Source organism: Pelophylax lessonae (assembly GCF_965119305.1).
Source record: "Pelophylax lessonae genome assembly, chromosome: 12".
NCBI lineage: Eukaryota > Metazoa > Chordata > Amphibia > Anura > Ranidae > Pelophylax > Pelophylax lessonae.
The window spans coordinates 36,823,558-36,895,646 of NC_138779.1; the positions used below are offsets into that span (position 1 = coordinate 36,823,558).

Sequence of the window (72,089 nt, forward strand, 5' to 3'; positions counted from 1 at the left end):
TTACAATGCGTCTTCTCCTCCTGTTCAGTATCATGTAGTCCCCGTGTCCCCTCCTCCTGCTCTCGCTTGGGGTGCCTTTATACAACCAGTGCCTCAGTACCAACAGTGCCCCAGTACTCAATGATACCTTCAAAGCCTCAGTTTTCATAGTGCCGCCAGATTACACACACTGCCTGAGTATTCCTAGTGCTTTGAGTACATACAATGTCCCAGTCACAATGCCTCTGTACTTGCAGTGCTCAGAGTACTTACAATTCCTCAGGTACTCACAATACTCCAGTTACTCTCAGTGCCCCAGTTACTCACAATGGCCCAGTTTCACACAGTGCTCCAAATTACTCACAATGGCCCAGTTACACATAGTGCTCCAAGTTACATACAATTTCCCATTTACACACAGTGCTCCAAGTTACTTGCACCGACTCGTGTGCCCCAAATTGCTGTCTCAGGTTACAGTGACCCAAGTTAGTCTCAATACTCCAAGTTACTGGCAATGTCCCCACTATATACAGAATGCTCCCTATAGTTACAATATTGCAGATTACTCCAAATTGCTCACAGTACTCCAAGTACTCACAAAGCTCCAAGTTACTCCCCAGTATTATTACCCACAGTTACTTGCAATGTTATAATTGACTCAAGTTACTCACAATACTCCAAGTTACAGCCATCAGTACCCCAGTTCTCCCAGTTACTCCCAATGCCCCAGATACTCACAGACCTCAGTCCTTTCAATGCAACCAGGTTCAAACAACCCTTAGTACTCGGAACGCTTCCAGCAATTCACAATGTTTCCAGTTACTCACAGCCCTCGTTATGCACAGTGCTCCCAGCTACTCACAGTGCTCCCAGATACTCACAGTCCACATTATTCACAATGCCAGTAGAGCCCCCAACACACTCACAGTCCCAGCTCCAGTGATCCTCCCCCATAGCCACACACAGCCTCCGCTCTAACTCCTCTTGCTCCCATTTACCACCGCTCATCTACCACTGCCTGCCCTCACACACAGCGCTCCGGCTACCTGGCCTCACACCAAAAGCAAAGCAAACCCACCAATCTATCCATACCTTCATGCTTTATTTTGTTGAGAAATCCTTTTGAAAAACACTCCCCTAGCAATTCTAGTACTTGTAGACAATGGCTACAAGGAAATAATATCATAAGAGGTGACTTGGATCTCTTGTGTTATTACATACTTATATTTTTTTATTTTAAAATTCTTTTATAGCTAAAGAGTATGGAAAGCGAATACTTTTTTGGATAGAGATAGGTAAAACCCTTATCAAAGTATTTTTACTGTCTGGGTCTAGCTGGAGAGGTTTTTCTTCACTTCCTGATGTAACAAGAAAAGGAAATCTTCCCGCATCTTAAAGAGTTGTCATAGGACCAGGTTTCCCCTTTTGAAGGATTTTCCTTCATCCATTGGCTGTCTCAGGGACAACGGTCACCAGGACGAATAGCCCCCTATTTATAAATATTCCCAGCAGGGGCACAGACAGCAATAAAAACTTCACAAAGGGCCTAACCCTTCCTTACTTTATCCAAACTTAAAAAAGTTTTTTCATATTTTCATATATTTTATTACTGTATAATTAGTTATTACTAACTCTATCTGTAGCATGATGATAAAGAAGGACACCGGTCTCCAGTAAGTTTTTTTATTGCTTTACTGAGGTACTGTCTTTTGTTCTGAAATTTTGAACATCTTGAACAATTTATATAACATAGACTAAATAATAATACAAGTTACCTTCATATAGTCTAGAATAAAATAGATAATAATGAATAGTGAGTTGAATTGCAAAGGTTTTTTTATTAAAAAAAAAAAGGACTTGGTAATCACAGCTCACAGCTCTGTCAGCTGAATTCCCTGTGACCGGCCTGCGAATTTAATAACAACATTAAAATGAGTTTACCTAGCTGATCAAAAATAAATATATACTGAATGATAAGTACTAAGTAAAGTTTAAACAAAAGAAGCGAAGCTCACCCTGTCAACATCACAAGATTGATTCTGTGCCAAAAATTCTACCACATCCATGGATTTGATGTTAAAAGTTACCTTGAATTCTTCTTCTCTGACAAAAAAATAATGGTCTTTGGAGACAATTTTTTGAAGCTTCAAATGATGAATATTCATTATACTTTATATCCAGCAGTTGTATGTATGAATTAATTAAAGCGGTAATAAACCCAAAATAAAAAATGTAATTTATTGCAGCTTACCAGTCCTTAGATGTTATGGCTGCATTTGTTTTCTTTTTTTTTAGGCATTTTCCCTCTGTTTTCACCTAGTGATCTGGCCAATAACACACCTCCTGAATTAAAGTTCCCCCACTCTGGATGAAGGCGCACAGGGGGCTCATTTGAACAGCAGCATTGTCAGTCTTGAGGGAAGGGAGTGTTTCATGTACTAGCAAATTTAAATCCATAACAAATCGAAGCCTAATTTCAGTTCATACTTTATAGTCAGTTACAGCAATTTTTGAACCCTGTATTCTGTATGTAGCGCACTCCTGATCCCTACACTCTGTATGCACATACCCCCCAACCATCCCGGATTTGCCAGGAGTGTCTAGGGATTGCAAGTAAATCTGGCTTAAGTCCCGCAGCCAGTGCTGGAATGCACGGCTCCATTATTGTATGTATTTCACAGAGGCATGCTGATCACCAGGGAACCTCAATCGCACCTCCCGTGCCCTAGCAAATCACTAGGGAAGGTCTTCTGCACCTCCCCCTCCTGCAGGTAGCCCAGACATACCACAAACTGCTTATGGAGCAGAACTCACGAATGTGGGCTCTGGGCTGGCAAACATCAGAACAGATGGGGAAACTCCAAGCCACACCCACCTACTACTGATTGAAGGTGAAGACTGGAGGCGGAGACTGGCCACTCAACGCAGGCAGCAAAACAAAATCCTGGCCCCGCCTAAATTTTGCTGATCAGAGAACTCTGAATTTCAGCTACTTGCCACTGACTGGAAGAGAAGAGGACTGGGGGTGAGGATGTCTCATTCAACAACCTTTAAGCAGAGGAAGTGTGTAAGTATTAGTGTGCATTATAGTGTGTGTGTGTATGGTAGTGGGTGTATGGTAGTGTGTGTATGGTAATGTGTGTATGGTAGTGTGTGTGTGTGTGTGAGCATGGTGTTGTGCGTTTGTGCACGGTAGTGTGTGTGCATGGTAGTGTGTGTGTGTGTGTGTGTGTTTGGTAGTCTGTGTGTGCATGGTAGTATGTGTGTGTGTGTGTGTGTGTGTGTGTGTGTGTGCATGGTAGTGTGTGTGTGTATGGTAGTGTGTGTCTGTGCATTGTAGTGTGTGCATGGTAGTGTGTGTGTGTGTGTGTGTGTGTGTGCGTGCATGGTAGGGTCTCTGTGTGCATTGTAATGTGTGTGTGTGTGTGTGGTAGTGTGTGTGTGTGCATGGTAGTGTGTGTTACATAGTTAGTGAGGTTGAAAAAATACATCAGTCTATCCAGTTCAACCTATGATGTGTGTGTGTGTGTGTGTGTTTGCCGTTAACCGTACATTGTATACCCCTATATGTTGCAGTCTTTAAGGTGCCCATCTAAAAGTTTTTTGAAACTATGGATGCTCCCTCCTGATACCACTTCTTGTGGAAGAGAATTCCACATCCTTACTGCTCTGACAGTAAAGAAGCCCTTACACAGTTTAAGGTTAAACCATTTTTCTTCTAGTTTTAGTGAGTGCCCCCGTGTCTTATTGAATTTACAATGTGTGTGTGTGTGCATGGTAGTGTGTGTGTGTGTGTGTGTGTGTGTGTGTGTGTGTGTGTGTGTGTGTGTGTGCTGTTGTATCTCCAACACCCCTTCTCAACAGCTAAGGCTTAGTGTATTAAACCCATCTTCTTTGTAAGCCTTGAGTGTCTTTCAGCGGTCAGAGACTTTGTAAGGATATCTGCTGTCGTGTGTATGGTAGTGTGTGTGGGTGCATTGTAGTGTGTGCATGGTAGTGTGTGTGCATGTGTGTATGGGAGAGCGTGTGTGCGTGCGTGCATGGGAGTGTGTGTGCATGTGTGTATAGGAGAGCGTGTGTGTGCGCACGTGCATGGGAGTGTGTGTAAGAGAATGCCTGTGTGTCTTTCTGTATGTGTTGCGCTGCCAAATTAATAATGTGAACCAACTATAAATTCAATAAAACATATAATATAACTACTACCGCAACAAAAAATTTAATATAAAGTACAACATTCATATAAAGTTAAGTGTAATATAATAATAAATAAGTGATTTGGAAATTTCATAAAATATAAATAAATGTAAATACTGTGGGTGATTGAAGAAGTTCATGAAAATTCATAGATGATGAAAGAACAAATAAGTGCAGTACTGCATGAAACAAACATGCTCTAATTGTGCACCAAGCAACAATCACAGCAATCATGTGCCTCCAACCCTCAATGTTTTGCACTCCACCAAAGGAGGATATAAAAGGCTCTTACCGGAAGCATAGACCTCTGTAACAGAAGGTCTGACAGCGCTTTAGGGAGAAATCCCTTCTGGGATGGATGAATGGATCACCGTTCAAATCCAGTTGTAGTCAGCCAACTAAGGATGGTCAATAATGTCACCACTCCTTGAAATCTACACCCACCCCACTTTCTAGCACAAATCCCTCCCAAAGAGCTCTCCTCACATAGTTGCCCACCCCCCACCTTCTAGCACAAGTCAATTTCCCTCAAAAAGAGCCCCCCCGCCAGCACATATCTGACCCCTTCACCTCACATTCAGTCCTCTTTCCTCTCAAAGAAACCCCCCATTACATTTCCACCCCACCTCCTAGCACAAGTTCACTGCCCTCCCAAAGTGCCCACTCATCACATATTCCCTATCCCCCACCTTCTAGCACAAGTCCACATCATAGCTAAACGTCAACATTTACACCCTGAAGAAGGGGGAGTCTCTGTTCCCCCGAAATGCATTGGCTTTAACATGTTCTGCTACCAATAAAACAATGATCTTTTGATCTAAGTGGGATTCTTATTGCTGATTTTGGGCGCTCCTTTAACCAACTACCACTAGAAACTTTGGAAACGACCACTAGGTCGTATCTTAAGGTAGCAGCCCAGACCCCTTAACAAAGGTCCACTGTCTTTTTTCATCCAGTCGGGCCAGATTAATTGGGAGTTAATTTCCCCAAGTTGCCCTCTCTCACCTACCAGCCACTCACAGACCCTCTATCGAGCAGGTCAGTCCAGCGCAGCCATCCACTTTTCAAAAAAACACCCCAGCTAAGGCACCCCCAGAATATATCCGCACAGGTTCTCCCCTCCCAAAATACCCCCACTCCCCTCCCCATCTTCTAGCACAAGTCTTCTCTCTTCCCAAAGCTCCCCCCAGCACATATCCAAGCCTGGGGTTTTGTTTGACCGTGCCCTTAAAGCCCCTCCCACTGTGAAGTTCAGCCACTCCAACTATTTGCCGCAGGTCTCTACCACCTTCAAGTGTCCCTCATTCTTAGGTTTGAAATTTGGGAGGTTTATATGCAGCTAACTCCTGATCTCTGCACTCTGTACATAGCACACTTCTGAACTCTGCACTTTATACATAGCACACTCATGCACTCTATAAGTAGCGCACTCCGGAGACCTTCACTCTGTACACAGTGCACTTCTGAACTCTGCACACTCCATCACACACTTGATCTCTGTACTCTATATATCGCACACTCCTGAACTCTGAACTCTGCATGTAGTGCATTCCTGAACTCTGAGAACACACCTCTTCAGTACAGGTACCTCACTTGCTGATACAGCTACTCCACCAGCCACACTCCTACAGAGCCATGCCACACTGTATCACCTTGGACCTGCCCCCTTTAACTGGCCCTACTTTCCTTGTTGCATCATGTAAGCACTGCAGGTTTAAAAATAGCCAGTCAGGTGCTGTCCCAGACGAGAGGGTAGGAGTTAATGCCTTTCCTGGTTCTTTGGTCTTTTGTTGGGTTCTTTCTGGGCCCAGCCTACAAATCCCATGTTATAAATAAGGCAAAGTGGTCCAGAACTGTGGATGGGTTGGTACGGTTCAGGATTTGGTTCTCTCTAACAGTATGTTCCTGAAAAAAGCCTAGTAGAGAGCTAGGACCGATGCCTTTAAGGGAGTGAGACAAAGAATGACACCTTCGAGGAGCAGAAGAATGTCGCTTACTTCTACCTGGATGTAAAGTCATTGGAACCCGGGGTTCGTCCCGAAGACCCCAGCCACTGGATGAATGCCTCTGATAGATTCTGTGTTACAGGACACTACCTTTGCAGGTATGCCAGGACAGCACACAGCCTGAATCTAGAGTTGGGAAATTAGGGAAGAATTATGTTTTTGAATTTTGGACTTTTATCTGTTAAATGTGAAATGACCTCTAGCAGTGAGGGAGATGTTGTCGGCACTCCTTCTGCCAGCAAATGCCATATTCGTTATCTTCAGATTGAAACCAAAGACACAGAAGCAATTATTTTTTTTCTTTCAGTGACACCACTGACACAGGGACATTTTTTACTTCCAATGACACCACTGACACAGGGACATTTTTCACTTCCAGTGACACCACTAACACAGGGACATTTTTCACTTCCAGTGACATCATTAAAACCGAGACTTTTTTACTCTGTTTCTCTGGGGAAGTGCAGTTTGGGATTTTCGCCCTAGGCACTGGATGACCTTGTCCTGGCACCGAGTGGTTGATTCGTTTAGCAAAAACGGGAGGCTTGAAACTACTCAGTCCACAAACATCTATACGCTGTTAGCCCACAACAGGACTTAGGAACTGAGTTCATTTTTTGAAGATCAGCAGACATTTTTTGCTAATTGCAGGATGTTTAAAGTTGGGTTACTAGATGTCTCTGGTTTAGTGACAGTTCCCAGATTTAGGAAGCTGTCCCCAGATTAAGTGTCCTCAATTTCATCCCTGTTTTAAAGAAAGCATCTGCAATCACTATCTAGTTTCAGTAATAGTGTTCCCAGCCATGGGGTGGCTTGTAAGCAAGTGTAATACCCCTTTTTAGAGAGAACACTCCCCTGATGATGTAGTGGGTGGAGTGTTGTACCCCTTTATTTTCTGGTGTGAGAGAGGCATTGGGCATAAGATTAGAGATGTCGCGAACATAAAATTTTCCGTTCGCGAATGGCGAACGCGAACTTCCGCAAATGTTCGCGAACGGGCGAACCGGGCAAACCGCCATAGACTTCAATAGGTAGGCGAATTTTAAAACCCACAGGGACTCTTTCTGGCCACAATAGTGATGGAAAAGTTGTTTCAAGGGGACTAACACCTGGACTGTGGCATGCCGGAGGGGGATCCATGGCAAAACTCCCATGGAAAATTACGTAGTTGATGCAGAGTCGGGTTTTATTCCATAAAGGGCATAAATCACCTAACATTCCTAAATTGTTTGGAATAACGTGCTTTAAAACATCCAGTGTGTGTGTATACGATCAGGTATGATGCTGTGTCGATCAGGTAGTGTAAGGGTTATGCCCGCTTCACAGTGACAGACCAAACTCTTACAGACCAAACTTCCTGTTTAACGCACCGCAAACAACCGCAAACAGTCAGTTCATTTGCACAAGGTTGGATACCAAGCTAGCCATGTCCCGTTCTTTATCCTCACTGACGTCATTGAAGGTCTCTTCCTCCACCCTTTCACGTACAACTCCAAGGGTCCCCAAAAGGTGACAACAAGCCCCCTGGGACGCCTGCTGTGGTTGGTCTTCCACCTCCTCAAAGCCACCTTCCTCCTCTGACTTCTCTTCTTCAGACTCCTCTCTCTGCGTTGCCACAGGTCCAGCAATTGACAACGACAAGGCTGCTTCTGGTGGTGATGGTGACCACAATTCTTCCTCTTCATGCTCATCTATGGCCTGATCCAGCACTCTCCAGAAAAAATGCATATGGGATGAGGTCGATGATGTTGCCTTGGGTTTGACTGACCAGGTTTGTAACCTCCGCAAAAGGACGCATGAGCCTACAACCCCGTGCATGAGCGTTCAGTAATGCGGCCAAAAAATACCCAGCTCCGCAGAGGCTGTCCTCTTTTTTTTAAATTAAAAAAATCTGTTCTTACCAGTTTAATCTCTGTTTTGTCCCCTCTCAGGGGCCGGTGTATGGAATAGATTTTAGGAACCGGGAGATGGAAAAAGATGGTTGGTCGGTCCTCTTACTTCCAATTTGGGGCACTGCGCGTGCGCTGTGCAATGTACTGTGCCATCCTATATGAGTGGTGTGTTAAGTAGTACTATTCTTATCAGTTTAATCCCTGTTACGTCCCCTATCTGGGGCCGGTGTATGGAATAGATTTTAGGAACCGGGAGATGGAAAAAGATGGTTGGTCGGTCCTCTTACTTCCAATTTGGGGCACTGCGCGTGCGCCTTGCAATGTACTGTGCCATCCTATATGAGTGGTGTGTTAAGTAGTACTATTCTTATCAGTTTAATCCCTGTTACATCCACTATCAGGGGACGTGTATCGGATAGATTTTAGACAACCAATGACTAAATGACTAGATTTGTCACCTCCTCAAAAGGGCGCATGAACCTACAGGCATTGCGCATGAGCGTCCAGTAACGTGGCAAAAAAATACCCAGCTCCGCAGAGGCTGTCCTAGCACCCCGGTCATACAAATACTCGTTGACAGCTTTTTCTTGTTGGAGCAGGCGGTCGAACATTAGGAGTGTTGAATTCCAACGTGTCGGGCTGTCGCAAATCAAGCACCTCACTGGCATGTTGTTTCGCTGCTGAATAGCGGAAAAGTGCGGGGTCAGCCACTGATCCACCTGCGGACAGGAGTGCTGGTCCGGTGTGACTCTCCGCTTTCAGGCAAGTCAACCCCAAGATGGCGTGACACTGTCGTATCCGGGATGTGGAATAGCCCCTGGGGAGCTGGGGGGGTGCAGTTGGTGTAGAGCAAGACGCAGCAGCAGAAGAAGATTCAGCAGAGGAGGTTGGCGAAGAGTATGGAGTAGGAGGAGTAGAGGAGGTGGCAGCAGGCCTGCCTGCAATTCATGGCGGTGTCACCAACTCCTCTGCAGAGCCACGTATTCCATGCTTGGCAGCCGTCAGCAGGTTTACCCAATGCGCAGTGTAAGGGATATACCTGCCCTGACCGTGCTTTGCAGACCAGGTATCAGTGGTCAGATGGACCCTTGCCCCAACACTGTGTGCCAGACATGCCATGACTTCCTTTTCCACAATAGAGTACAGGTTGGGGATTGCCTTTTGTGAAAAAAAATTTCGGACGGTATCTTCCACTGCGGTGTCCCAATAGCTACAAATGTTTTGAAGGCCTCAGACTCCACCAGCTTGTATGGTAAAAGCTGGGGGGCTAAGAGTTCAGACAAGCCAGCTGTCAGACGCCGGGCAAGGGGGTGACTCTGTGACATTGGCTTCTTACGCTCAAACATTTCCTTGACAGACACCTGACTGAGGGCAGATGAGCAGGAACTGCTCAAGGTGAGAGGTGGAGTGGCGGGTGGTTGATAGGGGGTAAGGAGGACAGTAGTGGTTGACGTGGCTGAAGATGCTGGACCAGGAGGAGGATGGTGGCTTTCAGTTTGTGTGCTGCTTGTACTCATCATGTGTTGATCCCATAGGCGTTTGTGATGTGAGATCATGTGCCTTCGCAAAGCAGTTGTACCTGGGTGGGTGTTGGAATTCCCACAACTCAGTTTCTTTTGGCACAGGTTGCAAATGGCATTGCTGTTATCAGAGGCAGACACACAAAAAAAATGCCACACTGCTGAGCTTTGCAATGACGGCATTCTGGTGGTGGCAACAGCATGCGTTGATTGGCATGCTGTCTGGCTGACCCCGGGTGCCGATACATGCTGTCTGACTGTGCCACTAGCTCCTTGCGATGACCTCCGCCTACTTCCAACTCGTCTCCTCCTCCTCTCTGTCTCCCCATCTGAACTTTGCCCCTGTTCTTCTTCTCTTCGAGCGGGCACCCACGTGACATCCACGGACACATTGTCATCATCAACCGCTTCACTTGTATTTGACAATTCAGCAGAGGCAGCAACAGCTGGTACAAAATCATCATCATCACACCGTACGTCCATGTGTGTAATGCTGCCTGATTGAGACATATCCCCGTTATCTACATCCTCTGGCACTAATGGTTGCACATCACTTATTTCTTCCAACTGATGTGTAAATAACTCCTCTGACAGATCAAGTGAAGCGGCTGTGGTGCTAGTGTTGGTGGTGGCGGCGGGCGGGCGAGTGGTAACTTGAGAGGTGCCCGAAGCTGAGCTGGAGGAGGATGGTGCATCAAGGTTCCGAGCGGAAGCTGTAGAAGATTGGGTGTCCTGTGTAAGCCAGTCAACTATGTCCTCAGAATTTTTCGAGTTCAGGGTACGTGGCCTCTGAACGCTGGACATTATTCTAGGGCCAAAGGAAATCACAGCACCATGACCACGACGGCCTCTGCCTGTCATTTTTTTTTAGATTAGTGGTACTATGCGTGCAAGGTGCTGTGCCACCCTATATGAGTGTTGGGCAGTGGGCACAGTACAGTCTTTGGGCCTGACACTCACTGGCAGGCAACTGCAATTATATTACAGAGGAAAAAAATAAATGATTTTTTTATCTGCAAGGTGCTGTGCCACCCTATATGAGTGTTGGGCAGTGGGCACAGTACAGTCTGTGGACCTGACACTCACTGGCAGACGACTGCAATTTTATTACAGAGGAAAAAATTAATTATTTTTTTATCTGCAAGGTGCTGTGCCACCCTATATGAGTGTTGGGCAGTGGGCACAGTACAGTCTGTGGACCTGACACTCACTGTCAATTATACTACAGAGAAAACTGCAACTGCAACTGCAACTGCAATTATACTACAGAGAAAAAATGAAATAACTTTTTTATCTGCAAGGTACTGTGCCACCCGATATGAGTGGTGTGCATAAAGTACAGTCTGTGGCCTCTCACACACGGCGGGCAGGCAACTGCAATATATATATATATATATATATATATATATATATATATATATATATATATATATATATATATATATATATTATATATATATAAATGATAGCAGACTGATAAACCAGCCCTAAAAAGGGCTTTTTGGGGTGCTGTCAGGATGCTGTCCTTACAGCAGGAGTGGACACAGACCACTGGCCTAGCTAACAATTTCCCTATTAATTCAGCAGCAGCAGCACTCACCCTGCTTTAACTAACACTGCAGCTTCAGAATGAATCTAAGATGGATGCTGTCCTTGCTTTTTTATAGGAGGTGGGAGGGTCTGGGAGGGAGGGTATGCTGATTGGCTGGAATGTGTCTGCTGACTGTGAGGTACAGGGTTAAAGTTTACTCAATGATGATGTATAGGGGGCAGACCGAACATCGCATATGTTCGCCCGTCGCGGCGAACGCAAACAAGCGATGTTCGCCGGCGAATAGTTCTGGACATCTCTACATAAGATGGATGGGACATGGCTATCACTGAATTAATCTAAGTGTAGGTTTGTAGCCAGGAAAGGTGGTAGGCCAAGCATAGACACACTGTGTGAGGACCCATTGCTGGGGACTCATGAAAGAGCATTTGGTAAGATGAATGGACCTTAGAGTTTGGGTTGGTGCCAAGGCAAATACGTGAAGTTCTACAGTAAATAGTTAAAGCAGTGCTCTGTGTGGACATTCTTTATTTAATAAGGTGGGCTTTGTTCCTGAAAACAGTTGTGAGTGTGGTGATGGGATCAGGTTTCAAGAAGTACGTGAAAAACCAAATAGTGGACTAACCCCTCCAGAAGAAGAAGCTGAGCGGAGCCCCTGGCAAGCTTGGTGGAAATCAGCAGCTAATCCAGCTTGCCAACTGGGTGACTTTTTTGTTAAACCCTGTTCTGGTATTGGCTGCCTGTGCCGGAAGTCCTCTTTCTTTGATGGTGGGAAGGGGTGTATCTGCAAGTATTAGCTCCTGGGTCACGTGTGGATATCATGTGATCCACCTGGTCTCTCCCGATTTGTGCAAACTTCCAAGTGGGAGCAAGGACCAGGAAGTGGAGAAGATGCCACATTTCTTCTGGCCTGCATAGCTCAAGATTACTCATGTGTCTAGCATTCCCTGGGATTCCCCCAACTGAGACTAGACCAGTTAGACCCATGCTCATTATTACCCCCCTTCTCTAGAATGATCTTGACTAATCCGCCCCCCCTCTGCCCATGTGTGTGAGTGCTGTGTGGCAAAACCAAAAGCAGGTTTACCCAAGCTCATAGTACCCAGCAAAATGCTTTTGTTATCTTGTATTCATGCCCTGTGTACATAAACAGATACAGTATAATGCATTAGGATTTTGTGATAAATAAATGTAAAAGTGTATGGTGGAAAAGGAAAACAGTATTCTCACATTTTTACAGCCTAACTCATTTAAGCTACATCCAACTGAGACTACTGGATACCCTGTCACGTATAATGTACGGGGCCACGTGATTTCTAATGGTGGCCCTGTATAGTGGGGAGTATAGACAGGTGTTGCCATTTACTTTATTTTGCAAGGGGTCAGTATGGGATGTTACAAACTAAACATCAAATATGCACAAAAACAGATGCTTACAGATGCTTATGAGTGTTCTGGTTGTATCTACATTTGTGTCTTTTTAGACCATAGCCAAATCCCTGCAAGCCGTGCACCAGGAAGCAAAAACAACATTATTAGCAATGTCTCCAGATGTTTGAAAATCAGTATACTGCCTTTTTATTCTTTATACCTTCAAGGCTTTCCTCCTGACCATGTATTGCATTGGGTGGAGCTTGGGCAGTACTTACTTTTAAATGTGGAAGGAGCTTGGGTGGGACTTACTTTAAAATCAAATTTACCTTTGGGTTGAAGCCCCTGGTCTTATTCCCACCTAGCAACGCCCCTGGCCCAAAGAGTCAATATTTTGTGTGGTCACCATTATTTTCCAGCACTGCCTTAACTCTCTTGGGCATGGAGTTCACCAGAGCTTCACAGGTTGCCACTAGAGTCCTCTTCCATTCCTTCATGACGACATCCCGGAACTGGTGGATGTTAGAGACCTTGCGCTCCTCCAACTTCCATTTGAGGATGCCCTACAGATGCTCAATAGGGTTTAGGTCTGGAAAAATGCTTGGGCAGTCCATTACCTTTACCCTCAGCTTTTTTAGCAAGGCAGTGGTCGTTTTAGAGGTGTGTTTGGGGTCATTATCATGTTGGAATACTGCCCTGCTGCCCAGCCGAAGGGAGGATATCATTCTCTACGTCAGTATCTCACAGTACATGTTGGCATTCATGGTTCCCTCAATGAACTGTAGCTCCCCCAGTGCCAGCAGTACTCATGTAGCCCCAGACCATGACACTCCCACCACCATGCTTGACTGTAGGCAAGATACACTTGTCTTTGTACTCCTCACCTGGTTGCCACCACACGCGCTTGACACCATCTGAACCAAATAAGTTTATCTTGGTCTCTTCAGACCACAGGACATGGTTCCACCATGGCCACCATGGCCACCATGCTGCAGCTCAGTTTCAGGGTCATGGCAATATTTTTATAGCCTAGGCCATCTTTATGTAGAGCAACAATTCTTTTTTTTTCAGATACTTAGAGAGTTCATTGCCATGAGATGCCATGTTGAACTTTCAGTGACCAGTATGAGAGAGTGAGAGCGATAACACCAAATTTAACACACCTGCTCCCCATTTACACCTCAGACCTTGTAACACTAACGAGTCACGTGACACAGAGGAAGGAAAATGGCTAATTGGGCCCAATTTGGACATTTTTACTTAGGGGTGTACTCACTTTTGTTGCCAGTGGTTTAGACATTAATGGCTGTGTGTTGAGTTATTTCCAGGGGACAGCAAATTGACATTGTTATACAAGCTGTACACTCACTACTTTACATTGTAGCAAAGTGTCATTTCTTCAGTGTTGTCACATGAAACGATATAATAAAACATTTACAAAAATGTGAGGGGTGTACTGACTTTTGTGAGATACTGTATATAAGAAGATAAAAGAAAGAAAAGGATAAGAAATGAAAGAAGAAAGAAGATTTACCACCAATCCCCACGCCCCAGACCACCTATCCCCCCCCTACGGGGACTGAAGGTATCGGATTCAGGGGTTCCAGACCTTTTCAAAGAGATGTTGTTGGTCACGAAGGATGCTAGCCAATTTTTCATTTAATAAGATCAAAGAGATTTTGTTTTTCACTATTGCTAGGTTTAATGGAGGAGATTTCCATACTCTGACTATGGTGATCTTAGCTGCCAGGAAGATAAAGAAGGTGAGAGTCCTAAGATTTTTTTGGTAACTCACTCGATAGATCAAAAAAAGTACTGATGGGGTAATTTTACTTTTGGGCATGTCCACCAAATGTGGAGAATGCTTCCTTCCTGGCCGCAGCCCCTGAAACAGAGAGGTGATGCATCCGGGTAGCTTTTGCTAATCGTGTGGGTAATTCACCTCCACCAGGGAAGAATTTAAAATTCCCTTGTGCACCACTGGAACCAGATGTCCTCATCTATAGTCTCCCCCAGATCTGCCTCCCAAGCTAGTTGGTAAGAGAATTTAGAACTCTGATCCACAAACAGAGTGTACAACTCTGATATACTCCCGCTCTTCCCCCGGGCCACTCAAACATTTATTTTCATAAAAAGTCTGTGTGGTAATATCACCCTGATCTCGACACAGTCTAAATGTCTCCGACTGGGGCATTTGTAAAGTCTCCAGAAAATAAGAGTGTTTTCTAATAACTCTATGATCTATCCTGTAAAGGCCCTTGTTGATCCACCAAGTGACCATGTGAACTTTTGCAGATGTTGCCCAGGGGGGAAATGTGGAATGTGTACTTACATTTTGATGTTTTCTATTTCCAGGTCTTCAGAGGTATTGGTGAGAAAGCCAGGGCCTCACAGGTATCCCCTGGGAAGACTGTCACCAGTACCTTGCATGGAGATCTTACTTCTAAACATTTAGATCTCGTATGATCTTGGGAAGGTAGGAGATTCCTTTTTTATGAGCAGATGAGTGTAATTATGTATAATTATGTATTGCATATATGCAAGATCGGGCAGATGATGTTTAAGCCCCATCTCGCTCATGTAGCGTACACCATCATATCCATTTATTGGGTAAAAACGTTTTCTGAGAACCAATCTAATGCGGCCCATAGCTAGGCATAGGTATCCCCCCACTCTACTCAATGCCCTTGGAGCGACCTTCCGACGTCACTTCCAGTTCTCAGGCTTAAAGTAGACTTATAGGCAAAACTTTTTTTTTCATTTTGGATAGAACAAGGGAGGGTTATAACCCCATCTAATTTATTTATTTGTTTGCTATCTATGTTCCATTGAAGAGATTTCCCTTCACTTCCTGTCCCATAGCCAAACATGAAGTGAGAAGAAATCCCTTAAGGGAATTCCTTGGAGAACCCCAGGTCACCAGAACTAGTGTCCCTATTAGAAAATTTCCCCTCTATTACTTGACAACCCAAAATGTGGGTTTTTCTTTTACTTTCACTGTCACTGATAATGGTAAACAGGACAAATAGAGAGGGTACATCTCTTTAAGATCGGCACAGACTGCAATAAACACTGCCAAGCATTCTAATCCATCTGCATTTTTTTTTCTGCAAGTCAAAGTGTCAAAAAAAATGTTTTCTTTTGCTTTTAAAGGTAAATGAAAGATCTTGATTCTTTTTGACCCCTGATCTCTTAATAGAGAGGACCTGCCATGCTTATTTCTATTACAAGGAATGTTTACATTCCCTGTAATAGGAATAAAAGCGATAAATAAATAAATAAAGGGACAGTGCAAAAATAAAAAGTAAAATAGGAAAAAAAAAATGTAGGTGCCCCATCCCTCCGTGCTCGTGCGCAGAAGGAAATACATATGTTAGTTGCGCCAGCATATGTAAGTGCTGTTCACACCACGCATGTGAGGTATCGCCTCGATTGTTAGAGTGAGAGCAATCATTTTAGCACAGAGCTTCCTCTGTAACTCTAAACAGGTAACCTGTAAAAATTTTTAAACATTGCCTATAGAGATTTTCAAGTGCCACAGTTTGTCAGCAATCCACGAGCGTGTGCAATTTTACAGCATGACATGTTATTTATCTATTTCCTCAGCATAACATAATTTTTCTCATTATACAAAAAAATTGGGATAAATTTACTGTTTTTATTTGTTTTTTATTGAACTCTTTAAAGTTTATTTTAAAAAAAAAAATTGCATTTGAAAGACCGCTGCGCAAATACAACTCTACATAAAATATTGCAATGACTGCCATTTTATCCTCTGGTGTCTCTGCTAAAAAATATATATATATATATATATATATATATATATATATATCTATATAGATATATATAGATATATATATCTATATATATATAAAATGTTTGGGGGTTCTGAGTAATTTTCTAGCAAAAAATACGGGTTTTCACTTGTAAACAACATGTGTCAGAAAAAGGCCCGGTCCTAAAGTGGTTAAACATTTGCAAACTCGGGTGGCAATCAAAGCTCAGTCAGCTCTGTTACCATGGCTGCTTTGTAAATATATTTACAATTATATTGAATTAAAATATACCAACCTTCTTTCAACTGAATATAAATAGAACTCCAACATTAAAGTTTAGTTGAAAGCAGAAATCAATAAGGTGAAGTTCAGCATTGCAGGACAATGGATTCCACAACACATGAACTCTATCATGTACATGGAATGGATACCAGAAATCATCTGGATTTATATTTCTCTAATAAGGAGGACATGGTCTTTGCAGACGATTCTTTAAAATTTCCAATGACGAATATTTACAATCAGCTCAGCAGCGGTATGTACAGAATATATTGATATATTTAACAAAAAAGACTAATTTTGGTAATAAATCTAAGCATATCACTCACAGGGGTGGGGGTTCCCATAACTCTGTCTTCACAGCTTCCTATTGCTGGTAGCAGGAGAATACTTTATTTCTGGCTCAAAAATCAAGCTATTTCTATAGAAAAAGTTATTCACCTCACTTTGAACTCTTCCACATTTTGTTGTGTTACAAATTGCAATTTAAATAGATTTTATTGAGATTTTATATATATGATGTATATTAAAATTAATGTATAAATAATTATATAAAATTTAATTCAATTTGTAATTAATTAACAACAATTAACACAAAAAATTGGGCTTCCTCTGGAGCAAACAATCACCCTCTGATGTTGTATAATTGGTTGAATAAAGTCTACTTTTGGGTAATTAATGTTCCTAGTATAAGCAAGTCCAGGATAAGGTTTTAGACAAGTACCAATCAAGGTTGGGTTCTAGAAATTATTTTTAAAAACTTCTCCAGTGGGCTTTTCAACATTTTTAATTGTGAAAAGCTGTCTTGGGAGGCAACCAACAACTTCAAGATGAATCCTCTGTGCCATTTATTCCATCCAATGGCACAATGAAGGAATGGAGAACTCCATCGTGAGGTGGAGAGGTCAACAGTGGCAGGCTGGTCTAAAAAAAAATATTTTAAAAGAGGATCATAAACTTATGGAAGAGCCCTGGGACCATCATAAAAAAATTTCAAAGATTTTAAAAGAGTTTAAAAATATATATATATATTTTTTTTTTTTTACAGAATTCTGAGTTTGAAAGTCAGAATTCTGATTTATTAAACACAATTCTGAGATTAAAAGTCAGAAAGTCAGAATTCTGAGATTAAAAGTCAGAATTCTGAGTTTAAAAAGTCAGAATTCTGAGTTTAAAGTCAGAATTCTGACTTTTAATCTCAGAATTCTGACTTTCAAACTAAGAGTTTTGTAAAAAAAAAAAAATATATATATATATCTTCAAACTCTTTTTTTGATCATGGCCCCGGGCTCTTCCGTATAAACTAGTACCACATCATGATGAGACAATAACAAATAATGATGTATTTCCTATGACAGTTTTTTATTTTACAAATATAAATTTATTGAAACACGGAAAGCGATACAGTAGAAGAGAACAGTAGTTAGGGGGGGGGGGGGGAGAAGAGGAGGACAGTAGAAAGTAGAAGGTAGAAGGGGGGGTCGAGGGGAAAGAAAAGAAGATTGCCGACAATGGAGTCCAAATTCTATGACTGTTTTTTTGGGGGTTTTTTTGGTGAATGTGTCACTCCTAGTCATTATATTATCACATTTTATGTATTTGCTTGCAAAAGGTTAATTTACAAACATTATCATACTTGTTTTTTAACTTTAAGGGCCAGTTTACACTTGTACGAGTTGTCATGCAACTATGCACCCCAAAGTCACATGACAAGTTGCACCCCATGTTTTTTCAATGAGTACCGTTCATATTTGTGTGATTTAAGCTTCGTGCATACAGGGTGTTTTTTCCGGCTGCTTTTAGGAAATAGAAAAGGGCAAAAAAACACTGCTAACGTAATTAAATGCGGAAAAATGTGCATTAGCACCAATGCAAAACTCTACTAAAAGCGTGTTTTTACAGCTGCTTTTTCCTGGTGTCAGTACTGGTTTTGCAGCTTGTTTTTTTTTTTTTTTTTTTTTTAACGTCCTTAAAGTCACAGCGACATTAAAGTAGTTCCTGCACTACTTTTATCTGACTTTCATGCAACATGAGGGCCATAGACTTCAATGTAAACCTTAAAAGTCACATGAAAGCCGCACCTGAATTTTATATATATATATATGTGTGTGTGTGACTTTGTAGAGCACGCACAGTCACATGGTCAAAGCCAAAGTCGCACTTGCCCAAAGTAGCATGCCCAAAGTGGCATCAAAGTCCCATTAAGTCACACTGTAAAGTCACAATGGAAATTGCACAATTTTGAAGTCGCATGAGTGTGAATGGAGCATAACAAAAGATCATAACAAATGTAGAGCAAAGTGACTGTGTCCCCTGACCTCTTTATACTCCCCTTACCTGCACTACATCTCAGCACCTTGCTCATCTGGCAAGGTAATGTGACATATAATGGAAGATGTTAGAAAAAGAGACCTATGCGCTACCAGTAGGTAAATGAGAGAAAGGATGAAGAACGGAAATATTGAGAGAAGAATGGAGCACCAGAACTCTGCAGCCAATTCAGTAGTTTCCCCACATACTATAAATAATATTAGGTAAAAGGAATCAGCGCAAAATATTCTAAAATTGGTGAACCAGACTAACTCTAATAAATAAATTAAATGACAATGATGACTGGTGAAATAAATAAGGTGGAACCAATATAAAATCACAATAAAATTATGTAAATTAATCAAATCAATAAAATAGATCTTCTAATAGCTGATATGTATAAAGTGCAAAAAAATGTGAAGTGCTCAAGTGCTGAGAAAATAATAACCATATAATAATCACAATGAATTTGATCCCCGTGGTAAAAAGATACACTTTAGGAATATTCAGCAGAAACTATTAAAGTGACAAAGTGATGAGCAATAACTCAGAGATAAAGTGACAGTGATGATCCACGGAAGCTGATAAAGTGACAAAGTGATGAGTAAAAACTCAGACATAAAGTGACAGTGAGATATACTGAATATATATCCAGTGCAATGAAGTGTTCACTTGTAAAAAGTTCTAGTAAATAAGATGCCACGTATAAATATTAAAATTCCTGTGAAATATATTAATGCAGGGAAGATCATAAAGTCCCAAAAAAAGTGCGACTAGTGCTAACGAACGCCAAAAAAAATGGCAATAAAACAGTTCAATGGTGATGGGGAGAAACACAGAACCCTTCCGGTGACCGCCCAGTGCGATTATTTCGTGAGCTGAAATCCACAACTAAGTGTAATGGCCGCTCACCTCCATTAACATTCAGATGAGCGTTTTGGGTATGTTCAATAACCCCTCTGAACTCCTCTCACATCAGTCAACAGGACACTCGATAGTCACCAGTTAATCCTCGCAGTATATCCCGCAAATGGATCAGATGCCTTTTCTAATCATATCCCATGGAAAGTGGATGGTGATAATAACGATGCTCCAAAAGTACTCAATTCACCAGGGAAAAACAGGGGAAGACTCTCATGGTGTAGTATGTATAATCAGATTTTAATATTACCATACAGAAATACACCTACAGTTTCAATGAACAAGGACAGCGTTGTGTATAGATACAGATGCCGCCGATGCGGTCCGCTCCGATACTTCCGGTTTCGGATGTAGACCGCAAGTTACGTCACCACGGCTTTTCCCGACGTGTTGCGTCACAGACACGTGACTTTATCAAGGGTAAGCACTTTTTTTGGGACGTTATGATCTTCCCTGCATTAATATATTTCACAGAAATTTTAATATTTATACGTGTCATCTTATTTACTAGAACTTTTTACAAGTGAACACTTCATTGCACTGTCACTTTGCTTTTTTATTTTTTTCTTCAGCGCCTTGTGGTGCTGTCCACACTCCTATATTTCTTCACTGGATATATATTCAGTATATTTCACTATCACTTTATCTCTGAGTTATTACTCATCACTTTGTCACTTTAATAGTTTCTGCGGAATATTCCTCAAGTGTATCTTTTTACCACGGGGATCAAATTCATTGTGATTATTATATGGTTATTATTTTCTCAGCACTTGAGCACTTCACATTTTTTTGCACTTTATACATATCAGCTATTAGAAGATCTAGTTTATTGATTTGATTAATTTACATCGTTTTATTGTGATTTTATATTGGTTCAACCTTATTTATTTCACCAGTCATCATTGTCATTTAATTTATTTATTAGAGTTAGTCTGGTTCACCAATTTTAGAATATTTTGCACTGATTCCTTTTACCTTATATAATGGAAGATAATTTGACATATAACGGAAGATAATGTGACATATAATAGAAGAAAATTTGACATATAATGGTGGCTGGGCCTAGCAGGGAATCCCATGACCATATCAAATATTGGTGGGGAACAAGTTTTTAAAGCTATATTCACCTAGCAGTGTCATTAAATGCCAATTGTTATGAAATCTCTTTATTGGCACTAAAATGTTTTGGGAAAATAACATCTGAATCTGTATTATCCCTGCAGGTCATGTTAAGGGTACATTTATGATTGACATCAGCGTTGGTTCCATCATTCACCATCTTTATGCCTGCTCCGGTTTCTTCAAAAAAATAGTTATATTAAAATTCCAAGAGAAATGTATCATGGAACTGACAAGATGGCTACATGACCGTACCGGAGCATATGATTGGTCGCATACATCAGCAGCCGCAGCTGAGTTAGAAGGAACGAGGTGACTTGTCCCCTAATGATTCCTCACTTTCTGATTTTTGTATTTTAGGTTGCATAAGATTGTTTCTTTAAAATACACTTTTATTGGTTTTGAGTAGATTTCATTTATTAAGTTGTTTAACCACTTCTGGACTGGAAGAATTTCCCACTTAATAAGCAGGCCATTTTTTGCGATTTGGCACTGCGTTACTTTAACTGATAATTGCACGGTCGTGCGATGTTGTACCCAAATAAAATTGATGTCCTTTTTACCCACAAATAGAGCTTTCTTTTGGTGGTGTTTGATCACCTCTGCGATTTTTATTTTTTGCGCTATAAACAAAAAAGAGCGACAATTCTGAAAAAGAAAAAAAAACAATATTTTTTACTTTCTGCTATATAACATTCCCAATGAAATAAAAAAAAAAAAATCTAATTTTTTCATAATTTTAGGCCAATTTGTATTCTGCTACAAATTTTTGGTAAAAAAAAAATCGCAATAAGCGTATTATGATTGGTTTGCGCAAAAGATAGATCGCGTCTACAAACTAGGGGAAAGATTTATGTTATTTTTTTTTTACTAGTAATGACGGTGATCAGTGATTTTTAGCGGGACTGCAACATTGCGGCAGACAGGCCAGACACCTAACTGACATTTTTGACACTTTTGACATTGACATTACTACAGTAATCAGTGCTAAAAATATGCACTGTTGCTGTACTAATGACACTGGCAGGGAAGGAGTTAACACCAGGTGTGATCAAAGGGTTAAATGTGCTTTCTAACTGTGTGGGGGATGGGCTTGCTGCATGAACACAGAGACCTGTGTTCCTAAATAGGAGGAACACAGGATCCCTGTGTTCATAAATGACAGAACAGCGGTCTGCCAGGTTTACAACGGCAGACCGCCATTCTGTCTCTACGGGGAGCGATCGCGGGTTCCCTGCGGCAATCGCGGCCTCTGGACCCACTGATTGGCTCTCTCTGTGGCCAATTGGCTCTCTCTGTGGCCAATTGGCGCTCCCCTACTAGCGGTCCCACAAAACAACGTATATGTGCGTCGTTTCACGGGACAGAGCTGACCTGCCGGCGGCTGGTCGGCAAGTGGCTAAATACAAACTTTTTTCATGTTTTTAGTCAGGTAACTTTGAAATATTGTGTAACGGGGTTTTGAGGGCGCCCCCTAGTGTCTTTGGGGTCCCTAAACCTAGTTAACTCACTATGCCTGACAGGCGGATCCTGAGCCTCCGCTATCTGGGAGCTGGGGTACATGTCTGCGGCAGTGCCTCCACCCAGTGGGGCATCCGGGGTAGGGATGTGGGGTCCCACTGGGAACATACTTGGTGCAATGAGACTGACACAGCCTAACTGGAACTAACTTTATATAGTAAGTAGCAAATGAACCAACATACATGGGAAAATACAATAGAGTAACACAGATAACAATGCAATGTGGATTTTCCTCACCCACCCACTAGCACACCTGCGTCCCACCCCCTTATCTTCACCCTAATGGCCGTTGGTGCACATAGGAGAGTTGGGGCCCTTATAAGTCCTGCTCCGCAGGGTCACTGAAGCAGCCTGAGCTGTGCAATGTCCACTCTGGACCTCAGAGTCTTTACTGTGAGTGAGGAGACAGGTGCCCTGTGGTGATACAGGGAGAGGCTTGGCTCTCAGCTGGTGTGGTCTTGGGTGAAGCAGGTTCTCTCAGCAGGGGTCTATCTCTGTGCAGCAGTCTTTCACAGCTAGTCGCATGTCCTTTCTCTGGCTGAGCATGTGGTAACTTCTAGAAGTCTTCCATGACCTCCTTCCTCAGAGCTGTGCAGGAAGTCCTCCCAGGACATTAATAGGTGATAAAACATGAGCAGAAGGATAAGAAGAAATCCAGAGCTGGTGTCTATCTCCCTCAGTCTTCTCATCTCCTCACACACCACACCTGGTCACACTGTGATGATGCCACAATCATGTGACTGAAAAAGCCAAGTCCTGTGATCAATGCTCAATGTTTAATTAACAGCATACTGAGTCCATCTGCCATCTACTGGGCATTTCAGATAATACAGCCTGTGTAACTCTACAGGGCTACAATTGTATTTGAAAACTTCAAATCTGTTTCCATCCAGCCAATGGAGCTCTCAGCTCTTTATAATGTTTTTATTCAGGCTCTCCTTATCTACTGTGCTGAAAAAGCCAATTCACATTGTTTAACCACTTCTGGACTGGAAGGTTTTACCCCCTTAATGACCACGCCATTTTTTTGCGATTCTGCACTGCGTTATTTTAATGGACAATTGCGCGGTTGTGCGACGCTGTGCCTAAAGAAATTGATGTCCTTTTTTTCCCCACAATTAGATCTTGCTTTTGGTGGTATTTATTCACCTGTGCAATTTTTTTTTTTTTGTGCTATAAACTAAAAAAAAGCGACAATTCTGAAAAAAAGAAATTTTTAAATATATATATATATACAGTGGGTACGTAAAGTATTCAGACCCCCTTAAATTTTTCACTCTTTGTTATATTGCAGCCATTTGCTAAAATCATTTAAGGTCATTCTTCTTCCTCATGAATGTACACATAGCACCCCATACTGACAGAAAAACACAGAATTGTTGACATTGTTGCAAATTTATTAAAAAAGGAAAACTGAAATATCACATGGTCCTAAGTATTCAGACCCTTTGCTGTGACACTCATATATTTAACTCAGGTGCTTTCCATTTCTTCTGATCATCCTTGAGATGGTTCTACACCTTCATTTGAGTCCAGCTGTGTTTGATTATACTGATTGGACTTGATTAGGAAAGCCACACACCTGTCTATATAAGACCTTCCAGATCACAATGCATGTCAGAGCAAATGAGAATCATGAGGTCAAAGGAACTGCCTGAAGAGCTCAGAGACAGAATTGTGGCAAGGCACAGATCTGGCCAAGGTTACAAAAAGATTTCTGCTGCACTTAAGGTTCCTAAGAGCACAGTGGCCTCCATAATCCTCAAATGGAAGACGTTTGGGACGACCAGAACCCTTCCTAGAGCTGGCCGTCCGGTCCAAACTGAGCTATCGGGGGAGAAGAGCCTTGGTGAGAGAGGTAAAGAAGAACCCAGAAGATCCCTGTGGCTGAGCTCCAGAGATGCAGTCAGGAGATGGGAGAAAGTTGTAGAAAGTCAATAATCACTGCAGCCCTCCACCAGTCGGGGCTTTATGGCAGAGTGGCCCGACGGAAGCCTCTCCTCAGTGTAAGACACATGAAAGCCCGCATGGAGTTTGCTAAAAAAACACCTGAAGGACTCCAAGATGGTGAGAAATAAGATTCTCTGGTCTGATGAGACCAAAATAGAACTTTTTGGCCTTAATTCTAAGCGGTATGTGTGGAGAAAACCAGGCACTGCTCATCACCTGTCCAATACAGTCCCAACAGTGAAGCATGGTGGTGGCAGCATCATGCTGTGGGGGTGTTTTTCAGCTGCAGGGACAGGACGACTGGTTGCAATCGAGGGAAAGATGAATGCGGCCAAGTACAGGGATATCCTGGACAAAAACCTTCTCCAGAGTGCTCTGGACCTCAGACTGGGCCGAAGGTTTACCTTCCAACAAGACAATGACCCTAAGCACACAGCTAAAATAACGAAGGAGTGGCTTCACAACAACTCCATGACTGTTCTTGAATGGCCCAGCCAGAGCCCTGACTTAAACCCAATTGAGCATCTCTGGAGAGACCTAAAAATGGCTGTCCACCAACGTTTACCATCCAACCTGACAGAACTGGAGAGGATCTGCAAGGAGGAATGGCAGAGGATCCCCAAATCCAGGTGTGAAAGACTTGTTGCATCTTTCCCAAAAAGACTCCTGGCTGTATTAGATCAAAAGGGGGCTTCTACTAAATACTGAGCAAAGGGTCTGAATACTTAGGACCATGTGATATTTCAGTTTTTCTTTTTTAATAAATCTGCAACAATGTCAACAATTCTGTGTTTTTCTGTCAGTATGGGGTGCTATGTGTACATTCATGAGGAAGAAGAATGAACTTAAATGATTTTAGCAAAAGGCTGCAATATAACAAAGAGTGAAAAATTTAAGGGGGTCTGAATACTTTCCGTACCCACTGTATATATACATATATTTTTTTTTTCACATTCCGCTATATAACATTCCCAATAAAATAAAAGTAAAAATCTATTTTTTTTTCATCATTTTAGGCCAATTTGTATTCTGCTTCATATTTTTGGTATAAAAAACCCCCAATAAGTGTATTTTGATTGGTTTGCGCAAAAGTTATCGAGTCTACAAACTAGGGGAAAGATTTATGTCATTTTTATTTATTTATTTATTTACTAGTAATGGCGGCGATCAGTGATTTTTAGTGGGACTTCGACATTGCAGCGGACAGATCGGACCTCTAACTGACATTTTTTACTTTTTTGGGGGGACCAGTGACATTACTACAGTAATCAGTGCTAAAAATATGCACTGTTACTGTAATAATGACACTGGCAGGGAAGGGGTTAACCAAGGGGTGATCAAAGGGTTAAATGTATTCGTAGGGGGTGTTTTCTAACTGTGAGAGGGGTGGGCTTGAGGAATCAACACAGATACCTGTGATCCTAAATAGGAGGATCATAGGCGCTCTGTACTGATTCCTGAGAGAACAAACGCTCTGCTGTGTTTATAACAGCAGACCACTGTTCCCTCTTTACAACCCCTTTATTCAACCACATTACCTATATATGTAGAAAAAATAAGGTGAATATATATGCAGATAAAAAGAGAAAGATAATGATAATTTTCTATAACGAGATGTATTATATATATATATATATATTAAAACTGAATTCTATGCAGATTAAAAGACTCAGATTAAGACCTGGTTCACACCTATGTAGGTTGCAGTTTGCATATCCCAGGTGCATTTAGCATTTTTCAGTACACATTTTTGATCCATTGAGTCTATGGAACCAAAAACCCCCAAAAAAATCCCTGGCCCTTTCCTTAAAATGCACAGATGTGAACGCGACCCATAGAAATCCATGTTAAATGGACTATAGTGTGTTTCTGCAAAACTGAAAATGCACTAAAAAAATGCATGGGTGTGAACCAGGCCTTATGGAGCTCTGTAATCATTTTAAATGCAAGCAGCGTAAGTACCCGGAATCTGACCTGTTATCCGCCTCTTGCAGTCTCTGTACTACAGAACTGGAGTGTGAGAGGAAAAACAGTACATGTATCAGTTCATGTGCTGACAGAAGGAGAGAGCAGAGTGACAGAGAGACGAGACCATCATTGTGCTGCTTCTCATATCACTGTCCATTCACAGATGGGGGAGGGTGCAGGACAACCTGGGCTTAGGGGAAATGAGTTGAATGATTCTGGCCATCTGACCGAGAACATCAAGTGGTAGAAAAAATGGTACAATGGGGGATATCTCTGGACTGAAGGTGAATATTGCAGAAAAATCTGCTTGTATTTATCTTTTAGCATGCTATTCCCCTTGTTATTTGTATCTGGAGTTCTGTTTAAAAAAAAAAAAAAAAAATCCTAAAATTGATAGATATAGTATATGAGTAGATATAAAATAAAATCATGTTTATTTGTATTAGATCAGAAATTAGTGAATGTGCTTTCTAGGTCTGTTGGAGTAACTGGTAGGTATTAGAGTAGTGTATTGGGCTGCCCATGGATGAGCTGGCTGAATTTAAAAAAACGGACTTCCTATCCACACCCAAGGTGGATGAAGGAATCCTCCCTGCTGTGTCGTTGTCTCCCTGCAGCACCGATCGAGCGTGGAGAATTCAACAGGGTGGTTGTACAGAAGTCAATCGGTAGATCGACTTCTGTACAACCACAGAGCCCATACGTAGGTCGAAATTCTGTCAGTCCCTGCTAAATTAGTATAATTTTGATCCATGTGCTAAAGCCATGCTAGCTTTAGAAAGTACAAAGTAGATACTGAAATATAAAATATTGAAAGACACATACAAATCAGAAAACTGTATACTCACCTTTGGTCATTGTCCTTTCTTAGCACGTAGAGTATATATGGCATCATACTGAAAGTATATAACAATCTAAAAACAGGGTAAAAATAACCTATAGAGTTTAATTATTAATATTGAAAGTAGAAGAGAGAACCACAGATCTCCATGTCCAAGTCTATGGTGGTAAGGGCAGCAGGAGAGGCGGGCTGGCCCGGGGGGCAAGGTGGCAATTTCCCCCCGGGCTGGTCTAATCCCCCTCAGAAAAGGCCGCTCAGTTTGGGGTCAGTCCCGCCGTCCGTCGGTACGGTATGTCGCTAGTCAGTGAGTCACAGTCACAGACACGCTGTCACTTCCTGCCCTAGCCCTGCCCTGGAGACCTGGTTGCTAGATCAGCGGCCGCTTAGCGTCTAGCAACCAGTGACGTAGCGGTCTCCAGAGCAGAGAGGAGAGGAGACCCATCATGCAAAGCGCCGCCCGGCCCCTCCCACCTCCGGCTCCTCCCTCCATCCCATCAACGTGGGGCCGATGCAGAAGAGGTGGTTGGCCTGGCCTAGTAAACTGCAAGTCTGCAACGGGCAACAGCGGGTCAGCGGCAATCCAGATTGATTCTAGTGAAGTTACCTGCTGCGGTGCGGTGGACAGTGTCTGTGAGGTGGTCGGGACTCGGAGAAGAGCAGCAGCAGCCAGTGAGTGACTAAAAAAAAAAAGTGACATGATGTGGACATTTTTTCCCTGTACTTTCCCCCTGGCACTGTATACAGCCTGTATATTGATGTATAGCTGTTCCTGGCACTATATACCTGTCTCATACCTGTATTATACAGGTATGAGACAAGTATTTAGAGCAAGGAGCAGCTAGACATCAATATACATGCTGTATACAGTCCAGTTAAAGAGGTTGTAAACCCCTTTTTTTTTTTTTTTCTTTTTGACCCTGCAAGAGAGACATAATGAGCTAGTATGCATCGCATATTAGCTCATTATGAAATACTTACCTTAGAATGAGCCCCCGATGGCCGCCCGTTTAGCTGGATGACGGGCGACATGTCCAGTCGCCTGTCTTCCAGGATCGCGGCATCCGGCCATCTAATTGGCCGGAGCCGCGGTGACGTCACTCCCGTGCACGAGCCGGACTCTGAAGAAATGGCACCAGCGGCCGTTCCTTCAGAGCGCATGCGCCAGTAACGTCACTGGCTGCATGTAAGGTAAATATCTCCTAAACGGTGCATTTTTAGGAGATATTTACACTACCTATAGGTAAGCCTTAATAAAGGCTTACCTATAGGTAAAAGTGTCAGAGGAGGGTTTACTTCCTCTTTAAAGAGATATTTACCTGACATGCAGCCAGTGACGTCACTGGCGCATGCGCTCTGAAGGAACGGCCGCTGGTGCCGTTCCTTCAGAGTCCGGTGCCGTGACCGTCGGCTCCCGCGGCTCTGGCCAATCAGATGGCCAGATGCCGCAATCCCGGAAGACGGGTGACTGGACATGTCGCCCGTCATACAGGTAAGCGGGCAGCACGGCGGGGGCTCTTTCTAAGGTAAGTATTTCATAATGAGCTAGTATGCGATGCATACTAGCTCATTATGGGTTTCTCTTTCAGGTTGCAGCAAAAAAAAAAAATAGTTTTTGCAGGTTAAGATGCCTGCTGTCCTATGTATGTTTTGTAATAAAAACTGGCATGTAGTTGTGTATCTGTATGGGGGGGGGGGGGGGGGCGGCTGACAGACGGTAGTGACCCAGCGCTGCGGTGGACATCTCCTTGCGCTGTGCGTGGGAAGCTGAGAAGTGGGAGCCTGATCTGCTGGATTTTGTAGTGCCATAAGGATTCTCTCTTCTCTCTCCCTCACTTGCTTTCTCTTTCCCCCCTCTCTCATTGCCTCTGTCTTTTCTCCCCATCTCTTATCTTTCTCTCTCCCTCCCTCTCTTTCCCTCCCCCCCCCTCTCTCTTTCCCTCTCCCCCCCTCTCCCTCTCTCTCTTTCCCTCTCCCCCCCTCTCCCTCTCCCTCTCTCATTCTCTCTCCCCTTCTCTCCCTGACTTCTGTACTCAATACTCTCTGTTGTATGTTACACAGTCCTAACCAAAGTGTTCATTCTCTCAACAGTTACTAATTGTATTGAAGTTCTTCTTTAACCACTTAAGCCCCGGAGGATTTGGCTGCTAAACGACCAGAGGGTATTTTGCGATTCGGCACTGCGTGACTTTAACGGACAATTGCGCGGTCGTGCGACGCTGTACCTAAACGAATTTGGCGTCCTTTTTTTCCCACAAACAGAGCTTTCTTTTGGCGGTATTTGATCACCTGTGCGATTTTTTGATCACGCGCTATAAACAAAAAAAGAGCGTAAATTTTGCAAAAATAGCAATATTTTTCCCTTTTTTTTATATGAAATTCCCCCCAAAAAAAATGTAAAAATCAAAATTTTTTAATATTTTCGGCCAATTTGTTTTATGCTACCTATGTTTGGTAAAAAAAATTGCAAAAAGCGTATTTTGATTGGTTTGCGCAAAAGTTATTGCGTTTACTAACAAAGGGAAAGATTTTTGTCATTTTTGTTGTTGTTTTTTTAACGCGTAATGGCGGCGATCTGCGATTTTTTTTGCGGTACTGCGACATTGCGGCGGACAGATCGGACCCTTGACTGACATTTTTGACACTTTTGGGGTTACCAGTGACATTTCTACAGTAATCAGTGCTATATATATACACTGTTACTGTAAAAATACACTGGTAGTGAAGGGGTTAACTTTATTTGAGAGGGAGGGGCTGTGTGTGTCCCTAGGGGCGTGATTCTAACTGTGATTGGCTGTGGCTTCAACTGTATGCAGAGTGATCAATGGATCTACATAGTAGATCCATGTGATCATCTCTCATACAGAGGGGAGAATGACAGGTGGCTTGTTTACACAAGCTGCCTGACTTTCTCCCTCTCCCCCGCCGATCGCAGAGTGGCCGGCGGCGATCGGGTCCGCCGGTCACACGCGCGGGGGGTCCGTGACCACGCGGGAGTGGGAGCGCGCCTCCGGCGGCGCGCGCTCGCTTCCTAAACCCTCACAGGCGAGCGACGTAGACCTACGTCACTTTGCCTGTGAGGGGCTGACCGCCGCCGTAGATAGTCGTGCGGCGGTCGGCAAGTGGTTAAGGTAGGCTCAGACAGACAAAGTGATATTATTCTCTGTGCAAAAAAGGCAAATGTAATTAAAAAGTTTTAGTTTTGAAAAAATAATTGTCTATCCTGAGGTGTATGTGTGTGGCTGTGAGGCTGTCAGTTGTCCGTGCCCTGTGTAGTTACCACACATGTGCAAAGGATTCAGCAAGTGTTTTTGATCAAGTATAAACACATTGGTCAGTCTCTCCTGACAGTAAATCTGCAGTCATCCTGTATTTAACAATAGGTGAGGTGTGAGCTAGGTGATTGTAAAATGCTTACTTAACCCCTTAACGCTGACATAATGCAAATTTGCATTCTTTGGCTTCAAGGGATTGTATTAGGGTGATGCCTACAGCTGTAAGCATCACCCTGGTACCGTTTTTTAGTGCAGACAGTCGACTTTCTTGTGATAACAACCAGTGTGGCTAAGCAGCTGCTTGGCTGTTATCACAAGCAGCGGAAGGGGGTGTCATACCATCACTTCCGGTCACTGGAGACCTAAAGGCGAAAGATTTAAAAAAAAACAAAATGGCAGTTTTCAAAGCAACCACACTTGGCTTTTGAGTGCTTTAAAATGCAGTGGAGGGATTTGGGGTCTTATAGACCCCCGATCCATCCATAAAGAGTACCTGTCACTGCCTATTACTGTCACCAAGGGATGTTTGCATTCCTTGTGACAGCAATAAAAGTGATCAATATTTTATTTTTTTTAACTACTTCCGGCCCGCACTATAGCCGAAAGACGGCTGCAGCGCAGGCTCTAATTTCAGGGAGGCCATCTTTAAACGGCCTCCCAGTGACAGGCTCCCCACGCGCTCCCGCGAGCGCGCATCGGGGAAAATCTGTGTCTGCCGTTTCCCTTGGACACAGCCAATCACAGATCGTGGTAAATGGCCAATCACAGCGGCCATTTACCACGTGATCGGCCCATGCAATGAGAGATGATCTCATATGTAAACATATTTGATCATCTCTCATCGCCAGCACTCCTTCCTCACACAGAGACTGCAGTGTGAGGAAGGAGCAGAGCCGATCAGCCGCCGGGGACACAGAAGAATGTAATCAGGGCACTGATCACCAGTGCCCTGATTACAACAGATGTAAATAAAATACAATGTGCCCACCATCAGTGCCCACAGTGCCCTCCATCAGTGCCCCCCCATCAGTGCCCACAATCAGTGCCCATAGTGCTGCCAGTCAGTACCCATCAGTGCCTGCTCATCTAGGCACTGATGAGCACTGACTGGCAGCACTATGGGCACTGAGTGTGGGCACTGATGGTGCTGCCCACCAGTGTCCATCAGTGCCACCCATCAGTGTCCATCAGTGCCACCCATCAGCGTCCATCAGTGCCACCCATCAGCGTCCAGCAGTGCCGCCTCTCAATGCCGCCTCTCAGTGCCCAGCAGTGCCACCTCTCAGTGCCCAGCAGTGCCATCCAATAAGTGCTCAAAATGCCGCCTATCAGTGCTCATCAGTGCGGCATATTAGTACCTCCTCATCAGTGCCACCTCATCAGTGCCCATAAGTGCCACCTCATCAGTGCCCATAAAGAAGAGGGGAGAAGCGCTCTAAGTGCAGACAATTTATTGCAGATAACAAGGCAGGTGATATACACTCACTAGACATGAAGACTGAAAAGCTGTATGTGTCAAAGCAAACCTGCAGCCATCCTCTGGAGGGTGTCCTCTGGTCACAGGAAGCCGTATGCAGTACTGTCACTGGCGGTGGGAGGGAAGAAAGCCGGCTGTCTCCCACAACATCAGCGGTGAGCGGTCAAGCGGCTCGGATCTGCGGTTCCGTGTTGCGAGTGATGGATGGAGGCACTCTCACCCACAGGGATGGTGGGATCTGTCCGATGTGTTACGGCATGCACGACGCGTTTCTGAGCATGCGCGGGGTCCTCTGCACCCGGCGCGCTCTTTCATCAGGTGCTAGAGTGCCGTAGTCTCTGTGGGGCTTTATGTAGTGCTGAACAAGAGGATAATTAGGCACAGCTGAAGTAAGGGGATGGCAACCGCCCACAGCACTGAGCAATAACCTAACCAATCAAACATTTTTGTAGCAATGGGAGAGATTAAAAACAACTTAGAAGTGGAGTGTGATCGGTCGGCTGCCCTTAAATACACATGTATGTGGGCTAGACAACCGCTTATCACAGTGATAGCAAACAATTAGGCAATACAAAACATATAATAAATGTAAAATAGGGGTAAGCCTGGGTTCATCAAGGCTTATGAAGAACATGTAAAAACGTTCCAGGTTTAAAATGATACAATTATAAAAATAAAAAAGTTAATAAAAAGCATCTTTAAAAGGTATATTTTAAGAGCTAATGCATAAAACCTATACAGGCTGTGGTATGGAGAAACATATAAGCAAATGAAACAATAAAAGGAGGAAGGGGGAGGGGGGGGTAAAAAAGCCTTATATATTGGATAAGAAAATGGAGGATGGATATAACCCATATATAGGTGTACATATGTATATCCTAATAATTATATTTTCTGTATAAAGGATTTTTATATGGATTACCAACTACGGTACCACATGTATGATATATAGGGGAATAAGCCTTCTGATTGCTCAGTAGGTAAACCTTATAAAGTTTGTATAAAAGATTTATATACCAGAACCAGGGCCAAAGTGTATATATTAAAAAATCATCTGATATGATGTGATGAAAAAATAATAAATAAAGACCAACAGAAAACCCTGATAATAATTATAAAATTGTGTGCACGTCTAATTCTTCATTTAACCCTCGAGGAGCGAGAACATCTAACGTATAGATCCAGAAAGTCTCTCGCATACATAATTTGGAAAAACGTTCTCCCTCCGGCAAGTCTTTGGGAATCGATTCGATAACCCAAATTTTTAGTCCCTCGGTGGATTTTCCGTGGACTTCTCCACCGAGGGACTAAAAATTTGGGTTATCGAATCGATTCCCAAAGACTTGCCGGAGGGAGAACGTTTTTCCAAATTATGTATGCGAGAGACTTTCTGGATCTATACGTTAGATGTTCTCGCTCCTCGAGGGTTAAATGAAGAATTAGACGTGCACACAATTTTATAATTATTATCAGGGTTTTCTGTTGGTCTTTATTTATTATTTTTTCATCACATCATATCAGATGATTTTTTAATATATACACTTTGGCCCTGGTTCTGGTATATAAATCTTTTATACAAACTTTATAAGGTTTACCTACTGAGCAATCAGAAGGCTTATTCCCCTATATATCATACATGTGGTACCGTAGTTGGTAATCCATATAAAAATCCTTTATACAGAAAATATAATTATTAGGATATACATATGTACACCTATATATGGGTTATATCCATCCTCCATTTTCTTATCCAATATATAAGGCTTTTTTACCCCCCCCTCCCCCTTCCTCCTTTTATTGTTTCATTTGCTTATATGTTTCTCCATACCACAGCCTGCATAGGTTTTATGCATTAGCTCTTAAAATATACCTTTTAAAGATGCTTTTTATTAACTTTTTTATTTTTATAATTGTATCATTTTAAACCTGGAACGTTTTTACATGTTCTTCATAAGCCTTGATGAACCCAGGCTTACCCCTATTTTACATTTATTATATGTTTTGTATTGCCTAATTGTTTGCTATCACTGTGATAAGCGGTTGTCTAGCCCACATACATGTGTATTTAAGGGCAGCCGACCGATCACACTCCACTTCTAAGTTGTTTTTAATCTCTCCCATTGCTACAAAAATGTTTGATTGGTTAGGTTATTGCTCAGTGCTGTGGGCGGTTGCCATCCCCTTACTTCAGCTGTGCCTAATTATCCTCTTGTTCAGCACTACATAAAGCCCCACAGAGACTACGGCACTCTAGCACCTGATGAAAGAGCGCGCCGGGTGCAGAGGACCCCGCGCATGCTCAGAAACGCGTCGTGCATGCCGTAACACATCGGACAGATCCCACCATCCCTGTGGGTGAGAGTGCCTCCATCCATCACTCGCAACACGGAACCGCAGATCCGAGCCGCTTGACCGCTCACCGCTGATGTTGTGGGAGACAGCCGGCTTTCTTCCCTCCCACCGCCAGTGACAGTACTGCATACGGCTTCCTGTGACCAGAGGACACCCTCCAGAGGATGGCTGCAGGATTGCTTTGACACATACAGCTTTTCAGTCTTCATGTCTAGTGAGTGTATATCACCTGCCTTGTTATCTGCAATAAATTGTCTGCACTTAGAGCGCTTCTCCCCTCTTCTTTTTGTCTATACAGATTCTTCCTCCTCATCTGTGGAAGAGCAGCTCAGTGCCCACGGACTTTATCCCTTTTAGGATCATCAACCTATTTATTGTATCCCATTGTCCCCCATTGTATGGTACCATTTTATGCCTATGTCTATTTGCAGCTACAACCTTTTTTATTGCCTGTGGTTTTTTTTTTTCCCTTCCCTCCCCTCCCCCCCCCTCCCTGGATTCAGCTGCTTATTAGTTCTGTTCATCCACCCTTCATATGCTGGAGGTCTTCGTAGCGCTCTGTGTTTTGTTTTTTCATCAGTGCCCATAAGTGCAGCCTATCAGTGCCCATCAGTGCCGCCTCATCAGCGCACATCATTGAAGGAGAAAAAAAAAATTTTTCAAATGTTTCTGTATTTTTTTTTTTTTTTTGTAAGAAATAAAAAACCCAGAGATAATTAAATACCACCAAAAGAAAGCTCTATTTGTGTGAAAAAAATTATAAAAATTTCATATGGGTACAGTGTAGCATGACCACGCAATTGTCATTCAAAGCGTGAGAGCGCTGAAAGCTAAAAATTGGCCTGGGCAGGAAGGGGGTGGAAATGCCCGGTAGGCAAGTAATAAAAGGTACAGTGTAAAAATTAAAAAAATACAGTAACATAAATAAGAAAAAAATACATTTAAAGTGCTCCATCCCTCCGTGCTTTCACGCATAAGTGAACACATACCTATGTCACACCTGCAAATATAAACGATGTTCAAACTACACATTTGAGGTATCGCCACCATCATTAGAGCGAGAGCAATAAATCCAGCACCAGACCTCTAAAAAGGTAACCATTACAAATGTTTAAAGCTTCACTATGGTGATTTTTAAGTACTGTAGTTTTTTGCCATTCCATGAGTTCATGTAATTTTAAAGTATGACATGTTGGGTATCTATTTACTCAGCATAACATCATCTTTCACAATATACAAAAAATTGGGCTAACTTTACTGTTTAGATTTTTTTTAATTCATGAAAGTGTATTTCTTCCAAAACAATTGCATTTGAAAGACCGCTGCGCAAATACAGTGTGACAAAAAAAACAGCAACAACCACCATTTTATTCTCAAGGGTCTATGCTAATATATATATATATATATATATATATATATATATTTATATAATTGGGAGTTCTAAGTAATTTTCTAGCAAATAATACTGATTTTAACGCGTAAGCAACAAGTGTCAGAAAAAGGCTTAAGCATGAAGGGGTAAAGGGACACCACAGTTAGTCACTGAAACAACTTTGCGTGATTAAATTTCAATTTACAGAGCAGGACATAGAAACTTCTAAAGAAAGTAACATCTGATTGAAAATGGAACCATTTTTTTCATGCAGGCTGTGTCAGTAACAGTCAGGGGAAGTGTGGCTAGGGCTGCATGGACAGAAAAAAAGTGATTTACCGCCTAAATGGCAAATGAGCAGTGAGACTTCAGAGGCATGATCTGTAAATCCAAACTGCTTTACTAAGCTAAAGTTGTTTTGGTGATATCCAAATAACTGTATCCCTGTAATCATCTGTTCAACATGTATATTTATAAAATTCACATCGAATTCTCTATAAAAGAACTTTGCTCTTTGTGTGTATTTCCCGTTAATGTAAAAGTCACAATTAAGCAGCACTTTGTATTAAGCAGCACTTTGCATATTCTTGTTACTGTATTATAATACATGGCATTGGATACAATCCTGCATTATATTATCATTATAATATTGTTGTGTTTAGGCAAGATCAGGAAGTAGTTGGTGAGAGGGTGGTGGATGCACGCTTCCTGCAGAAATTGTAGAGGGTAATACAGTGAAGCAGTTAAATCATGCATGGGGGTAGACATAGGGCTATTCTAGATATAAGATGAGGCCAGGGGCTAATAGAAGTATGCTATTTTTTTTAGGCAGAAATTGGGCAATCTAGATGGGCCCAATGGTTCTTATCTGCCGACACATTCCATGTTTCTATTGGCGCTTTTCCACTGCATGGAACCGTAACGGTTCGGCACGCTTTTGTGCTTTTCCACTGCTGGTACCGCATGGTATAGGGTCGGAACGGTTCGGTACAGTACGGTATAGGTTTGCTTTTCCACTGCATGGAACCGAACGGTACGGTACGGCTCTGAAAAAACAGTACCTACTCGATTGTGGTTCCAACAGGTACCAAACTGGAACCATATCCCACAATCCTTTGCATGCAGTCACTACTAGCCACTGATTGGTCAGAGAATCTCACCCACCCCATTGTTATCCCACCCACTTAACTTTAGTACTACTTTAGTGGAAAAGCAAACCTATACCGTACCGAACCGTTCCGACACTATACGGTGCGGTACCAGCAGTGGAAAAGCAAACCGGGCCAAGCAGGGCCGAGTAGAGCCGAGCCGGTACTAGCCGGTACTTGCAGTGGAAAAGTGCCATATGTTACTGGTATTTTGTGGCCCACTGTTTCAGGCAGATTCTTCATTCTACACATACGTTTGCACCTAAAGTGAGCAGAGTCCTACATTAGATATGTGTTTTACTTTTGTGTTTATCCCTATATTATCATGTGATTAGTGAAGTTTTGGATTGCAGAATTAGTAAAAGTTTGCTGGTTTTATGTAGCTCATTGTCATGTTTTGGTATTTTATACATTTTACAGTTGTTTTCATATTGATAAATATGGAGAGGCGTAAAATAAAATCTAAAGAGAAGGGTGGTGCTCAGAAAACACAAGAAAAACGGTCGAAAGAACTTGAGTTAGCAGGAAGGGACCCTAAGCAAATGAAACTATCTTTTTTGGTGGTATGTAAAAAGTTCAAAAGTTAAGGCTGGTTCTTACATTTTATGGTGCAGAAGTGTATATTCACTCTTTGATAACAAGAGTGACTATACCTAGTCTGTTTGCATGTGCATGATGAGTTTTACATTTAAGATTCAAGATGGATTATCAAGGATAGTGTTTAGCGAACACGGACTGTATTATTCGTGTTCGTACCGAATAATTGGATTTTTTGTACCCAAACACGGACACGGACACTTTACTGTATGTTCGGGTAAAAATCCGTGTTCGGTCGTTTTATTTCCGGGTTTTGCATGCTTTGGCGCTCTTTTCATGGCGGGCTTTCAACAGCCAATCAACAATCGTTTAACTGGTGTGCCTTAAGCCATCCCAGCCATGCCTGCAAATGTCTCAGTAGCTGTGATTGGCCGTCTGAAGCATGTGACCAAGTCTTTATAAGTTCGAGGCAGCCGCAGCGGCGTCATTCTGCTGCTTAGATCAGGGACAGAGCACACATCAACGTGCTGGCTGCTGATTAGGGAAAGACAGGCAGGAAAAAAACATTTGTGTCCGGATAGAATTGAGGGACAGGTCGGAGTGTTTAGGCAGGGCGAGTTGTAGGCATTTTAGGGATAGAGTCTGCTGAATTATAGGGTCAGTGTCTTCTACAAAGTACAATCGATATTGCTGTGTGGGGGGTGGGGTGACTCTGCACTCAATCCTGATCTACGATCTCTTCTCAATCCTGTTAGGGAGAGGCTGCTGCTGAATTTTAGGAAACTGTGTTCTACAAACTACAATCGATATTGCTGTGTGGTGTGGGATAGGAGATAGGCAGGTGTCAGTGATCCACATCCATTTTTCTGTGTGTGAGCTGCAGTGAACACAATCTTTTTGGGCTGCAGTGAACACAATCTTTTTGGGGTGCAGTGAACAACATCCTTTTTGGGGTGCAGTGAACAAAATCTTTTTGGGGTGCAGTGAACAAAATCCTTTTTGGGGTGCAGTGAACAACATCCTTTTTGGGGTGCAGTGAACACAATCTTTTTGGGGTGCAGTGAACAAAATCCTTTGTGGGGTGCAGTGAACACAATCTTTGTGGGGTGCAGTGAACACAATCTTTTTGGGGTGCAGTGAACAACATCCTTTTTGGGGTGCAGTGAACAAAATCCTTTTTGGGGTGCAGTGAACACAATCTTTTTGGGGTGCAGTGAACAAAATCCTTTGTGGGGTGCAGTGAACACAATCTTTGTGGGGTGCAGTGAACACAATCTTTTTGGGGTGCAGTGAACAAAATCCTTTTTGGGGTGCAGTGAACAACATCCTTTTTGGGGTGCAGTGAACAAAATCCTTTTAGGGTGCAGTGAACACAATCTTTGTGGGGTACAGTGAACAGAATCTTTGTGGGGTGCAGTGAACACAATCTTTGGGGGGTACAGTGAACACAATCTTTTTGGGGTGCAGTGAACAAAATCCTTTGTGGGGTGCAGTGAACACAATCTTTGTGGGGTGCAGTGAACACAATCTTTTTGGGGTGCAGTGAACAAAATCCTTTTTGGGGTGCAGTGAACACAATCTTTGTGGGGTGCAGTGAACACAATCTTTTTGGGGTGCAGTGAACACAATCTTTTTGGGGTGCAGTGAACAAAATCCTTTTTGGGGTGCAGTGAACAAAATCCTTTTTGGGGTGCAGTGAACACAATCTTTTTGGGGTGCAGTGAACAAAATCCTTTTTGGGGTGCAGTGAACAACATCCTTTTTGGGGTGCAGTGAACAAAATCCTTTTAGGGTGCAGTGAACACAATCTTTGTGGGGTACAGTGAACAGAATCTTTGTGGGGTGCAGTGAACACAATCTTTGGGGGGTACAGTGAACACAATCTTTTTGGGGTGCAGTGAACAAAATCCTTTGTGGGGTGCAGTGAACACAATCTTTGTGGGGTGCAGTGAACACAATCTTTTTGGGGTGCAGTGAACAAAATCATTTTTGGGGTGCAGTGAACAACATCCTTTTTGGGGTGCAGTGAACACAATCTCTTTGGGGTGCAGTGAACAAAATCCTTTGTGGGGTGCAGTGAACACAATCTTTGTGGGGTACAGTGAACAGAATCTTTGTGGGGTGCAGTGAACACAATCTTTGGGGGGTACAGTGAACACAATATTTTTGGGGTGCAGTGAACAAAATCCTTTTAGGGTGCAGTGAACACAATCTTTGTGGGGTGCAGTGAACAAAATCCTTTTTGAGGTGCAGTGAACACAATCTTTGTGGGGTGCAGTGAACACAATCTTTGTGGGGTACAGTGAACACAATCTCATACTTCTGAAGATTTGAGGGTGCTGCCTGTTCTATACTCCTCCTCCTACTGCTCAACCATCCTTTTAGGGGTACAAACAATAGTAATTGGGGCCTAGTGTGGTGGTGTACGTGTGAGATACATACACTTTCTTTTTGATCATATTTTCTATTCCGCTATTCAATTAAAACCTTTGGGGATCAATTAAATTGCGTGATAGTCTGTGTCGGTACGTGTGAGATCCACCTTTCCAAGTTTTTGGGGTTCATCTCATACTTCTGAAGATTTGAGGGTGCTGCCTGTTCCATACTCCTCCTCCTAATGCTCAACCATCATTTTAGGGGTACAAACAATAGTAATTGGGGCCTAGTGTGGTGGTGTACGTGTGAGATACATACACTTTCTTTTTGATCATATTTTCTATTCCGCTATTCAATTAAATCCTTTGGGGATCAATTAAATTACGTGATAGTCTGTGTCGGTACGTGTGAGATCCACCTTTCCAAGTTTTTGAGGTTCATCTCATACTTCTGAAGATTTGAGGGTGCTGTCTGTTCCATACTCCTCCTACTCCTCATCCATCCTTTTAGGGGTAGAAACAATAGTAATTGGGGCCTAGTGTGGTTTTGTACGTGCGAGATACATACACTTTTTTGGATCATATTTCCTATTCCGCTATTCAATAAAAACCTTTCTAGGGCAAGATCTTAAATTACAGAAATATGAGGAGACCGTCAAATAAGGGCCGTGGCCTGGGTCGTGGTGCTGCTGGTAGAGCTCCTGTTGCAAGGAGAGGACGTGGTCGATCTGTGCCAGCTACACGCACAAGTGAAACACCTTCCTCAAGTGTGAGTAGGCGACAGAACCTGCATCAGTATTTGGTAGGGCATCATACGCCCCTAGAAGTGATGAGGCCAGAACAAGTGGAGGCGATAGTAGATTGGTTTGCTGCTGACAGTGCCTCCAGTTCCTTCACATTGTCTCCCACCCAGTCTACTGCAGAAAGGTCACAGTTGGCACCTGCAGCCGATGTCCAACCGTCTTTCACCTCACCCCCTTGCAAATCAGGCAAGCAGTCTGAGCCCCAAGCCATACAGCAGTCTCTTCTTCTTTTTGATGACTCTGTCAGCAGGGTTTCCCAGGGCCATCCACCTAGCCCTGCCCCAGAAGTGGAAGAGATTGAGTGCAGCGATGCCCAACCACTTATTTCTCAAGATGAGTACATGCAAGGACCATCGCAGCACGTCTCCGATGATGACGAAACGCAGGTGCCAACTGCTGCGGCGTTCAGCATTGTGGAGACCGACAAGGAGGGCAGGGGTGAAGACTGGGTGTAAGATGATGTGGAGGACGATGAGGTCCTCGACCCCACATGGAATGAACGTCATGCAGGTGACCTGAGTAGTTTGGAGGAAGAGGCGGTGGTCGCACAGAGCCACCAGCACAGCAGAAGAGGGAGCAGGGTGCAGAAGCGGAGCGGCCCTGCCCTAGACACTACGCCCGCTACTGCCCAACGCAGCAAGGGAACGAGCGCACCAAATACAGCTCAAAGGAGTTCTCTAGCGTGGAAGTTCTTTAGAAAATGTGCTGATGACAGCACACGAGTGGTTTGCACCCTGTGCAATCAGAGCTTGAAGCGAGGCATAAACCTTCTCAACCTGAGCACAACCTGCATGATCAGGCATCTAAGTGCAAAGCACGAGCTGCAGTGGAGTACACACCTTCAAAACCAAGAAACGTCTCTGGCTCATCCTGCTTCCTCTCGGCCGCTCCAGCCACATCTGTAGTGATACCGGCACCTGCCACCCCGCAAACAGACGATCTGTCAGCAACACCACCACCTGGGTCACCAACAACCATCTCCACAATGTCCCGTGGAAGCGTTCAGCTTTCCATCTCCCAAACACTTGAGAGGAAGAGGAAGTACCCCCCTACCCACCCGCGATCCCTGGCCCTGAATGCCAGCATTTCAAAATTATTGGCCTTTGAAATGCTGTCATTCCGTCTGGTGGAGACGCACAGTTTTAAAAACCTTATGTCGGTGGCTGTCCCACAGTACGTCGTACCCAGCCGCCACTACTTTTCCAGGCAAGCCATCCCTTCCCTGCACAACCAAGTGGGGGAAAAAATCAGGTGTGCACTGCGCAACGCCATCTGTGCCAAGGTCCACCTAACTACCGATACGTGGACCAGTAAGCACGGTCAGGGGCGTTATATCTCCCTAACGGCACACTGGGTAAATGCAGTGGCGGATGGGCCTGAGGCGGATAGCAATTTGGCGCATGTCCTTCCACCACCGAGGATTGCAGGGCGCTTCAGTTTGCCTCCTGTTCCTAACTCCTCCTACTCCGCTTCCTCATCCTCTACCGCCTCCTCATCCGGACAGCGTAACACCTTCACCACCAACTTCAGCACGGCCAGGGGTAAACGACAGCAGGCAGTTTTACAACTTGCCTGTTTGGGGGACAAACCACACACCGCGCAGGAGTTGTGGAGGAGTATGGAACAGCAGACAAATGAGTGGTTGCTGCCAGCGAGCCTCAAGCCCGGCCTGGTGGTTTGCAATAACGGGCGAAATCTCATAGCAGCTCTGGGCCTAGCCGGTTTGACGCACATCCCTTGCCTGGCGCATGTGCTGAATTTGGTGGTGCAGAGGTTCCTTAAAAACTACCCCGATATGTCAGAGCTGCTGCAGAAAGTGCGGGCCGTTTGTGCGCACTTTCGGCGTTCTCACCCTGCTGCTGCTCACCTGGCAGCGCTGCAGCGTAACTTCGGCCTTCCCGCTCACCGCCTCATATGTGACGTGCCCACAAGGTGGAACTCCACCTTGCACATGCTGGAAAGACTGTGCGAGCAGCAGCAGGCCATAGTGGAGTTTCAGCTGCAGCACGCACGCGTGAGTCGCTCTGCGGAACAGCACCACTTCACCACCAATAACTGGGCCTCCATGCGAGACCTGTGTGCCTTGTTGCGCTGTTTTGAGTACTCCACCAACATGGCCAGTGGCAATGACGCCGTTCTCAGCTTAACTATCCCACTTCTATGCCTGCTTGAAAAAACAATTCGGGCGATGATGGAAGAGGATGTGGCACAGGATGAGGAGGAGGAGGAGGATGAAGAGGTAACATTTCCAAGGCTTTCAGGGCAGTCATTCGCAAGGGGCTCCGAGGGTGGGTTCCTGCACACACAAACGCCAGGGACACAATTGTCCAGCAGGGGCACAGTTCTGGAGGATGAGGAGGATGAGGAGGAGCTGGAGGAGGAGATGGAACCATGTTCACAGCAGGGTGGCACCCAGGCCAGCTCATGGCCATCACTGGTGCGTGGCTGGGGGGATACAGAGGACACGGACGATACACCTCCCACAGAGGACAGCCTTTCGTTGCCTCTGGGCAGCCTGGCACACATGAGCGATTACATGCTGCAGTGTCTCCACAACGACCGCCGAGTTGCCCACATTCTAACTTGTGCTGATTACTGGGTGGCCACGCTGCTGGATCCCCGTTACAAGGACAACGTACCGTCCTTAATTCACTCACTGGAGCGCGATCGCAAGATGCGCGAGTACAAGCGCACGCTGGTAGACGCCATGCTGCTGGCATTCCCATCTGACAGCGGGGCCGCAGTGGAAGGCAGAGGAGGAGGAGGAGGAGGAGGTCGCCAACGCAACCAGGGCACCGCCAGCACCTCAGAAGGCAGGGTTAGCATGGCCGAAATGTGGAAAAGCTTTGTCAGCACGCCACAACAAACAGCAGCACCAGCAGCTCAGATGGAACGTCTTAGCAGGAGGCAGCATTTTACCAACATGGTGGAGCAGTATGTGTGCACACGCCTACATGTAGTGAATGACGGGTCTGCCCCCTTCAACTTCTGGGTCTCCAAATTGGGCACATGGCCTGAGCTTGCCCTTTACGCCTTGGAGGTGCTGGCGTGCCCTGCAGCCAGTGTATTATCTGAACGGGTATTTAGCACGGCTGGGGGTGTTATAACAGACAAGCGCAGCTGCCTGTCCAGAGACAATGTGGACAAGCTCACGTTCATTAAAATGAACCAGGCATGGATCCCACGGGACTTTTCCGTACCTTATGCAGAATAGCAATGGATACCGACCTTACCCACCCATTGTTCCATTTTTGCTCTTTCTCACTCTTTTGGGGTGTACCCTCATTTAAAATTTGTGAAAAGAAGCAGTATTGGCTACCTCGTCCTCCTCCTCAGGGCCAGATTAACGTAGGGGCTATTGGAGCTGCAGCTCCAGGCCCCTACCTTTTATACAGGGCCCGGGTTGGCCATATTCACTGTTACCGCTCTTCTGTCACTTGTAAACACAGAAGTCTGGCTTCTATGCTCGCTTCCCCAGGCAGCACCCTCAGAACCTCCCCACACAGCGCGAAGGCTGGACAAGGAGGGACAGTTGCCGATGCATGGATGTGTTTATGGGCTTCAGAGACAGCATCCCATGTTGAATTAGGCATGCATGGCTGCACCCTTCCTCCTCTGGGTGCATGCCAAGGCACGGCCCTTAAGGCCCTTCAAAATCCTCAGCACCAAGCCCATGATGCTCTTAATCCGGCCCTGGTCCTCCTCCACCGCCGCTTCCACCTACACCGCCCATAGGTGTGCGCAGCCTATTGCATTAAGGTGTGCACCCCAAAGTTGAAATACACATGCATGTGTTTGCCTACAGGTACATGGCCCCGATACATTACTCTCCCTGCTGGCAAAGAGAAATAGAGCAGAGCAGGTCCGAGGGAGATCTTTCCCATCTCCTCACTGGCAAACAGAGTGATCATGCTATGTGCCCTAGGTGATTAGGGTGTGCCCAGGCACACCCGGCACACCCTGTGCGCACGCCTATGTCACCGCCACATCCACCACCACCTCAACCTCCCTCCTACTCCATATGGGCCTCGTCCTTCAGAGATGAAGGAGAACATTTTTTTATTTTTCTGTTTTTTTTTGTTGTTTTAAGTTATTTCCCTATCCACATTTGTTTGCAGAGCACTTGCCATGCTCTTAATTACGTTTTGCTGCCATTTGCAGCACTCTAGCCCTTTCCTTTGGTGTTTTAGAGCCATTTTAGTGCCTTAAAGTTCGGGTCCCCATTGACTTCAATGGGGTTCGGTGTTCGGGAAAAGTTCGGTAAAAGTCCGGGACACGGACCCGGACTTTTTTTTAAAGTTCGGCCGAACCCGTCGAACACGGACATCTAGGTGTCCGCTCAACCCTAATCAAGGAGTGTGCACACTTGACTTTCCATGATCACAGTTTTATTTTTTAGATATATTTTTACCTATTTGAAATCACATAAAATCTTACATGTAAGGTAAGTATTGATTACCTCATTTGTTTGCATGAGTTTTTTTTTTTTTTTTTTTTATTGTGTTACCATGCACGGAGTTTCTTGGTTACATGTAGAGCAGCATTTCTCAACCTTTTCAACACAGAGGAACCCTTGAATAAATTTCTGGTCTCAGGGAACCCCTGCTAAAAATTAAAAATATACAACTTATATTAGTGTGACAGTCAGTGGGAAGAATGCTCCTTACACTTGTCATCATTGGGAATAATTACCCCCCTTACAGATAGCTAAAAGGAACAATGGTGTCATTGGAAACTTATCTGAGAGGCAGAAATTGCCCATTGCTCAAGGAACTAGCAACCTCAGAAGGAAACCTAGTTGAGAAACCCTGATCTAGATCTTTTTGGGAAGTTTAAAGTAGGTTGACAAAAAAAAATTTGTTTTAGGCTGATGGTATACATGAAAGAACTCCTGTTGATGAGGTTTCTGCTGGACCAAGTCATTCTTCAAGCATGCCAGTTGTATCTGGTGAAGAGGATGTGAGTGAACAAGCAGAAATGCAGGTGGATGAGGAAGAGCTGGTGTCAGAATGCAGAGAGCAAGCACATATGAATGATCCAGATGTTTTTGAAGACCTTCCTGAATTAGAATGTATCGCCCCAGAAGACATATCAGAGAGTGTGATGAGTGATCCATTAGAAATACTTTTTTGTCTTCCTCCTGCATGTTCCATAGGAGAAAAAATAAATTTTGTTGAAAAACACCCTTTTCAGCCAACCAGGACTGAATGCGAAGATCTTCCTTTTCAAGAAGCGGACTTTTATTACCGCAAAAAGCCTAATGGGGATCGTATTAAGCGTTCATGGCTAAGTTGTAAGATGAAGAATCGGAAGTTAGAAGCATTTTTTTGCAGCATATGCATTGCCTTTTCTGATTCCTCTTCCTCGTTCACTAGTGTTTGTACTAATTTTCGGCATTGCTATCAGGCAGCAAATAAGCATGAATCTTCTAAAAGCCATTGTGATGCTGTTAGTGCTTATTTCACCGTGAAAAAGAATAGAAGCATTGACACATTAATAAATCAAACTCATGCTTCCAGAAGAAAAAAGGAGATACTTCAAAATATTGAGGTATTAAACCGTATATTTGATATTGTAAAACTGCTTGGAAAACAGGGTTTGCCATTTCGTGCCCATGGCACTAATGAATCACTGTACAATTTAAATAACAGTGAAATAAACCATGGGAACTTTCTGGAAATTGTCCTACTTTTATCACAATATGATGTTCCTCTTAAAAATCACCTTGATAAAAGTATTCAGGACAGTGAAAAAAGAAAACAGCGATTGAAAGACAGAAAAACATCAGGAAAACCGACAACTGGACGGGGATCTCTTGTAACATTTTTGTCCAGTAAGACAGTAAAGAAAGTATTTGCAGCAATAGTTCGATGCATGAAAACCTTAATTGTGTCTGAAATCGGAGAGAAACGTTTTAGTATACAGGTTGACTCCACACAGGATGTTGGAATTGTAGATCAAGCAACTGTGGTTGTGAGATATGTGAAAGATGAAGAAATTAAGGAACGGCTTGTGGCGATTCTCCCTGTTAAAGATGCTACAGGAAAAGCATTTCATGAACTTCTAGTGTCCTGTTTTGATGTACTTGGATTAGATTTCCAAAAAATTGCTGGTGAATCATTTGATGGTGCAGCAAATATGAGGAGTGAGTATGTGGGACTACGTGCACAGATTGCGAAGGTAGTGCCAGATGCGGTCTATATTTGGTGCTATAGTCATATCCTTAACCTGTGTGTCTCAGATTGCTGTCAAGTATTGGAAGCAAAAAATCTTTTTGGTCTCCTAAATCGTTTGGCAACCTTTATTGGAGACTCCCACAAGAGAATGAATATCTGGAAAGATCAACTGGATAAAAGACATGGACAAGAAAAACTTCTAAAATTGCAAAAACTTGGAGAGACAAGATGGTGGGCAAAAGAAAAGGCCCTGAACTGGATTTTTGGCGAGAAACATTCTCTTTATTTGGACACCCTTGAAGTTTTATATGTAATTTCCCAGAGCAACTTGTTTGAATCAAAAACCGCTTCTGAAGCCTCATCCCTTTTTAAAAATCTTTGTCAGTTTAAGACTATCTTAACAGCAAACATATTTTTGCAGGTTTTTGATGTTATATGGCCAGTTTCGAAATATCTACAAACCAGTGGCCTTGACTTCATGGTAGCATGGCAAATGATTGAAAGTGCAGTTGAACAACTGAAACAAATAGATTTCAACTATCTAAAACAAAAGGCTGAACACTTTGCAATAAAAACAAATGAGTTGATGGATGAAAGTGACATTCTCAGCTCCTTGGAAGTTGAGACTGTGCTTCCAGTTCGAAGAGTGTCACGAAAAAAATGCATGGCTGGAGAATCTTCACACGATGAACGACCTGAAGATGAAATGCAATACTTTCGAGCTAGTGTGTTCAGACCAATTCTGGACCAAATCATACAAAGTTTAATAGAGAGATTTTCAGAAAATAAGCAATTGGTTATGGATTACCACTTTTTGGATCCTTGCACTTTTCTGAAAATTAGGACAGATCCCAAAGTGCTGGATGGAGGGGCACTGGAGAGAATTTCTAAGTTAGCCAGAGTAAACGAATGTTCTCTCAAAACTGAATTAATAAGTTTTGCCAACTTATTTCCCAGTCTTACAGGATGTCTTTCTGAAGATGAGACACAGAAAGTGGAAATAATTCTTGATGATAATGAGGAGGATGAAGATGACAGGATTTCCCCTACCGAAAAACTAGTCGAGGTACAAAAAGAATCGAAGTGTGGTTCTTGCAGGCAGTGCTTTTTTTGCTGTCACAGGTTTTTGCTAAAATACAACCTTTATTCTACAGCTTATGAAAATCTGTCAATCACCTACGAGTACCTGTTGACCCTTTCTTTTACACAAGTGTCATGTGAGAGAGCATTCAGCAAGCTGAAAATCATCAAGAACCGACTCCGAGCCACAATGGGACAAGAACTGCTTGATGCCCTAATGCTCATGTCAGTGGAGAGAGATCTTCTGGAACTGGTCCAGTTTCTTGATGTATTGGAAATTATTCGTCAAAGTTCTTCCTTGATGAGGTCTTTGCTAACTGTTTAAACAAATATTTAGTTTACAAGTTTTATACAGATATTTCTTTCTCTGGCTTCTGTATTTTCTGTATCACATATTCTTTAAGTGTATTGTGTACATAAAATACATTCATTTGTTACAACTGTAGATTTTATTTTTGTTAAACCCCTTTGTTGCTATTAAAATTTAATTATGATACCACATTGTATCAAATTTGTCTTGCTATATAACATGAATATCCGTTTTAAAACCAGGTGGGCATGGATGGTGAGTTGATTCGGTGGTTCAATGGGCCACTTGACTGGACTTGCCCCCCAGGCTTAAGGCTGCCAGCCCTCCCCTGAGCAGGACTGACCCTGTCATGTGTCAAGGAGGTAGCATATTGCTGCCTTAAATATCTCCAATGGAGTGATTCCTCTGCATGTTGGTATAGACCAATGGTCTCCAAACTTTATAAACAAAAGGGCCAGTTTATTGTCCTTCAGACTTTAGGAGGGCAGGACTGTGGACATTGGGAGTAGAGAAGGTCCCGACATCAGTGGAAAAAACAATGCCCCTATCTTTGATGTCAGTTGGAGGAGTTGTTCCCCATCATTGCTCTAATCAGGCCCCATCGTTGGTGTCATAAGGCCCCATTATCGGTGTGATTGGGAGAAATTGTGCCCCACTGTTGGTGTGATTGGGAGAAATCGTGCCCCTTCATTGGTGTCAGTGGGAGGAATTATGCCCCATTCTTGGTATCAGTGGGTGAAAGAGTACCTAAAGCAGGCAAAAGGCTGCATCTGCCTCTCAGGTCGCGGTTTGGAGACCACCAGTTTTTTGGATTATAGTCTATACCAGTATCGAGGAGAGTATCACCTACCTTTCATACACATTTCATCAGATCAGGATTAAAAACATTTCTACCATTAGCCTTTAATCCTCATTCACACCATGGTGCAGAGATGTCAGGTTTTATGCAACATTTTAATTTTTTTTGTTTCACTTATTTATTTTAGTCCCTATTTATTTTTTGAACTTGTGTATGCATGCCTCCAAAATGTCTATCAATTCTCATTATTGCTACATTACACGTGACATTCTTGACTGTGGTTGCATTTCAGGGGCTTAGACTCATATGCTATTCAGTGCACAGGCTAACCACACGGGCTGGGTAAGGTGTGCGGTGACTGGGCTATCTTTTCCTAGATACCTAACATGTCACACTTTAAAATTTGCATACGCCCGTGGAATGGCGCCTAACTACGGCACCTAAAATTCCCCATAGGCGACACTTTAAACACCTTTACGTTACACAGGAGGTCTGAAACAAGAATTATTACTCTTGTGCTGACATTTGCGATGATACTTTACAAGTGTGGTGTGATCACTGTTTACATATGCGGGCAGGACCTATGTATGCGTTCACATTTGCATGTAAGCACGGGGGGACGGGGACAGATTTTTAAAAAAATTATTTTTATTGCAATCACAAGGGATGAACAACACCCCTTGTGACAGCTTGGGCCGTGACAGGTCCCCTTTATGGGGAGATCTGGGGTCTATTAGATCTCAAATCTCTCCTCTGGCCTCCAATGCAGCCATTCAGACACAAATCAGCTTGGCTGCTTTCCTGGCCACTAACGGGCAAGTAAACGAAAAGCCAAAACCGGAAGTGATGAAATCCTTCACAGAGGGGGAGGAACAACAGCAGTTCCTCTTTCTCTGTTTAGTGCAGCTTTAGCCCCTGGCCACAGCGACCCACTTCAGCTGCCCACAGAAGTGATCCAATGGCTGTTCAGAAACTCAAATCACTTCTGCTTAAGAAAGTATCGTTGGCTGCAAGTTTTGATGCCGGAATGATGCCTGTAGCTGCAAGCATCATCCCGGTATAACCACTTCAACTCAAGGACGTCCATGGATAAGTGTTTTTTAAGTGAAATTAAGATGTTACCTCAGGCCTGAAAGAAGGCAGAGATATCATGTCTATGACCTGCTGTGGCAACTTTTTTGCTGACATTACCTTGCAGACTGAACCATCCAAAAAACAAACTTTGATGTTTTGTTATATATTTGTTCACTAGTAGGGATGATCGAACTTTTGAAAAGTTCGGTTCGACCAGAACACCCGAATTTCCCGAAAGTTCGGTTCGGATTCCAGAACCCCATTGAAATCAATGGAACTCGAACTTTGGGAATCAAAAAACACCATTTTGAAGCCCAATAAATGCCCCTAAAAAGTGCCTAGGGTTCAGGGTCATGCCCCAGGGACTATGAATCAGGCAAAAAAAAGTTCTTAAAAATTGTCGTTTTTGATAGAGAGCCAATTATTGAAAAAATTATTGGAAAAAAAATGGATTTAGTGTCTGGGGGGGTCTAAAAAGTGTACCTGTGAAGTTTCAGCTCTGTAGCATGTCCAGAACCAGAAAAAAAAATGATTATTTTTCTTAGAATTTCAGTAGTGCAGGGATGGTGTTACCCTCCTTTCACACCTGGGCGTTTTTGTTTCAGGTGTTTTTCAGGCATTTTTTTGAAGGCGTTTGGAGGCAGGCATAACATCTGAACTTCTGTATAGGGGTTTTAACGGCACCCCGGACACAAAAGGGTTAAAACCGTTTAGGAGATCTTCCCCTTCCAGAGCTACAGGCACAGCTACTTGCAGGACACCAAACTCCCGAACTGGAAACCAAGGAATGATGCAAACAGCGTAGCTGGAACCTTATAAATGCTGCATACAGCTGAATAGGAAAAACCATATGAAGGGTTTGCACTCCTTGCAGTCAAACTGGAACAGCATACAATAAATCCCCCCAATAACGAGACAAAGCTCCGAGTTGAGGGTAAAACAGGAACAACATTTATTGGAAGAACACAGCACACTTTTATACAGAATTTGGAACATCCTTCCCCCAACAACCGCTTTCCCATTGGTCAATTGCACAGTACCTGCAGTTCCCCATAAGGTCCTCTCCAGCCATGCAAATGAGGGCTTGAAAATGAGTCAGCAGTGATTGATCAGATAGCTTGACCAGAAGGACTGCCATGTGCAGGGAGACAGAAGCCCCCAGGGGGGGCAATGTACACAATAGCCAGACACAGAACAATGGTTCCCTAACGAGCCCTCATAACACATTACTCTGAGTGTCAATACATCTCTTAGCAGACAGCAGGCAAGTTCATTAGCACACCCGACAATAGGTGAATGGAGAGCCACCTCAGACAGTCTTCCTGAACTTCCTGGAATGACCATATTAGGAGTGCACTTCCTGTGCCTTACAGTTTACAGGAATAAGGTTTAGCTTCCAGGATAAAGGCAAGACTCCATTAGCCACATGGTTAAAGAAACACAAAAATACACAAAAATGCATAACTCCCAGTCTACTGAACAAAACCCCCACATTCAACCCATCCCCAGATAGCCTGGATCTGAGCGCTCAACATATCCAAACAGCGCTCAGATGCCACAAACACAGTCAAATCGCCATGGGGTTTACGTTTAGCATGGGCTGATGAGAGGGTCCATAGTCACATTGCAGGAGGCGAGCAACCAGGCTTCTCCAATGCCCAGTGGCGAGATTGGTCTCGTCACAGGGGTATATATATATATATATATATATATATATATATATATATATATATATATATATATATGTGTGTGTGTGTATATATATATATATATATATATATATATATATATGTGTATATATAAGTGTGTGTATATACATGTACATATATATATACACATATATATACTGTATATATATACCGTATTTTCGCGACTATAAGGCGCACCGGATTATAAGGCGCAGTATCACTGATCGACCGCTAACGTGTTTTTTTCCATACATAAGGCGCACCGGGTTATAAGGCGCATTAAATGACACAAAACTCTGATAAGTCAAACTTTATTCAACTCTTTCACAATAACCATAAAATGGTTTTTAACAATAACTCTCAACATTGTTCAGTGAAATACAATACAAAACAATACACTCACTGTTTCAGCTTATTCCTCTACCGCAAATCCATCAAAGTCTTCATCTTCAGTGTCTGAGTTTAACAGTTGGGGGATCTCGGCATCAAGCACGTCCGGATCCCTCTCATCATTATCATCACTATCGGAGTCAGTCTCGTTGCTGTTACTTAGCTGTTCAGTGATAATTCCGGCCTTCCTGAAAGCTCGGATGACACTGGAGACTGATACCTTCGCCCAGGCATCCACGATCCACTGGCAGATAGTGGCGTAACTTGTTCGGCGTTGCCTCCCTGTCTTGGTGAACGTGTGTTCGCCTTCTGTCATCCAATGCTCCCACGCAGCTCGCAATTTAACTTTAAATGATCTGTTGACACCAATATCTAGCGGCTGGAGTTCTTTGGTTAATCCACCCGGAATGATGGCAAGCACTGAATTAGTTTTCTTCACTTGGGTTTTGACAGTATCGGTCAGATGGGCGCGCATGGAGTCACAGATCAATAGGGACGGAGATTTGTGGAAAAAGCCATCCGGTCTCTTGACGTAAACCTCTCTCAGCCACTCACTCATCGTCTCCTCGTCCATCCAGCCCTTCGGGTTAACCTTGATGATGACGCCAACCGGAAACTTTTCTTTCGGCAAAGTCTTCCGCTTAAAAATTACCATGGGTGGTAGTTTCTGGCCATTAGCCTGGCAACCGAGAACTACAGTGAAGGATGACTTCTCGTTTCCCGTAGTGCGTATAGATACCGTACTGGTCCCTGTTTTCTCGACAGTACGGTTTACGGGGATATCAAAGGTAAGGGGGACCTCGTCCATGTTGGTGATGTGTTCTGGCTGGATCTTCTGTTCATTGATCTTGTTCTTGCAGTAGGTGCGGAAAATGGTCAGCTTTTCTTGGTAATCCTTTGGCAGTTGCTGCGAGATGGTAGTTCTTGTGCGGATGGAGAGATTACGCCTTTTCATAAAACGGAAGCACCAAGAGGAACCTCCTCGAAAGTCGTTTATCTCCATTTCACGTGCTATAGCTGTTGCTTTGAGTCGAATAGAGACAGTGGAGACGCTTCTACCTGTGGTTCTCTGTTCAATAACCCACTGTTCAATTTTGTCCTCCAACTGTGGCCATCTTGCTTTGTTTCCTCGGAAACTCAGTTTGGTCTTCTTTACTTGGCGCAGGGCGTCTTCTTGCTTCCTCCACTTCCGTACCATTGATTCATTAATGTTGAATTCTCTCGCAGCTGCTCTATTTCCATGTTGTATTGCGTGACTGATAGCATTGAGTTTGAAATCCGCTTCGTAAGCATGTCTCTTTACAGGAGCCATTTTTGGGGCAGCGGGTATGCACACACCTCCTGACTACGATGGCCGTAATGCTCAATCAAAGCAGTGCAGCTTCGTAGCTTACCAAGGCCATGCTAAAACATTGACAGATTTTTGAGCGCCGTGTACCACATAAATCAGTTCTAGGTAACTGGGATGAGAAGGGGAAAACACAGCCATACATTAGGCGCACCGCATTATAAGGCGCACTGTCGATATGTGAGAAAATTTAAGGATTTTAAGTGCGCCTTATGGTCCGAAAAATACGGTATATATATATATATATATATATATATATATATATACATATATATATATATATTGTGGGGATTAGCTCGGTGGCGGGTATGGATGACCCCTTGGGGGGGTTTGTTACACAGGGAGATAGCCGAGAAGTGGTTGCAAACAACAGTTTGGTTTATTCATGCAATTTTCTTCACACAAGTGCAAGCGTCAAAAACATCAAAAATAAAATAAAACACAAAATAAATTCTTGCCACTGTGGGCGGCTACCTTCTCACACTCAGGAACCTACCTAAGGAGTCTGTCCCCAACCTACTGTTGGGCAGACTTTGCTGATCCTACAGCAGACACTCAATAGTCCATGTTTTTCTCTTCACACAACAAATGTCCATTGAACATGTCCCTTTTCTCTTCACATTGAACATGTCCCTTTTCTCTTCACATAGAACACATTCCTTTATTTTTCTCTTCACCCAGCAAATGTCCCTTTTCTCTTCACATAGAAATAGTTCATTTATTTCTTTTCACATAGAAACAATCCAAGACCTCACCTTGAGTAGTCTTCACACTTTTTACCCTCCTCAGCGCACATCGCTCCAGGAGGTTTTCCTTCTCCCATGCTCACACAGCGTCGGGAGGCACACATCTGACTGTCCTCCTCTACCCACGCGGTGTCAGGAGGCAGCAATCCTTCTCCCATGCTCACACAGCGTCGGGAGGCACATATCTGACTGTCCTCCTCTCCCCAGCTCACACAGCGTCAGGAGGCAGCAATCAATCGACTTCCTCTGGACAAATTATAGAGGCCTTAATTGCCTCATTCTGAATAGCTGACGTCTGTTCAACGTCCTTAGACAGTTCTGGCTACCTCTGCAGCCGACACCCTATAGTAATTGGTGAATTTTCTAAACCAGGTGGAAATGTATCTCCTGTCTGTGACTACATCCACAGATTTACCTGACTTCCTGTCACAATATATATATGTATATATATATGTATACCCCTAACCCAAAATCTGCATAGTGGGGTCACCCTGACATGGCAGAGTGGGGTCACACTGGCATGGCAGAGTCAGCTAAACTACACTACGGTCACCCTGACATGGCAGAGTTCGATCACCCTGGCATGGCAGAGTCAGCTAAACTACACTACGGTCACCCTGACATGGCAGAGTTCGGTCACCCTGGTATGGCAAAGTCAGCTAAACTACACTACGGTCACCCTGACATGGCAGAGTTCGGTCATCCTGGTATGTCAGAGTCAGCTAAACTACACTACGGTCACCCTGACATGGCAGAGTTCGGTCACCCTGGTATGGCAGAGTCAGCTAAACTACACTACAGTCACCCTGACATGGCAGAGTTCGGTCACCCTGGTACGGCAGAGTCAGCTAAACTACACTACGGTCACCCTGACATGGCAGAGTTTGGTCACCCAAGCATGGCAGAGTCAGGTCACCCTAAACTCCGGTCACCCTGACACTTAAAAGTATCCCTACAAAAACTAGATTATTGAATCTAACTATAGTGATATATAGTACCCTAACTACACTGCATATCCCTTTCCTCACACTAAAAGAACAGCTCCATACAGCAGAAGATAATTGCAAAATGACACTGGAGCTTTACAAGCAGCAGGACAAACACAAATGCTTCCACTCTCTTCAAAAGCCTCTGTATACAGTGCTAGAGGTTAGGCAGGGCTATGTTATATAGTGGGGGTCGTATTCACTCATGATTGGTCTCTGGTCCCCGTAGTTACTCCAATCACGTTCCTAGCAGACTCCTGCCCCCCTCATTGGCTTTTACTGACAGTTCTGGGCCAATCACGGGCTTTTAAAGCCCAATTCCTGTCCCATTGCATTTTGGGCGGTTCTGGTGACCGAATTCCGAACTTTTACTGCAAAAAGTTTGGAATTCGGCCGAATTTCTAACACCCAATGTTCGGGTCGAACCGATGGTCGACCCGAACCGTTTGAACATCCCTATTCACTAGGGACTCGTGGATAACTTTTCTGACATCACTCGGTGAGTGTTGCTCCTAGTCACATCTGACGTCTTCCATGCCCTTGCGAGCAGGCCTTGGTTTGATATCTGTTCATCACAGATCCACTGCCTGTGAATTTGCACAAGCAAAGTCCTACACTGTGCTTTGATACACAGTGGTTGTTCTTCCCTATCCGTGTTATGGTGTTTGGGGATATGGCTAGTTTTTGCTTTACAAAACAAAGTGCAGCGCTTATCATAAATTAATGAGACACAAGTACATAGCAGTATTTAAAAATTGTCATAGAAAAACAGTCCTCAAAAACAGTCCATAAATAAAAAAAAGGATACAAACAAAACTAATGAAAAAGTCCAAAAATGTGCAACAGAGAAGGTGCTTCTAATAGAGAAGACATGAAGACCCAAAGACTTCCAAGATGTCCAGTGAAGTGAAGGTAAGGAGTGGCTGCTTACCAGAAATTGTTGGCTTTCAAATGAATGAAAAGCCAAACACGCTGTAGGGGACAATCTCTAAACGAATCCTGACTGATTCCTGTACTGTATGACATATCATAACCATCACTTTGTGTGTTATCAGTCTCTCTTTCTCTTGAGACTTTGGACAGACAGCTTACAAAAACAAAGTTGCCTTGAAGAGCCAGGCTGCCGCATGCCCAGCATTGTTTCCCAGACAGCCGGCTATGTCTGTGAAAACGTAACCTGTGTCTACTGGCACTATGATGAGAGAGTGAGGAATAGTGAGCAGACCTTGCCCTTGATCTTTAACTCTGAATGAGAGGAATTCTTATCGCTAGATAGATAATGATAAAAAGAGCCGCAACAAAGCAATGTTCATGTCTAATCAAAATGTTCTTGATGTTCGAGAGTTCTGGCATGAACCGAATTGGGAGGGTGTTCGGTCCAACTCTAGTGAGCAGACCGTGCCCTTGAGCTTTAACTCCAATGATGTGAATGAGAGGAAATGTTATCCCTAGAGAGATAATAATAATGATAATGATGTCTAATCTTTACTGTTTAAAATGCTCTTCTACATATTTTCTTCAATACTTATCACCCCCTACCTTTTATTGTATGAAGGATCTATTATTGCTTTATCCATTAAGAAAAAGCAATGTTATATCAGAATATTTGTGAATAGGGATAAAATGTAAATGCTTGAGATGGGATCTCCAGACATGAAGTAAGAACCTACCAATACCGGAAGCAAAAAAGAGGAGATACTGCAGGATATACTCAAGACAAAAAGTGACTGCCCTGGCTGCCCTCCATTTTTAAAAGCCTTACTTATAACCCCAACCCCTGTCAGACCATAGCCCACCTCCTCATCTGGCCAAAACATCAGTGTTAGATGACCAGGCTTCAGCCACTCGTATGGGACAATCGCAACCACACCAACCATTATTGAGGCTTGGTGACAGAGAAAGAGGAAATAAAAGCATGGAACATGTGTCCTCTGCTTCAATGATAGAACACCACAGTACTCTGTTACCCCCAAGACCACCAGAATAGGGTTCCTCATGAGGGATGCCTTTAGCACCTGTGGTATGAGGAATTCAGGGAGGAGAGTTTCAGAGAACTTGCCTGACAAGGACCAAAGGAAGCAGTCAGGTAAGGGTAAAAATAGTACAAAAAAATGTATTTCATTAGTAATTCATTTCTTGCTAGGGACAGTAGCTGCATCCTATTGACGTGAGGATAAAAAAAGGAATTCTGGTGCTAGGTAGAGCTTTTATTTATATAGTAGTCAGTCTTGTAGCCCTGTAAGGTCTGACCCATCAGTTTGCTGCCATGCCATATACAGGAAAGTACTATTAGGCAGGTTAAACTTAACAGGTGCTGACCAAAGAAACAAACTGTGCGTGATAAAGTGACAGCAAGAGCCATGTACTGTGTTTGGCTGTATTGTACTCTAGTGGTAAGAAATATCAAATAACATTAAAATAAATGCACATATTGTATCGCTTCTTTGTTTTTTAGAATGCTAGTATCACACCTTTTAGAGTTAAACAGACAAACAGACATTGCAAGGGAAATTTACCCCACACTTAATGAATAAAGTTAAGGTCTGCTGACTTCCATCATCCAATCATATGCAAGTAAAAATGCTTTTTTTTAAATTTTCTTTGTGTGTGATTGGGTATTCTTTGCAAAGTAAAATATCACCTCATTAACTAAGCCCTGGGGAAAATGCCCTTGCAAAGTGCAACTTAATTTGAAAAGTCAACAGACTATTTGCCTTTATTAAACCAACCCCATTGTCTTACTAGTTCAAGGAACAACAAGTAAACACAAACATGTCATTTCAGTGACAATAGCTTGTCCAGCAGCCCTCCAGAGGATCCAATTTAAACATAAAATATGACCTCATATTGACTGCAATGCAATTCAGTTTCAAATTCCTACTTTAGCACCTTCTAATGTGTGCTACTAGAAGTAAGAGTGGGCAAATTATAGTCTGGCCCAACTGAGTCACTGAATCTGGGTTAGGGTTATTAGAGGCCAGGGTTGGATGACTCATCCTAGAAGCTCTCTGAGCTCTCCCCGCCCCTGTTTCTAGAATTTTGTAGAATGTTCTGGAAGATAGTGGGTGGAAGCTAGGAGAGGTTTCCCTGAATATTTAGGGGCCCTTAGCCAATCCTCAAGTTGGGGGCCTGGCAAGGAACTAAGGAGCCCATAAATAGACATGGGCCATGCAAGTAGGGGAGTTGGTTGGAATATGGAGAAGCAGTGTTGAAGAGAGTTACTGAGTCACTGAATTTGGGTCAGGGTTATTAGAGGCCAGTGGAATAAATGGTTGCTTAGGGCTAGCGAATTGAAATTGTCATTATAATTGTGATCTGCAATAGTTTTGGGCAATCAGCTGTGTAGTCACGCCCACTTGGGCGATATCTCCTCCCACATCCCCAAGGGCCATGTGGAGGCCTGGCCTTCCATACCATATTTAAACTACGGACTTGACCATGGCCTCCAGGCTCTGAGGCACGGCCTCGAAACGCGTCAGCCCTCTGCTTCCAGTAAAGACGTTGATCCTCTGGCAGGAGGCAGATTTATGGAATTGTTGTGCCTGAATTTCACGATTGTTTGTGAGTAGCTGATTTAAATTTTTATCTAAATAAACTCGCTGAGGATAATGCGCTAGGCTGGTGCGCCCTTTTCTTTGCTTTGTATTTTCAGTTATTAGGCCAGTGCTGGTTGACTCATCCTAGAATCTCTCTGATGCCCCCCCCCCCCGCCATTTCTAGAATGTTGGAGAATGAATGAAGATAGTGGGTGGAAGCTAGGAGAGGTTTCCTTGATTATTTAGGGGCCCTTAGCCAATCCCCAGGTTGGGGGCTTGGCAGGGAACTAAGAAGCCTATAAATAAACATGAGCCATGCCAGCGGGGAGTTGGGTGGAAGATGGAGAAGCAGTGTTGAAGAGAGTTTGTCGGTGGCTCTTGATGGACTGCTTCCAGGGAAGGGCTGGGGAGGCTGGCCTGGAAGGATCCCACCACAGCAGGCGTTTGGAGGGACCCTAACCAGAGAGGCAGTGGAGAGAGCAAGGGGAAACAGTGAGTAGATCAGCACAGTGCAAGGACAGACAAGGGGGGAGACTGCCAGCTGTAGCAGTGTGCCAAGCCTTCATCCAACCTAGCCCTGGGGAGTCTCATGTGTGTGTCAGTCAGGAGGACTGGGAAAAGAAAGCAGGCAGGTTGACTAGTGACAGCCAGGTGGACTGGAATTTCTGCAAGCAGTAGAACTGGAATCAGTGTCTATTAAGAGGCAGAAGGTTGTGTAAGATGCTGTTCACTCCACATTGCTACTTTACCAAGGGACTTCAAGTTCCTAGCCTGTAACGGGCTGTTGCTGAACTAACTAGAGACTGTTAGTTCTCCCAGGAGTGAACCAGTAGGAGCTGTATAAGGGAACCAAGTTTGTGCAGGTGAAAGGAAGAAGAGGAATCTTTAAATAGTGAGGAAGTTGTCCCTGGTTTTGATTGTTGGACATTTTCAAGTTGGGTATCCTGTAATCCCCTACACCATCCAAGTTATCATCCCCTAATAAAACAACAACAACAAACAAAAAAAAAGCCAAAGTTCTGATCACTGTGTCTGGATACAAGAAGGAAATGCTGTGTGACTGGCTGTGCACACCCTGACATCAGCAACTCCTAGGGTGGTAATTCTTACACTAGTATGACAATTTTATTTTAACTTGCCAAATTACAGTCTAACCAAATTTTGGCAGCATCGCTCATCATGCCATATCACTGTATATTGAAATCTTAACTGTATTGTGTATATTAAGTTTTTTTTTTTTTTCTTTTTTTTTTTAGAGATCAAATTCAGGAAAAAGAAATGCGCCTAAGGTCATCCGTCTCGCAGATTTTGATATGTGATTATGAACAGGAAAACATAACCTCCCCGGTGCTATTACCACTTGCTGACTGCATTATCAGTGCTTGGATACTGGAAATCATCAGTAAAAATAAAGATGAATACATTAAGAATCTGGAGAAGACAATAAAGCTGCTAAAACCCGGAGGCCAGCTGATACTTATTGGGCTATTAGATGAAACTTACTGGACTGTTGCAGGAAAACGGCTCCATTGTTTAACATATAATGAGGAGTTTGTGAGAAATGCCTTTGGTAAGGTGGGTTTGGTCGTTGATTACTGTGCAGTGCAGAAGAGAAGCAATGTCAGCGATCTCACTGATTATAAAGCTGTTATGTTCATTGTAGGACGCAAAGGGGAATAGATGATTGGAGCCAATAGCATTAATGTCAGTGTGGAAATCTTACAAGGAATCTACAGGCAATAAATAGAATTAATCATTGACCCAATAATAGCAGTCAGAAATCACAGCGCTGTGCTAAAGTCAGAAAAGTCATTTTGCATTAATCTGTGTTAAATTGTGTTAACAAATGTCGCTATCTTAATAAAGATCATTCAGAATATAAATGTGTGTTGACTTGTCTTGGAACGATATTGTAAACTTTATATGTATACAACATATCTTTTTATCTATTTATTGATAACCAAGGCATTTCAGGACATTTTACGGTGTTGCTCTCATCAGAATATGGATAAAGATTATACAAAAATACAATATCAGATGCAGTGTATGGATAATATATTAGAAAACAGAAAAAAATAACATTATCAGGTTCAGTACCTAAACGTTAATAGTTTATGAGGAGATAAAATATAGAAGAGATTCAATTAATAAGTGTTGTACAGGATGGCAGGGATGGTTTCTGGATGGCAGCTACATTTCCCCACTATTTGGGTTGTTTCCCTAAACTGCTTGCCTTCTGGGCACTTTTACCCCCTTCCTGCCCAGGCCAACTTTCAGCTTTTAGCGCTGTACATGCAACACTGTACCCACATGAATTTTTTTTAATAATTGTTTTCATACAAATAGAGATTTCCTTTGGTGGTATTTAATCACCACATGTTTTTTTTATTTTTTGCTAAACAAAGAAAAAGACCAAAAACTTGGAAAAAAAAATCATAGTTTGTTATAAAATTTGGCAAACAGATAATTGTTCACCTGCACTGAGTGATAGGCACTGATGAGGCTGCACTGATAGGCACGGATAGGCTGCATTAATGGGCACTGATGAGGTGGCGCTAATGGGTACTGATGAGGCAGCACTGGTGGGCACTGATGAGGAGGTACTGATTTAGCTGCACTGAGAGGTGACACTGATGAGCACTGATAGGTGGCATTGATAGGCAGCACTGATAGGCGTCACTGAGGGGCACTGGTAGGAGGCACTGATGGGCACTGGTAGGTGGCACTGATAGGTGGCAGTAATGAGGAGGCACTGATGGGCACTGATTGTCAGTACTGATAGGCACTGATTGGCAGCACTGGTGGGCAGAGTTGCTGTTAGAAATCACGGGGCCCCATACAGCCTACCTGACAGCCCTCCCCCTTCCTTGCCAAAAATGACCGGGGGCATAGATTTATCAGTCCCTTTCTCTGCAGCCTCAGCAGCACAGATTAATGAATAGGAAACATTCTGAGGTTTCCTGCTCATTTACAAACTGAAGTATAGTAAACACAGTTTACTATGCTTTGGTGATGAACAGACACAGGAGTGATTGGTTACCGATCGCTCACTGTATTCATTCAGGAAAAGAAGGGGCAAGTATATGACATATTTACCGACCCCTTCCCTCACTCTCTATCCTGAAATATTCCAGTAGCTGCCGGCGGGAGGGGAGAGGAGGAAAGCCAGAAGTGCTGCGGGGGAAAGGGACAAATGGAGGGCCCAGACAGCAGATGGAAGGGGCACGTGTGTAGGACCAATCCCCATGCAGTGCAGCTGGAGGGAGAAAGAGGAAGAGAAGCTGGCACCGCTGCAAGGGGAGGCAGAAGAGGAACAGCGGCTGCAATAAGTAAAGCCAGCCCTCCTGCTTAGCAAGTGCCCTGGCCCCCTTTTGAACTTATGGGGCATGGGTCCAGTATGGGAGGGCTGGCTATACTGCCTTATCAGCAGCCCTGCTGGTGGGCACTAATTGGCAGCACTGGTGGGCACTGTTCAGACTGCACTTATAATCAGAACAATGATAATCAGTGCTCTGATTATCAGTGTTGATGTCCCCTTACCACAAGCCGGTTATCGGCTCTCTTTTTTTTTTTTCTCTCATGCGTTAAAGGGTTCACCCATTTGCATCAGAGTTCAGGAGGAGGAGGAAATGCTCAGAACCTGTGTGGGAAGTGGAGTAGAGAAGAACACAGGAAAATGAGCAATGTGGGTTAGCGGGTGGCTGAGACAAGGTTGCTGAACCAAAGGGGGTTATGTTGGGACTTTAAATGAGACTCAAGGCCATATTGAGTCTCCATCCCTTTATGCAACAAGGCAAAAAAAACAAAATTAAAATTTGGGACTTTGTGTGAGGAGTGACCAGTTTGAAAATTGGACATAAACATATTTGATAAACAAAGAAAACAAAAAGATATAATAAAAATTGTATGTTTATTAATACATCTGAAGACTAATGATAGTAAAGCCAATATCTCTAGATAAAAACATGTGACCAATACATTTAGGGTAAACATGAATAATAACCATGTAGGTATAAATGGTATAGTAGAACCATAACAATAGTATAAGGTAGTGGAACAATGTCCTGATAGTAGATATTGGCATAAATACATAGATTCAATTGAAGAAGGTTGCTGAACCCTAATGACCTTCCTATGGGGACCCGTTAGGCATCCAGGAGTTTTCAAACATTCTATTTAAGGAGAAGTCTGGCTGGCAGTGAGCCGAGCATTTATGTTTTGTACCAACAATTGATCGACTATTTTTGCTTCCAGAGGACAAGCTGTTTTTTTCTGTTGGCCTGTTCTTGACAGTGAAAGGGACTATTTGCTTTTAATAACGTGCTTGGCTGATGATCTCTGGCTCCAATATTATAGTGTATACCGTATTTTCCGGCGTATAAGACGACTGGGCGTATAAGACGACCCCCCCTAATTTTCATCTACCGGTAATACTTATACTTAGGTTACCTTGGAGATATTATACTCGGCGTATAAGACGACCCCCCATTTTTGGGGGATTTTTTTGAGGTTCAAAAGTAGTCTTATACGCCAGAAAATACAGTGTGTATATATATATATATATATATATATATAATAAACTACTTTTTGTAAACCAATCAAATAACAAATAAATTACTTTAAATATTAGTTAGATATACACATTATCTTGTCCTGGGTGGACGAACTGCCAACTTTATTATCAAACTCACTCTTTCACTTACCAACGTTTCTGTCTCTCTTATTTTCCAAGGGGTTTAGCGCAATATCCTGTTTAGGATTGCTTTTTCCCATACCCCCCCCCCCCACAAAAAGAAAGTGGGCTACACAATAATATTTCTAGCCACATATAGAGCTCTCAGCTCTTTTATACAGCTCAGTAGCTCAAGCAAAATTTGTTTCAGAACGGAATGAGTCAGAAGACAAGCATTTCCAACTTTCCTTTAATTTTTCTGTATATAAAGCCTGGTACACACTAACAGTTTTTTTTTTTTTTTCCTTCAACACAGCGGGCTGAACAATAAAAATTGAAGAGCTTGGGAGGAGCCGCTGTACTAACTATTCGACGTTGGTACAGCGATCTCCCCCGATGAGATATTGTGTTCTGACAGGGGATCACCCCCCGGCCATAAGACACTGGTTAGTGCTCTCAGCCAATGGCGAGTGCTGATTGTGCCAATTGACGAGTGTGGATACGGACCACTCCGTCCCTGTATCCACATTCATCTACCTGAATTTTATTGTAAGTTATCTATTGTCCTTTAATAAAATTAATCTTATATACTACACTATGCAGTCTTTATCTATTTCTCATGAGTGAACTGCCAAGGGGATATATACCTCCAATTCATGTGGCTATCTATCCAAAACTCCCTATAAACTGAGCCAATATCACCATTTGAGTTCCACAGAGGATTATTATACCTATGAAAACGCCTTATTTATCCATCATTGAGGTGCGCGGCCACTGCATTCAATGTTGGATTCTGTGTTGGAATCTACTCACATCGGTGACACTGTTTGAATCGATTGTTCACATCACGTTTTGGATCCCCATTTTTTTTGCATTATAAATATTTACTTTTCGCACATTCACATGGATTTTTTTATTGATTTTTTATATTAATTGTCACTTTATGAATATTTCGATTAAGTGCAGTTTACCCTTTACACAGGGATTTATGCTTTGGATTCCGTTGGTATTAATTATTGTTTTAAGAGTGTTATACTGTTTGATATTGTTTGTGATTGGATTTTTCACATTTATTATTGGAGTTATCGCCAATTTATACACAAATTTTAAACTTTTTATTGGTATGTGGTGACACTACATAAATTGGCAGCTTTTTCATTGTTGTTTCATCGATTTTATCACTTACATATTTCACCTTTTTATTATTCTTATTTACTTCACTGGTAGTGCATTGGTCACTTGCCTATTTTTCAGTTGGGTATATTTTCCTCTTTCTCCATTGCCTTTTGCCTTCCTTTTTTGTTCAGCTATTTGTGTGGCCGCATCAGATAGGCACTTTGCTTTCCTGCATTTCTTCTTCTTTGGGGTGGTTTTCATTGCTCCGTCTTGTACGATTTTACACACTTCTTTCCATAGTTCCTCAGGCACTCAGTCTATCAGATGTTATTCCTTAAATCTATTTGTCACCTCCAGTAAGTATTCACAAGGGATCTGATTTAGATCATATCTGAAATGTCTAGTGGGTTTTCCCACTTTCTTCAATTTAAGCCTGAATTTTGCCATAAAAAGCTCATGGTTTGAGCCACAGTCCGCTCCAGGTCTTGTTTTGCTTGACTGTATAGAGCTTCTCCATCTTTGGCTGCAGAGAATATAATCAATCTGATTTCTGTATTGACCATCCGGTGATGTCCATGTGTAGAGTCGCCTCTTTGGTTGTTGGAAAACAGTGTTTGTTATTACCAGTGTGTATTTTTGACAAAACCTGAATAGCCTTTGTCCTTCTTAATGTTGTACTCCAAGGCCATATTTACCTGTTATTCCAGATATGCTTTGACTTCCTACTTTAGCATTTCACTCATCCATTATGAGAAGGATATATTTTTTTGGAGTTCTAAAAGTTGTTGTAGATCCTCATAAAATCGGTCAACATCAGCTTCTTCATCATCAGAGGTTGGTGCATAAACTTGAATTGTGATGTTGAGTGGTTGGCCTTGGATGTGGACTGAGAACACCCTGTCATTTTTGGGATTGTAGCCCAGTACTGCTTTGCTCACTCTTTTGTTGACTATGAGGGCTACACCATTTCTTCTGAGAGATTCTTGTCTACAGTAATAGATATAGTAGTCATCTGAGTTGAATTCGCCCATTCCAGTCCATGTTAGTTCACTAATTCCCAAGATATCGATGTTTAATCTTGCCATCTCCTGTTTGACCACATCCAGCTTACCCTGATTCATTGATCTTACATTCCAGGTTTCTATGCAGTATTCTTTACAGTATCAGACTTTCCTTTCACTCTTACTATCCACAGCTGAGAGTCATTGGGGCTTTGGCCCAGCCATTTCATTAGTTCTGGAGCTACTTGAACTTGCCCTCAGCTCTTCCCCAGTAGCACATTGGACACCTTCCGGCCTGGGGGACTCATCTTCCGGTGTCATATTTGTTACATCTTCTGGTGTCATATCTGTTAGCCTTTTGTTTCTTTTCATGAGGTTTTCTTGGCAAGGATACTGGAGTGGGTTTTCGTTTCCAAAGATCCGTCTATTTGTAGTAATTCTAGGTCAATCTCTCTGTTAAACGTCAATTTTAAAATTATTTTCAAAATTATTGTGAACTGTCTTTCTCCCTTACTTCCCTCTTTTAGTCATAGGGACTAGGTGGGCTTTGTCCCTGGATGTGAGGCCAGGGACAATACCACCAAGACACTCCATCTCATAGCATATGCCCAACGTAACCACATTCCAAACTGCCTTCTTTCATGTGATGCAAAAAGGCCTTTGACCGGGTCAGTTGGTCTTTTCTCCGTCAGGCACTTATCAAAATAGGCTCAGGCCCCAGAATTCTTTCCCGCATCATGTCCCTATACTCAGCCCCTACTGCCCATGGTAATGGTAAATGGGATTAGTTCTGAAAAATTCTCTATAACAAACGGAACTCTACAAGGTTGCCCTTTGTCCCCCCTACTCTTCGCCATTGTTATAGAACATCTTGCCCAAGCTATTGGGTCCAACCCTTCCATTAATGGTAAACATACCCCATCTGCACATTGCAAATTATCACTTTATGCGGACGATCTTCTTCTATATGTTACTCAACCACACATCAGTATACCATCTATTTTAGCGATAATATATAGGTTCAGTTCTCTCTCCATTCTTCAATCAAACTTTCAATTTGGCTGGCAAAGCAAAGCCATTACCTAATTTGGAACTGCCATCCCAGCACGTTTACAAGATTTATCCGCCCTTAACTTCAGCCCACTTAGAAAATTAGAAAGTCTACTGAATCGTGGCAGGAAATTAGTGCCTCCTGGTTCAGCCGAATTAATGTACTAAAGATGGATATACTCCCCAAACTCCTTTATTTGTTTCAGGCTATACCAATTGCACTTCCCTCCACCTTTTTCCGCTTTCTTCGCTCCTTGGCGATTCTATTCACCTGGCGCGGCGGCCACCCCAGATTACAACTTAAACTTCTCTGCTACCATAAATAAGAGGGCGGGACAGGTCTACCAGATTTCAAAATATATCATGCAACAGCTATCGTATCTCATCTGCTGGAATGGTTCCCTCGCCCCCCCTAATTAAAGTATCTACTATAGTGGAGCAGGATATGTCTCCTTTAGACCTTTGGGCACTGTTATGGGGCCACAGCACCTCGTTTAAATCCCTAGCTACTCTCTCCCCTCTGACAATGGCAGCGCTCCAAGTCTGGTACCATAGGAAAGAGAGCTTTTCACTCTCTCCCGACCCGGGCCCACTGACTCTGTTATTTGACAATTCAGCCCTTCCGGAGAGTAGAGAGGTGTTAAATTTTGGGTCATATGATAGATCCTCTTGGCCTACAGCCCGTTCTTATGTGCATGCGTCTCTTGGAACCTTCATAGCTCACCCTGATACCACATCTTCGTTTCATTTGTCTGCTTATTGTAAGTCGTTACATGTTGTTCAAATCATAGACCCCTAATAGATTTTAAACGCATTTGCATCCTTCCAGAGGTGCCCCGCCATACTATATCAGCTATCTACCAATCAATATTGGCTCACACCCATAGTATACTGCCTACATCACTAAATTATTGTCCAGAGAGCTAGGGACTGAGGTTCCTACCAAAGATTGGCATACTGCATTTCTTTTTACCCATAATTGGTTTATGTGAAATATATAGCATCTACAAACTATGGTGTGTATATATATATATATATATATATATATATATATATATATTATGACGCCGCACTAATAATGGCAGTGATCAGCAACCTTTAAGGTGACTGTGATAATGTGTTGGACAATCTGGTGCTAACACACCCACGCTGGAAGGTACACTAACTGACACTGACATCAATAGTGACACTAATACGGTTATCCATGGTAAACTGTACACTGTCACTGTACTAATGACACTGGCTGGGAAGGTGTTAACATCTAGGGGAAATCAAGGGGTTAACCGGGTGCCTAACAAGTGTAAGGTGTGTAAAATGTGCTGTTTTTACTAAAAGATCTGTCTGTTTTTTCTCCCTGCTTTGAAGGGAGAAGAAACAGCCAGATTGATGCTCTGTGCATGGAGACGATCCTCAGGTCTCATCCAGAACTCATTGGCTGGGACCTGCTGACTAAATTGTTCACACCTGGAAGCAGGTCGGCAACCTTTATTTAGATGTTTGTAACCTTTATTTACATTGCTGAGCCTGCAGCTGCTGCTTGGTCACAGTAATGCAGTAAAGCACACAGTCAGTGTGTGAAACGCGTCTACCTTGTCACGATTGTCATATTTGGATGTCCAGTCAATAAATCTGGATTTTGACTCAACCTGGAGTGCTGCCAATTCCTTTTCTTTTATCAAGTTTCCACGGAGGCGAGCCGGGGCATGCACCTGTGTGAGTCATCAGGCAATAACACCACCTTGAGCAGTGACTCCTTGTCTGTTCAATTGCAAATCTACTGTGACTGAGCGGCAAGTAGTTAGGGTAATGCTATGGACACTACGTGTTTGAAGGACTTTCCTCTGGGAAGGCTAGGTCACCACGAATATCTCACTTCAAAGATTTGAGATTTTACAAGATCTTGGAAAGGGGGGGTTAATTTTTTTAAGAGCAGGTGAGTGTAATGATATACCGCGCATGCGCAAGATCAGGCACATGATATATGAGCCTCATCTTGTTGCATCCCATCAGAGAAAAATAAGGAAGAATCTTTCCTTATTTCAGTCACTTTGTTCAGTCACTTTGACATTGCTCAGTCTCTTCAGTTCTGTCACTTTGACATTGCTGAACTTGTACAATGAGCTGTGTGTGTGCAGCTCACTGTACAGGGGTGGACAGACAGGTGAGTAATGTTAATGCAAAAAAGACAAAGCATTTCTCTTCTGCATTAAAAATTCAGGCTGTTTGCCTATTTCTAATTTTTTACATAAAGTTCCACTTTAAATGTCTGTGCAGGTTTACAATCCTTAGAGAGGAAAGAGTGCTGAGACTGGATAAACAGTGCCTAAAAGAGACAGGAAAGTACTACTAAGCATATTAGGTTTATTAACAGGGCTCATTAGTCGATTTAGTAATGGAGGGGGTCCACTTTAAAGGAATAAAACATGGGGAATGTGCATGTATTGCAGAGATGTATTGCATATGTCAATGACATCTCCATCGATTCAAATGTGCTTTACTAGAGTTGAAGACATTTGTAAGATGGAGCAATTGACAGCTATTCTCCATAATTGAGAGGGTCAATTTGAAAAATTTGCTATGAGGAAGGCTTCTGCTGAAACACGTTAGCATTTTTTTTATCCTGTTATCACTGTTGAGCAAAAATAAAGTCCTTTGAATGAAGAAGCTATTGGGACACGGCCAGTGCACCAACTCTGCTCATATATCTTTCAATACAGCAGTAGGGCTTCAGTGAGTCTTCCTAAATTTGACAATATTTGGTCTCCCTGGACTTCTTATACCTGCTCAACTCCGTATCATCAGGAACTGATTCAGTTGCATAATGGCCTTTCTATATAGTTTGGTTTCTGCAACATCTTCAGGAAGCAAGTAGGGGGTCCTTAATGGGGACATTTTGATGCCTTGTTGACATTAGCTTGAATTTGTTATGATGTGTTATTAGGGCTGTATTCCGACTCGTAGGGGGCGGGGGGACTTAGTGCTAAGACTGGATGAACAGTGCATGAAGGAGAAAGATAAATACTACTAACCTCATTAGGTTTACTAAACATCAGGCATTAGTAAGTTTATTAATGGAGGGGGAGGTCCGCTTTAAAGGGATAAAACATGTGGAATGTGCATGTATTGCAGAGATGTAGTGTTTCTTTTTATTTTGCCCTGACATACATTTTAAGGGTAATAGTTTTCCTAGTGTGCTGCTGACGCATATCCCCCTGTAGTTGGCTGGTTCATACTGGTCGCCACTCTTAGGGATGGGTGTTATGAGGCCTTGCTTCCATACTTTAGGGTAGTAGTAACTAGCATTCAAGACCAGATTGAACACTTTACATATGGCAGCGTGTACATCTAGGGAGCTGTGCTTAATCATCTCTGGCAGGATTCCATCCATCCCACTGTTTTTTTTAGTTTGCAGGTATTGGATTTTCTCCCTAATTTCTTGTAGTGTAACCGGTACATTAGGGGGTCCTGGAAGTCCTTGATTTTTTCCTCCATGTCATTTATTCTTTTGATGATGTATTTTTGTTCTACAGTTAGAGCCTCCTCTGAAATATCTTTGTAGAGGTTCTTAACCACTTTAAGACCGGAAGATTTTCCCCCTTAATGACCAGGCCCTATTTTGCAATTCGGCACTGCGTTCATTTAACTGTCAATTGCACGGTCGTGCAACGCTTTGCCCAAACAAAATGTACGTCCTTTTGTTCCCAAAAATAGAGCTTTCTTTTGGTGGTATTTGATCACCTGTGTGATTTTTATTTTTTGTGCTATAAACAAAAAAAAGCGACAATTTTGAAAAAAAAAACAATATTTTTCACATTCTGCTATATGACATTCTCCAAATTTTTTTTTTAAAATCTAGATTTTTTAACATTTTTAGGCCAATTTGTTTTCTGCTACATATTTTTGTAAAAAAAAAAAAGGCAATAAGCGTATTTTGGTTTGCGCAAAAGTTATGGCGTCTACTAACTACGGGAAAGATTTATGTCATTTTTATTGTTTTTTTTTTTACTAGTAATGGCGGCAATCTGCAATTTTTTTGCGGGACTGCGACATTGTGGCAGACAGATCGGACCCCTGATGGACATTTTTGACACTTTTGGGGGTACCAGTGGCATTACTACAATAATGCTAAAAATATGCACTGTTACTGTAATAATGACACTGGCAGGGAAGGGGTTAACCCTATGGATGATTAATTGGTTAAATGTGACCCTAGGGAAGTGAGTCTAACTGTGGGGGGGGCGTGGCTTGTGAAATGACCATAGAGACATGTGCTCCTTTATAGAAGGTTCACATGAGCTCTGTCAGGGATTCACTACCATGCGCAGGCGCACTGGCTCTACCCGATTCACTCAAGATCTATCCGGTTTTCCACGTGTCATTATTGAAACGCGCTGTACCTGATCCTTTTCCGGGTAGAAGCTCGGGACCACTTGCTTCTGTCATTATCAATGGTGATGAAGAATTTGAGGTGGAGGCCATCTTGGAGGAATCAGTTGCAGTACTTGGTCAAATGGAAAGGCTACGGCCCCGAAGAGAACTCCTGGGAACCGGCACAGAACGCTCATGCCCAAGACCTAATCCGTAGCTTTTTTCGCAACCATTCTCACAAAAGGAGTCTTTTGGGCACCCGGAGGTTACCCATAAGGAGGAGGCAATATCAGGGATTCACTACCATGCGCAGGCGCACTGGCGCCGCTAACCGGCGAACACCTATGCGCATGTGCGTGCGCTGAGGCTATCGTTGGATAGTTTGCGGATATCGCGCGTTCACGCGAACGCGCATGCGCACGCAATCCTCTTTGGCGCCAAGCGTCCTATTTAAAGCCAGTGATCACACTGAATCTTTGCTGTGTGATCTTCAGCTCTCCTGTTCCCTGTATCTGATATTATCTGCTGTTCCTGTTTATCTGACCCGGCTTGCCTTTGGACACTGATTACCTGCTCCCCGTCCTGACCTCGGCTTGTCTTGACTATTCTCCTGCCTCATCCTGATCTGCTTATCTGTTACCGGTTATTGGTCCTGGACCTGCTCCTGGCTCAACCGGGGAATCTGGAGGACCGCGACCTGGTGTTAGCACGCAGCCAAGTCCATCCCCACCATCTGGGGCCCTGGTGAAAACCGGCTATCACTTAGACTCCGCGCCTCTGGTGAACCTGTGTCACGCCAGATATCCGGTGAGACATTTCTCTTACATCAGGGTCTGCCACAACACCCCTGACAAGCTCTGTGATCATTTCAGGGAGAAGAGCGGTCAGCTGTGTTTACAACAGCCGACTGTCCTTCTCCCTCAGCGGGGAGCGATCACGGGTGTCAGGCGGCAATTGGAGCCACCTGACCCATGCATCGGCTTCCCCACTGCCGAGTGGGGGGCGGGAGCGCGCTGGCGGCAGTGCGCGCTCGCCCCCTAGCTTCCCGTGCGCGACTGACATAGACCTACGTCGGTTTGTGCAGGTGAGCCACCCTGCCGTAGTAAAGAGGCGGCGGGTGGTTGGGAAGTGGTTAAAGTAGTTAAGCCAGATGTCACCATTTTGGATGTGGAGGTTGTCTTTCCTGGGTGCTGAGACAATATTCTTCAATAATT

At 43.2% G+C, this 72,089-nt stretch overlaps 1 protein-coding gene across 1 annotated transcript; it reads left to right on the forward strand.

Moving 5' to 3' along the window:
* The first annotated feature begins 16,655 nt into the window (after positions 1-16,655).
* Positions 16,656-60,407, forward strand: LOC309568068 (indolethylamine N-methyltransferase-like). The gene is made up of 3 exons (XM_082273638.1): positions 16,656-16,825; positions 21,024-21,231; positions 59,925-60,407. The coding sequence occupies exons 1-3, from the start codon at positions 16,675-16,677 to the stop codon at positions 60,346-60,348; spliced, it is 783 nt and encodes a 260-aa protein (XP_082129764.1). The 5' UTR covers positions 16,656-16,674; the 3' UTR covers positions 60,349-60,407.
* The last annotated feature ends 11,682 nt before the right edge of the window (positions 60,408-72,089 follow it).

Bases quoted from the DNA above. Each gene is read 5' to 3' on its own strand.
- LOC309568068 (XM_082273638.1), top strand. From the start codon at position 16,675: ATGGATTCCACAACACATGAACTCTATCATGTACATGGAATGGATACC. The intron at 16,826-21,023 runs GTATGTACAGAA...TTATCCCTGCAG, and splicing joins TTACAATCAGCTCAGCAGCG to GTCATGTTAAGGGTACATTT. The intron at 21,232-59,924 runs GTGACTTGTCCC...TTTTTTTTTTAG, and splicing joins GCTGAGTTAGAAGGAACGAG to AGATCAAATTCAGGAAAAAG.